Here is a 72,089-nt window from a genome sequence, read left to right on the forward strand (position 1 = left end):
CATAGCAGCTAGTATACTTTCACATATAACCGCAGTTCGTAGCTTGATAAGCATACGACTTTTGGGATAAAAAGTAACTTAATCCCTTTTAATACTTTTGATCACATTTAATTCAATAATCCACTCGAGCCTTTTCCCAGTGACATAGAAATAGGGACCAGCCAAAATATTACTTATGGAGGATGATGATATAGACGTTCTGGCTACCACCCATTTGCATTCTTACAGCGTCCCAGGTCTTGGAACATTAATTAACAACTCCTTGATTTTGAGCGCGAGCACTCGCGCCTCCTCTGGCTGTTGCTCGCAAGCAGAGCGGTTGAGGCTCTTGAATATACAAAAGAGCATTTAAATACATAGTAAAGTACTATTTAAAATTATATATTCCTTACATTAGTGCAATACATGTAATTGAAAATATAACAATAAAAATTACAGCAACGTCTATTCCTTAATGAGGTAATAGTCAGTCGGATGCAAGACTGTAGTTAAGTATGAAAATACAAAATGAAACTTGTTCATGAGTTAGTCACAGATGATTATGTTAAGTTTAACTCAATAAATGATTTCACATGTGTGACATGGTGATGTTCTTTAGTCTTGCATTTACATAAAACTTCAATTTCCACGGCACTGTCATGTGCTGTTCTACATATGTGGAGAGATTCATTATAAATGAGAAAAACTTATTAACAAATGTTTTTACCTGTTTGTGATAAGCGAGAGATTTCACTAAGACCTTCTGTGCCATGTATGACTTCTTTCAGGTTTTAATTTCTTTGTCTTTCAGCGGCTTTCCTAATATTACTCAATGCTAAGTCAACCATTTCCTTGTGATGTAATCGATGTGATGTTAGAGAAGTTCTACGTTTTCTTAAAATGAGATGGTCGCGCTTTCTTCTTAAACACAAGTACAGGAAGTCGGAAAATGTTGATGTTTATCCTGTGTCAGATGTTGGCGATGACATTACAGTCTAACGAGGTTGTTAAGTTGTTTCATAATATATTCTGCCCGAGTGGATGCTGGCCAATGAAGAAGAATGAATCAGATTTAATCCTATGATGACACAAGGTGCGGAACCATTGTCCTAAATCACTTTATCCCCATGCCCAATTTCTTACAGAAATATTTTTGACAAATGTTGCAGATATCCTCCGTGTGGTGGCCTTTCAGAAAGGGGCAAGTGAAATAAATGTAGAGGTCAATTCAGCTTCAATAAAGATACATCAAACTCCATTATTTGATCTACCAGTTGGTCCTAACAAATGCACAGCAGACAACTGGTTTAAGTTAGCAGGAATAATGGGAAACAAAAAAGCTTGTTGGTGTGAGAGAGTCGGTGGTCTAGATTTTGGACAAAGATTGCATCTGTTCAGAGAGTAACGCATTCTTTTCTCCATATTATTTAAATAGCAAGTCAAACGAAGTTTATGAAAACATCTTTGGACCAAAATAAGCAATGCTAAGGTGAGTATACTTGGTGAGTTTATTCACGTCAGACATGCATACGACCTAATGAGAACTTTTCACACAACAATGTTTGAAAATAATGTTACTACGAACGAGATAATACTATCTTGAAGCAGTGTATGCTATGTCACGTCATTTCTCTTCATGTCATTCCAAATCGGGTCTCTATCTTTTTTCCTGGAAATGAAACGAAGAGAGGAGGAAACAAAATTCACAAAAGGTGCTTTATGAATGTGCAACAAACTGAACTTAATCTCTTGACTGTCTTGCTTTCTATTTACAACTAGACCAATTGGAGCGTGAGACAAAATCTCGGCAGCAACACTCGGCGAACCAGGAATGTAGACAACAGTTAATGTAAATTAATGCAAGTACAGAGCCCATAGTCTGAAATGTTCCTGTGTTGATTTAGCCGATATCAAAATTTGAAGTGCGCAACGACCTGTAAAAGTCATGGTGTGAGTTCCATACACAAATATAATGTCCATACAATACCCAAAGCCTCTAATTCAGTGATAGAAGAATTTCGTTCCAATTTTGTTAAGACATGACTAGCCAAACCTATACAAACATTATTTTCTTTTTATACAATGACACCATCCTCTTCTACTTATTCGCGTAGGTGAGCAGAAACACGAAACTTTAAGGAATCCGCACACAAACAAGAATCACTATGTTGGTCTGGATGAGATAACATAGGTGCACCAATGAGATCATCTTTTATAAATTGAAGATCCATTTGTTCATCCCAGTGCCACACAGACGGTACAAATTTATTAAGTCTAAACCCCGTGAACACGATGTTTAATAGCGGAAATATGAATCATCCTAAAGGCTTCTGACTTCTCTGGATCAGATTCTATACCCTCTGATGAAATGATGTGTCCAAGGAATCTGACTCTCGATGTTCCAAATTCCAACTTCTCAAGGTTGACTGTGATACCAATTTCTAGAAAAACTGGCAGTGGGGAGTTCAAGATTTAACTGTGTTCCAACCAAGAATTTTCAGCAGTGAATGCTTAGGCAACATAAGATGTAATACGAATGAAAGCAGCGGAAGAAAATTTAAGGCTGAAAGGCAATACGTAATTGCTAACATTCTCCAAAGCACAGAAATGCAGTGTTTTTTTGACAACCCAGACGTAACTCGATCTGCCATAAACTCTCTCGTAGGTCAGCAGAGAACAGTAACTTTATACCAAAGAAGTTTTGAAGAAGTTCATTTAAGGTTTGTTGACTGTCAAACTAGGACAAAATGTAATATGAACTGTGGGTTCAATAATGCTTGACCCAACTTTATTTGCATTTCTGCCTTGACTTCGTTTGTAGTGTTCTGGAATAACAGATGCTATGATGTAAAATTTGTGTTCCTTGATTCGAAATTTGTATTGAAAACCATTAACACTGCCTGGTCCATGAGAAACAAGAGAATGCGATTTCAAAATGTGGTAAATATGTTTTCTTTCATCCTCAGATCGATCTTCCACTATCTCTGCTTTTTCCTGTACCATGCTTTGTATATGCGTAACATGTTCTGTGTCGTTACGAAAAAATTCACGTAGAAAGTGTGATGTCTGCTACATCAGAAACAAACAATTTACTTTCTCATACCGCCTGGAAATCTAATCATCAAACTTCAAACATACTGGATTAAATTCAACCTCTGATACTACCTTACCATCATTAAAATTCGAAACTGCATCATGATCACTCAAAAAATTTACTCCTAAAATTATCTCAGTGGATAGAAGGAAATACAATCAGAAAATCCACAAAAAGTTATAGCCTAGACACTCAAAGTACTGTATAAGCGGGTCTTTTGTTTCACATCTACACTCTTTCCAGAAGCCGCAACTTTCACTCTTGCATTCTTTAATGGCAATTTTGGCCAATCAGTTGTTTTTTCACATTTGCTAAATGCAGAATCGTTAACTACCGACACAAGACTACTTAAATCCAAAAGATCAAAAAGAATAGCATTTGCTACAGAAATGGTAGTAAAAGGGTTGAGAAGAAAATTTTGATCAATGTCATTGTCTTCTAGTAGAGTCTCTAATGTCTTCTAGACGAACGAAAGTTAACTTCTACTTGTATCTGAGGACTCGCTCTACCATTATAATGCCAATTTCGATCTGAATCTAGTCTCTACCTTGATTGCTGTTGCTAAACCTATTTACCTTACCGCAATTTCGATTGTGATAACGAATTATACCCTTTGTCTCTGCCGCGAAAGGTACCTCTGTTAGGAACCATTTTTGTGTTTGTTCGGTATAGACTGATTGTCTTTCTTTTTGTAATTCTGTTTGGAAATATCGCCATTGTTTCTTCCCAGGCGATCATTATTACATACTTCCAGTATTTTCAAAAATCTTGAAATGTTTCCAGATCGTCTTTACAAGTAGAACGTATTTTTAATGCGTTACTAGTTTCGTCAGACCAATCCATATGCGCTCTGATGTACTGTAATGGTGGGACAACTACTGGTTTTAAGCACGATGTCTTCAAAATAACGCGTGGGCCTTGAAAAGTCTGATTGATCGAAGCTTTTGAGCATTATAACTGCATGTTTTATGTTACCTTGCGTGGGTTGAAAATAATATGCAGATAAGAGCATGTGATTCTCCTTAAATGTGACAGTCTATCGCTACAGAGTGCATAATTACACCTGGTTCATTTTCTATGTATCAGCACACGAATTCTACATTGTGCCAAGTGGCTAATTAGGTAGTAATGAAAATTCAAACTGGTTCAGCTAAGCTTGTGGTAGAATTTTGTTGCCAAAATTTAGAAAACTTTAAATTTTGTAACCGTCGGAAAATGCTTGTGACCGAATTTGGTCGTTCTTCAGTGTACTCTGAAGTTCTTTATTGCACCTCGCTGGCTGCCCACTATCTTATCTGCGAAAATGATTTTGTACCCTAGAATGTTCACCTGAAGGCAATTAATTGCCGTGTTCATTCTGGAAACATCCCCTAGGGTATGGCTAAGCCGTGTCTTCGCAATATCCTTTCTAGTCCCGCAAGTTTCGCAAGAGAACTTCTGTAAGATTCTGAAGGTAGGAAATAGGTACTGGGGGGGGGGGGGGGGCAGGGAGGGGGAAGTAAAGCTGGAAGAACGGCTTGTGCATCGTACTTTTGATAGCTCAATTGGTAGAATACTTGCCCTCGAAAGGCAAAGGTCCGGTGTTCGAGCCTAGGTGTGGCACACAGCGTTAATCTGGCAGTATGTTTCATTTAAACTGATTGAACAAGAATTACCAAATTCACTAGCATCGCCAATCGTATTTCCTTTTCCTTTCTGTCCTTGACTGATTTTCATTTGACTGTCTATACATCTTTCCAAAGCTTAATACAGGATGACCACTACTGAATAATGTAAAATCGTCGTAAATTCCGAAAGATTACTGTTAGGACGTTCCAACTGCAAGGTTGGACGCGGGGCATGACAGGAATTACTGTGCACATGTGCACACTCCTTCCTGTTTTCGGCCATTTGCAGGTGAAAACGTCGTCAATAAGCAAAACTGGCTCATCTGGAGGACAGAGAAACCGCATTTCATGATCGAGAAGTCTCTTCATCCTCAACAGAGACCACTGGCATGGGCCTCGATTGACCACCATATTCTCTGGATCTGAACACAGGCGACGCCTTTTATGGGGCTGTATTAAAGACAAGATGACAGCAATAACTCCAAGACCATTGCTGGGCTGAAACAGCCATTCAGGAGGTCATCGACAGCATCTATATTCCAACATTTTAGCGGGTCAAGCAGAATTTCGCTATTCATCTTCGCCACATCATCGCCAATGATGGCAGGCATACCGAACATGTCATAACCTAGACCCGAATATCTGTAGTGACGTTTACGTGCCGAATAAAAAGCATGCACTTGTAACTGGCTTGGCTCTGAGCACTATGCGACTTAACCTCCGAGGTTATCAGTCGCCTAGAACTTAGAACTAATTAAACGTAACTAACCTATGGACATCACACACGTCCATGCCCGAGGCAGGATTCGAACCTGCGACCGCAGCGGTCGCTCGATTCCAGACTGCAGAGCCTAGAACCGCACGGCCACTTGTAACTGATTTACGTTTTCTTCCAAACAGTTCAATAACTGTCATCCTACATGCTTATGTTTCCGAAAAAAGAACCGCTGAAGTATTGTCAGAATCTCTATTCTGTTAGCTCACAAATCTGTCCCTTTTGCAGTAAGTTCATCGAACTTCTGAGAAATAGTACACAGTTTTTTCATTATTATGATCGTAATTTCGGTGCTTCGATCCGGCCGTTGTGGCAGAGCGGTTCTAGCCGCTTCAGTCTGGAACCGCACTGCTGCTATGGTCGCCGGTTCGAATCCTGCCTAGGGCATGGATGTGTTTGCTGCCCGTAGGTTAGTTAAGTTTAAGTAGTTCTATGTCTAGGGGACTGATGACCTCAGATGTTAAGTCCCATAGTGGTTAGAGCCATTTGAATTATAAGTGCTTCGATCTGCCCATCTATTTCGCGTACAGTAGCATCGACTCGTTGCTTGTTTAGTTCTTTTACTTGATTAATCTCAGCGCTCGGAATTATTCTGTTTATCTTTGCTAAATATTCCTCTTTGATTTGCTTCAGTATTTTATATCATCTAACTATTTCTTTCCGATTCTGTTCCATTCTCTTGATGCTGTTCTGTCTCAACATTATGGAGCCTAGTCTCAATATTACACATTGGTTGGAATTTCTCACTAACCCGTAGCCTAATTTGCATTCACAAATTCTGTATATGTGTGACCTAGTATTTTCTTTATATGACTATTTCTTCCCTGTGAAATGGCGGCGCGGGGTAGCCGCGTGGTAGCCGCGTGGTCGCATGCGCCTTGCCAAGGTTCGTCCCCCCCCCTCCCCGGCGAAGAGGTTCGAGTCCTCCCTCGGTCGTGGGTGTTTGGATTGTCCTTAGCGTAAGTTATTTTGAGTTTAATTAAGTGGTTTGTAAGCCTAGGGACCGATGACCTCAGCAGTTTGGTCCCATAGGAACTTACCACCACCCCCCTGTGAACTGCAAGTTTCCGTAATCTCGTTCCTCATCGTTAGCAACAACCCTAAAATAATAATATTACCACGTTTAATACTGGGCCAAAAAAGGTGAAGCGGATATAGTTCGTACAGAAGAAGTTTGCGCAGAACCGAAGTTTGTTGCGAAGTTTCACTATATTATGATGTCTTATCTCCCGCTGACTTCTGCAAAGCCTAATCTTCCACACGTAAAAAAATCTGACAAAACACGTCAGAGTTGATCGTTGCACCACGAGAGAGAACATCAAACAGAATAGCCCCTTCAGGGTACCAGAAGCCCACCGTCATGTGTTTATAGGCCGAGGGCGTGGCTATGAAACTTTGCTTAGGAGAAAAGGTGCTGTGGCGCCACTCCATGGATTGCCATGTTGTTTCCAGTTCGTAACGATGAACCCATGTTCCATCGCCTGCGACGATGCTAAGCAAAATATTGTTGCCATCAGCCTCGTGACGCGCAAGCCATTCCGCACAAATAATTCATTGCTCGGTGAGGGACCCAGCGGGTCAACACTATCACCAGAGACGGCCAGTTATGCAGCGAGGTGTTCGTGATGCAATGTCCAGCTGTAATGAAAATTTCCGCACGTTCTGACACCGCAGGAGTCACAGCTGTGTGCAGCCGGCCGTTACGCGGGAGATCGAACAGGTTTGTGCGAACTTGCTGCGATAAGACGACTGTGTGTGCATCCGTTCACTGCCAGAACTCCGTAGACTTCCTGCAAGCGCCTATGGATATCTGCAATGCTCTTGTTTTCCGTAGAAAGAAAGAAACTCAACTTGGAACGTATCTCCATTGCAGACACCATTTTCAAGGCTGCGTGTAGCGACGAGACCTTCCGGAGCTTCATGGAACTATAGGGACTGAAGGTGGAATGTTCCATGGCGTACCGCAGCAAATTTCCCACTTTTTCAACCGAAATTGGCCAAAAAAAATATTTGCATCACTTGCTGAACTATCCTAGTATCAAATACAAAAGCAAGAAAATGACCTCAATCTGCACAGAAATAAGCCAAAAAATTTCTTTTGTAGCACAAATTTTGGAAATAAAAATGATAATACATAAATATAAATATACAGAAGTGTTCCACTAGTACCAGCCAGTAAAACAACGTGTGTGCAGGTTGTTGTACAAAGTGGTTGTTTCAACTTTGCTAGTAATATATTACAGTCATCTTACTATGACTATCACAGAAAATTCCTAAGACTTAACATTCTAGTTAGACAGTTCATCAAGTGTTATAGTTAATTTTTAATATGTTGTTTGTTTTTGTTCATCTTTTGTGTGTAAATTTGATTCCCTTCTTTAATATTCGTGTGTCTCTGATGTGACGTAATCTGAACATTGGAAGGGGTGTGCTCGTGTTAACGCTATCTAGGAAAAGGAGTCACCAAATACTTACGGAACTGTGTAACTGTGCTGAAATTAATTTTTACGAAAAATATTTAGAAAATTTAAAACCATATACTAAATAAGCTATCCTGTGAGATTCTGTATTTTCCAGTCCATAGAACAATACGAAAGCTACTGACGTCGTAGTGCTTCTATTACAGTTCTGAACACAAACTAACTGAATAAAAATTCTGCATCATATTAGAAAGCGAACTTTGAAAGAATAAATGCCCAGAATGCTTTTATTAAAATGCCCCGTAACTTTACGTACGCATAAATAACCCAAACACTGTACGACGACGACGACGACGATAATGACAATGACACACACACACACATACAGTCAGACAAAGTAAATGACATCTGAACTGAATATACAGAAATGAACTTGAATTTTACACTGAAGCGCGAAAGAAATTGGTATAGGCATGCGTATTCAAATACAGAGATATGTAAACAGGAAGAATATGGCGCTGCGGTCGGAAACGCCTTTGTAAGACAACAAGTGTCTGGCGCAGTTACTAGATCGGTTACTGCTGCTACAATGGCAGATCATCAAGAGGTGAGTGACTCTGAACGTGGTGTTATAGTTGGTGCACGAGCGATGGGACACAGCACTTCCATGGTGGCGATGAAGCGGGGATCTTCCTGTACCAGGAATATCAGGAATCCGGTAAAATATCAAATCTCCGACATCGCTGCTGCCAGAAAAGGATCCTGAAACAACTGGACCAGCGACGACTGAAGACAACCATTCAAAGTGACAGAAGTGCAACCCTTCCACAAACTGGAGTTGATTTCAGTGCTGGGCCATCAGCAAGTGTCATCGTGCCAAACATTGAACGAAACGTCATCGATATGGGCTTTAGGAGCGGAAGGCGCACTCGTCTATCCTTCATGACTGCACGACGCAAAGCTTTACGTCTCGCCTGGGCCTTTCAACACTGACATTGGACTGTTGACGACCGGAAACATACTGCCTGGTCGGACGAGTCTCCTTCCAAATTGTATCGAGCGTATGGACGTGTACGAGTATGGAGACAACATCATGGACCCTGCATGTCAGCAGGGGACTGCTCGAAGCTGGTGGAGGCTCTGTAACGGTGTGGGGCGTGTGCAGTTGGAGTATTATGGTACCACTGGTACGTCTAGATATGATTCTGACAAGTGACACGTATTTAAGCATCCTGTCTGATCACCTGCATCCATTCATGTCCAGTGTGCATTCCGACCGCCTTAGGTAATTCCAGCAGGGCAATGCGACATCCCACACGTCCATAACTGCTGCAGAGTGGCTCCGGGAACACTCTTCCGCTGGCCACCAAACTCCCCAGAGAAGAACATTATTGAGCACAATTGGGATGCATTGCAACGTGCTGTTCAGAAGAGATCTCCACCCCATCGTACTCTACGGATTTATGAACAGCCCTGCAGGATCCATTGTGTCAGTTCCCTCCGGCACTACTTCAGACGTTAGTCGAATCCATGCGACGTCGTGTTGCGGCAGTTCTGCGTGCTCGTGGGGGCCCTGCACGGTCATAAGGACTGAAAGATCAGGTAACTCATTCAGCCATGGGATATCATCGAATCTTGATAGTAATCGATTTGGAAATTTACGTATCGGTGTAGTCATGGAATTACTGACCGTACGGCCTGCAGCCGGAAGTTGCTGAAGTCACTTTACGTTGAAAGTTGGACGTCAATATATCTTTGGAAAGTTATCCACTGATTCTGCTGTGGTGTGCATACACAATCTCTGAGTCTGAGATATTATCATTGCGAGTAGTACCGAGCGAACAGTTGGGGGAGGAGTCGGAAATCTTCGGACGCAGCCTGCGTTGGAGAGAAGCCGTGCAACATGAGAGATCTAGATCTACATCTACATCTACATCGACATCTACATCTACATCGATACTCTCCAGATCACATTTAAGTGCCTTGCAGACGGTCGCAGCTTGCCGAGATTGAGCTAGTAGCGACGGAGGAGATTTTGGTATTAATTGAGGATTTTTGGTAACTGGCCTTTTTGCTGCACGTAGTGTGGATGCATACATTGAGAGTAATATTCACATCTTAGTTGTGGCCAGAGACGTGATAATTGATTACAGACATTGTGGTATAATAAAAGTTGTCGCTAATCATATAGTCGAACGAAAGGAAAGGTATGTACGAAGTTTGTCAGAGTTTAAATTATCAGTTTGGTGAATATAGTAAATCGAAGTCTTAATTGGTTTCTTTTAGTTTTTTACACCGCATAAGGCTTGTTAACCAAACAACTCCTGATCATTCAATTTCCATAAATCAGAAATATGGCAGAAGTTGTATCAATAGTTGTGGCCTTGCATTGCACTCTGAATGGATCGCCGTATTTATTTTGAATTATTTTAGCATGTTGGTGGTCACGTAATTGCAGCGGCAAGACGAGGTAAGTTGTCTGATGCGTAGATGTTCATTGCAGTATAGTTATCGGGAGACGTTAGACAGAATCTTAAAACTCAACGTCAGATACTGGACAATTGACTTCTTATCCTCTCTAGAAGAACAATTAATTTATGTTTTATTTGTTATTAATCAGTATAGTATCCCTGTCAGAGATGGAATTTCACAAATTTCCGTACATTTTTCACAGGAACTAATAAAAGCTATCTGCACACAGAAGCTTTCTTTAAAAATATTATCAAGTTTCATCTGTCGATCTGTCTGTTAGGATTTCGTTTTGTAGGATGATTTCGCAGATATAAACGCTTCGTCTTGCTACTACGTTTGCAAAATATTATGCAGTAGTGGTTGGTCACTAGTAGCTCCATAGCATTTTTGTTGCTTGCGCGCTGCTTCACAGTGGTTCAATATTTTTATTTCAGGAATTTTCTGGCACAGAATTTGTTTGTATACTTTGTAGCAATGGAGTTAACTGTTCCCAGTTTGGAAGGTAGGAGACGAGATACTGGCAGAAGTAAAGCTGTGAGTACCGGGCGTGAGTCGTGCTTCGGTAGCTCAGTTGGTAGAGCACTTCCCCGCGAAAGGCAAAGGTCCCGAGTTCGAGTCTCGGTCGGGCACACAGTTTTAATGTGCCAGGAAGTTTCGAGTTAACTGTTGTTTGTTAAGGTATTTGCTTTGCATCTTGTAATTTTCTTTAAAGCTACAACGACAATGAAAACTAAAGCAAAGGCAGGAATGGACAAAACTGTAGAAGTAGCTAGACATAGTGCTGAAAATTCCCTTCAGAACGATGAAGTCTGGGTACTATCGAACAACACTGTAAATAGAGTGTACGCCATTATCTGCTAGTCATGGGTGATGAACTGCAGCGAACCACATGCATTTCAGGAGGGCAAAGTACAATGACACAATCCAATTTTGTTATGAGAGAATCAGATATGGCTTCTACTCCTATAGAGAAAAATTATTTTGTCTCCCCCTATTTCAGTAATAATATTACATAGTTAATACTAGCTCAACTTCAAGAGATTAGAAAATCCAGTAATGAAATTAGAAAATCCAATGACGAACTTCGTGGAGAAATCAAAGAATCTGTGAAGGTCAATCAATAAGTAATGCCCCACATGTTTTTTAAAAAGCCATTAATGTACATAGACCAACGTCCTTGTTGGTACTTCACATTTGATGTGTGTTCTGTGCGCCGGTGAAGTTCCGAACCGTTCAGGCAGATGGCACAGCCGTAGTACAGCGTCAAAATGGAGTTTATATAGACTCACGTTACAAGCAGCGTGCTGTTATTGAATTCTTGATGCAGAAAAAGAAACCGCTGTGAACATCTATAAACGTTTGTATGCAGTGTATTGCGATGCTACAGTTAATAGTACAGTTGGGCGATAGGTAACGAAAGTTTCAGGCTCACGAAATGCAGAAAAAGAGCTCCATGATCAGCGACGCTCGGTACGTCCTGTCACAACCATTGCCGCAGACATGCTCAATCATGCGGATGCCATTATTAATGCTAACCGGTGCATCACGTTTCGACATTGGGCTCTACAACTGTTGAACAGCATTGGAAGTGCGTCTGCAATGATCGAGACTCTCGGATATTCAAAGAGGTGCTTACGATGGGTTCCACGAATGCTCACAGATTCAAAGAAATGCCATTTCATCTGAGTTGTTGGAGCGTTTTGAGACGGACGGGGAACACACTTTTGAAGATGACGAGAGTGTCAGTCATGCAATGAAAACATGGCTACACCTGCATTACAGCAGGTTGATTGGTTAATTTTGGTGAGGGAACCAAACATCGAGGTCATCGTTCCCATCGGATTAAGGAAGGTTGGGGGGGGGGGGGGGGAAGTCGGCCGTGCCCTTTCACAGGAACCATCCCGTCATTTGCCTGAAGCGATTTTAGTGAAATCACGGAAAACCTGAATCAGGATGGCCGGACGCGGCTTTGAACCGTCGTCCTCTCGAATGCGAGTCCAGTGTGCTAACCACTGCGCCACCTCGCTCGGTTTACTTGTAGGGAATACATGATTTTCCACAGCGTTGGCGTACGTCCATAGAACATGATGGTGACTACGTAGAAAAATAGGATATTACAAGACATGTTGATTTATATTGTCACCAAATTCTAACTCTTAGCAATAAATATGTACTGAGAAAAAAATGTGAGGTAACACATACTGAACGATCCTCTTAATAACAAATAGGAACAAACTTTTAAGCTACCGAAAAGAATTTCCTGATTATTTCGGGATGAGATTAGTGACAATTTGAATCGTAAATTCGAGGAATTGTTACAACGGTTGAAAACTCAGGCACGAGAGGAACTCAGGTCTGATATTAATAATCTTTAGTCCAGACTTGACCATGTGCAGTCTGTTGATATTTTTGAATTAAATTAGCATAAAAGTTCGAGTTCTTACAGTACAGACTAATCTGAAGTTTCAAACACACAAAATCAGTTGATGACTGTTGCAAAACTTGTCGAAGAATTACACGAGAGAATAACGCAAACGACCGATGATTCAGATAAAGGTTAGACGATACTCATCCATTTCCGTTCGCTGATAACGAAGAATTTCAATCTCTACACCGTTTTAAAGAAGGACAGATGAAAATAAATCACCAAAATTAACGCGAATTGAGAAAGATACATGAACAGCTTGCCAGTATCGAAGAAAAGATGGGTCGCGACAACGATTCCAGTGTGCTCAATAATTATCACGTTAAAATCACAATGAACACTCTAGTTTTGGAAATGCTGATCACTTCTTTCGTGAACGTGATATGCTTGCAGGACACAATGACTGGAATGCGAGTTACGATATGAAAGGAAACCCAATCGTTCAGAAAAACGATGGCTTTGATTAAATTTTCTCATAGCAAGGATATTAGAAATTTTTCTTGACGTTAGCAATGAAATTCTCCCAAGGAAGTGGTTACATCAATTTGACTATTCTTTACCACCAACGTGGCTAATTGGCCACAAACTTGAATTCTTTAGCAGTTATCTCAGAGGAGAACCTGCGATAACAATGAGATCGATTTCACGTGAATGTCAATAGCACGGTGATTTATATCATGCGTTGTTGGCAGTTTACTGCTCTTGAACAATTCAAGGTCACGTGAAACACATTATTGTGATGTACAACCATCAACAATCGAATTTCCCAACTTCTGTGCAGTACTTTGAAAACATAACGCGCATGAACACATATTTAACTAATCCATACAGTCCGTCGGAGTTAATCCGCATTTTTTGGCTAAATTACCTATCAGATTACGCTACAAAGTTTTGGCAGGACGTTGTAAGGATGATTTAGAAGCTTTAGAAGCTCTTTTGCAAGAACATGAATTTCAAAATAATGATCACACACACAAAGATACAATAATAATCAGTACTGGGAAAATTCCAAACGTGGCGCTCAGGTTGTAGAAATCAGAGCATCGAGCCCACAGGACAATATAACGAATAAATGTTTCGCAAGACGAATTTATTATGATGACAGGTCAAATCAAAATTGGCGTGATCGTAAAAACTCAAACTCTGAGCGTGGTGCAATTGTAGAAATCAGACCGCCCAATACACGCAAGACGAACCGACACATCAGTGAGTAGCAGCCACGACTGCTAACGAACCGTTTGCAATTGCCGGCAGTCTACGTGGGAGCCATATTAACTTCGTAGGTTTTGATCACATTAGACACAAATTGTTACAAGAAAATGACTGTGAAAATACGCTTGTTTATCCTGTTGTAAATATTTCCGTAGGAAACGTATCACTTTCTGCTGTACTTGAGGTAGCTCAGTTCATGTGATTAGTAAGACAGTGTTTAGTAACTGTGCTCAATGATAACTGTGCTCAAACATCTGTTTGCCCAACTTTGCCACTATTAAGAACTATACTGAAAGGAGTAATTCAAGGAAAGGGCGTTGATGTACGTAATCAGACTTCGTTAGTTATTATCTATCAGGGACAGGGGACTGATGACCTCAGAAGTTAAGTCCCATAGTGCTTAGAGCCATTTGTCAGAGACACAAGTTTTCTGTGTATTTTCCTATCGTTCCTCTTCTGCCAAGAGAAGAAAATTTGAGTGTAGAATTCCTACGCGATTATAAAGCTATGTCAAATTTTTGCGATAGTGAAGTAATGTTACAAGTAAATCATTTACCAGTGGTGCTTAAAGGTTGGTTGACACAGGAGATGAAATTGTGAATCGTTGGAGTTTTCTATTTTCGCATGAGGCACAACATTAACTGAATTTGTCTGACGGTTGCATGAATGATATAACAACATTTTATTGTGACGTTCAACAATCAAGATGAAGTAGATTCTGACGGAGACACACATGGATTATTCGAAATTTTAAAGGCACAATCTGAAATTTTTGCTCGCAAGACAGGAACTATACGAAATTTTTTTTGTGAAGTCAAATTTAAGGAATCTAATAATTATTTTCTACTGCCGTATGGTATTCCGTTGAAAAGTTAAACAGGAAATATAATCGATGCTAGGTCAAGTAATAATTCAGCATGCTTTGAGTTCATACAACAGATCGTTACACGTCGTTAAGAAGAATGATGATTCTGTTAGACTTGGTCTTGATTCCAGATAATCAATACTGTAATACAACTAGAAGCATTTCAACCACAAACACTAGACAAAGTATCACAGAAATTTCATGGGGTCATTTCATCCCGTAATTTCTCTCGATTTACGATTTAGCCTTTGGCAAATCGAATTACGTCCTGAATGTAGGAAGTACACAGCCTTCTCTGATTTAGAAACCGCTACGAATTTCGAAAATTACCATTTGGTCTCAATGTTTCACTAACTGCATTTATCCTAGGTCTGAATACTATCTTACCAAAGCATCTGAAGTACAGAATCACCACCTATGTTGACGACATTTTGGTTGCAGAAAAATCGTGGCCAGAACACAACCATTTACTGAGCGAACGATGACAGACATTTCTTGAGCGTGGCATCACAGTCAGTTTATAAAAATCAGAATTTCATAAAATGCAAATTAAATTTCTTAGCCACATTGTCTCTACGAAAGATATCTCACTCGAGCCAAAAAAACTGAAATCAATTGAAGAATGGCCCTTACCTACAAACAAACGACAACTTAAAGGGTTCTTAAGTCTTTTGAATTTTTATCGCTATTTCAGCAGTTTAAAGAGCTTGTCTACACTTAGACAACGTCAGCTCACAGTTATGTGCAAAGCTTGGGGCTGGGATGATGTCACCCGGACAGAATATAATGATCTGAAAACTGCACCGCTTAAGGCACTCAGATTATCACATCCCGATTTATATCTCCATTTTTGTCTTTCGACGAATAGTTCAGAATTACGTCTTGGTGCACACTTGTTTCAAGAAGTTGTATGAAATGTAATTCTTACACATAAAGTATACCTTTTTCCATCCAAGTCTTAACCAAAGACGAACGTTGCTGTTCTGTATCTGAGCTCGAAGCATTAGCAATATTTTTGTGTTTTGATGAATTCCGTTTCTTTCTACAAGGCAAACAAACTAAGGTTCAAATGGCTCTGAGCACTATGGGACTTAACTTCTGAGGTCATCAGTCCCCTAGAACTTAGAACTACTTAAACCTAACTAACCTAAGGACATCACACACATCCATACCCGAGTCAGGATTCGAACCTGCGATCGTAGCGGTCGCGTGGTTCCAGACTGTAGCGCCTAGATCCGATGGCCACTCTGGCCGGCCAAAAAAACTTAGGTATACACCGATCAGCTAAACTAAATCGTGATCGTTGAAGAAGTTGGGGTTTGTTCCTTCAGGAATTCAGTTTCACTTTGATATTCACTCTGGGTTCAGAAAACAATATTGCTGATGCACGTTCATGTGCACCTGTTAGTTTATTCCACAGTAATGCGGAAGATTGAAAAGATAATTATTTTAGATTGTTATATACGCAAAAAGTAGCCTTTGAAAACTTAATTTCATCTTCATTATGTGATATTGCCCATGAACAGGAGAAAGATCCAATCTGGAATGTAGTAAGGGAGAAATGGGAAAAAAAATCATATACTGCGATAAGACCGTTTTACCTTATATGTAAGAACATTTTATTCAGACATAGATGTCCTGACAGTCCTATGTGGGTATCTCCATACCAGACGAATTCGTCAGTAAACTCTTTTGGTACACACATCCAGTTTACGTACACTTTGGTGCTTAGAAACATTTTCAGAAATTAGAGGATACATGTTTCTACAACAATACGGAAAAGCGAATTCGTACTGTCTTTGCAAAATGCAAACTGTGCCAAAAGACAACACTACCTACCCTTACGCTCAGAACGCCACTGCTTCTGATCATCCCTGTGAAACTAAGAATTTTTCTATATCGTCCGGAAAGAAGTCCGCCCCCGGTAGCTGAGTGGGCAGCGCGTCGGACTGTCAATCCTAAGGGCCCGGGTTCGATTCCCGGCTGAGTCGGAGATTTTCTCCGCTCTGGGACTGGGTGTTGTGTTGTCCTAATCATCACCATTTCATACCCATCGACGCGCAAGTCGCCGAAGTGGCGTCAAATCGAAAGACTTGCACCAGGCGAGCGGTCTACCCGACGGGAGGCCCTCGTCACACGGCATTTCATTTCGGAAAGAATTTTCCGAAAGAAATAGAGCACGTTAACAACGTAATTTCTGATAATGGCGCACAATTTCTTTTTAATACATGGCTAAAGACTTTGAGACGCAGAAAAATTAAACCAATATTTATATCAAATTTAACGCCATCTTGTAACTCTTCGGAAGGCACTATGAAAGAAGTAGGTAAACTTTCGAGAATGTATTGCTGTCGTCAGCACAGAAACTGGCTTTTACACTTACCGGATTTTCAAAATATCATTAAGGAGCTGCCGAATGATTCCACAATTTGGCTTCCACTCCTTTTTTAAGGATAAACCACTACCAGATCGTATGAAACAGTTAGTAGCCTTACCTACAGGACATTGTTTAAGGCACCGCGAAATAATTAATTAAGTGTCGGAAAACATCAAGAAGGGCGCAGAGAAAATGAAGAACCCACAGAACCCACGTATGGACATCAAGTGTTTACAGATAGATCAGAAAGTGCTGCTCAAATCGCATCGTTTATCTCAAAAAGTGAAGTCTTTAAGCAGCAAGTTTTTCTTGACCTATGAAAGTCCTTTTTGCATACGTCGAATGTCACATGCAGATTACTGTAGAACTTGAAACCTTACACTGCTGCCTATTTTGAATAATTGTGTGTATGAGTTGTTCCGAAATGAGGAATGCATGTCTGATGGACAGTAGTTCAACTAGAAAATTTCTGACTGATGCTTATTCTGCTTCTTAGGAACTATCTTTAAGAGTGATAGCATCAGAGTTGTTTGCATACATATGATGACTCTAGGGAATACTGCGCGATATAGATGAGGAATACGGTGATGAATTTTGCTTTAGAATTGCCATGTGAGGCTTATGATGAAAATGATTTATTGTGGCGTAATTATGATATATTATGTGAAGTGGATTATGATTCGTAGGATATTGCTGAAGGTTAAAGAATTATGTTGTTCTGAGGAAAATACACTAAGCATTATGTACGATTTAAGAAGGAAGCATATATAATTTAATTTATTTATTATTTTTTGGCAGCTATTGATAGAACAAGACAAGCAATGTACTCTTTAAACGAAGCAGCCCATAGCTGTAATAGATTCATGGAGGTTCTGTTTTTGCACATTTTGTACGAAGGTAGAGTCACAGCGATATTTTCAAAACAGATTTATTTTGTCATGAAAGGATTTCTTACAGTACTACTGAAGTTCTGTTGCTACTGACGAGATGTGTTATGACGTGTAAAAGCTATCGATTACGGAAACACCAAGAATTACAGTCTGAGATGTCAATCATACCTGCTGTGCTCATTGAAAATTCCTCGAAACACTCATCCTTTACCTGTACCAGCACTTTGAGATGACACATTTTGTTTTCATCTATTTGGAGGTAAGAGTGCATATGTAGATGTACCTGTCGAGTAATTAGCGTGACTGTTTTTACAAATATTTTTGTTTACTCCTGCTGAATTACGTGATGTACTTACGAGATGCATTTTCTAGCTTGGCAAAAATTTAGAATGAAACTGTCAGCGAACAAATTTTGTTTCTGTATTTATTACTGTTTATATTTACTGTATTTTATTTTTGTACGTCTGACACCATTATAATTCAGTTTTGCTCTATTGCACGAGTAATAAAGAAACTTTGCGGTTGTATGAGCTACATATTTTACGTGCCGGGCGATTTACATTCTAACAATGCGAGTTGCAGTGATCTGTTAGGGTGAACTGTGCATTCCAGAAGTATCCGGTCGTGTTAATGGCATTAATGCGCGACTTTTATGTAAATAAGTTATACACTTCGAAAACTTATTTTCAGTCTGCAGTATTTTTACACCTTCATGCATGTTGATCTGCTACATTTGTTGTGCATGTTAATGATTGTGTCAAACAAGTTACTTCAGTACTGTAGTGCCTATTTAAACAATTTTATTTCAGAATTTCTCTTATGGTTCTGCTACTGCTGCGATGCAGTGCCGATTCTCTAAAGTTACGTTAATGACTGTAAGACTATTTTTTTCCTCTTTTCATTAAGCAATAATGAAGCTGAAAATAAGTTACTTGCTTCATTTTCGGTTAATAAAGAATTTCTTTCCGCTACAACTGAACAGTTCGTGGATAAATCCTTCGGTTGCATCTTAGAGTAAGGTATGTCTCTTAACACTTTCGCTGCGGCTGACGCTTATAAGCGTCACAACAAGCCATGAGCCAGTGCGGCTGACGCTTATAAGCGTCCGCCCTCACTGTCGGATTACTCAGTCTAGTTGCAGTGTCTAAGCTAGCATCATAGCGTGTAAGCTTTTGTTTTGTGTGGTCAGTTATCGAACGTATATTGTTTGCAATGGCGGCTAATGAACATTTGAATGACGCCTGTGTGACCCCTATAGGTGTCAGACAGCAAACAGACTTTAAAACATGACCACAATACAGTCGAAGCTTATTTGAAGTAATGCATCTAAGGTGTCATCATTAAGCCGGTATAGAACATGATCCTACAGATCTTACAAGGTCTTGACGTCAGCTTGTAGCTCAGGCGTGCTTAAGAGCGTCGGTTACGAGCGGTACCTGCCGTTTCGGAGTGTTACCGGCCCGCACTCGCACGTTGCCGGGTCGCACTGGAGAGTTGCGCGCCTGCACCGATGCCGCAGCGAAAGTGTTAAATGCTGTATTTACTTTCCTGTTAGTAACCGAAGTATGGCCATACAATTCTGACTCCATACACAGTCAAGTATACATTTGACATCGACTATTGACAGTGTGATGCTACTTGCTATTTTCCATTTAACGATCTTGTAAACAATAACTTTTAAATGAAATAATTATATTTTGATAAGTACTTGTGATGATCACTAACCCAATATTCAATGACTGATTTTGTACGAGAGCTAATCTGACACTGCAGTTATATGAAATGACATTCTTTACTAACTTACGTTGGCTGGAGGTAAATTCATTTATACTGTGTAAGAAAGGATTCAGTGTCTATTTCTTTTGTCTGCCACAGAAATAGGATTATATGAACATGTTGTGATTGTTTACCTGCAGTTTTCTGTATGTGAATGCATCTTCGACCAACGCTGATTTTCTGTTATATGGTAATTTAAATCGCAAGTAATTTCTATTTTTATATCAATTCATTGCTCTACAGTTTATTGTAACATTTTTAAATATATCAACATCTTTTAACAAATCTGTATGTCATTTAATGATGTACCATGTCACATTTCGCAAGTTCTGGATCAAAACATGTACTTCGTTGTACCCTGTGTATTGTACCGTCAGGATTTGTATAGAACAAGTTTGCCACCATATGCTTGGCGTTGACTTAATATTTACAACAGAACTACAAGAAACGTTCTACAAATTCTTTGAGTAATTTACTGAGCACTGGGCTTATGTGCCCATTTACATAATATAACTTTTATATTGGAAATATAAAACTTAGAAGTATTTATTTATTCACTGTAATTTGTTTGTTACGTTGACTGTCATGAGGCATTCGATATGTGTGAACTACGAGAACCTGTTTTCTCAAAGGGATATAACAAAGCTTTTATGGTAATGAATTCTTTGGTAATCACACTTGTACCCGACGCGACCAGTACTAATTCTGTACAGTATCTTTATATAAATATGAAAAGGCGTTACACAATAAACCATTTTGGTACAGTCTTCAGTGGCCAGAGTTGTCCCCAAGTCTGTTGCATCTACACCGTTTATTTCTTCACCTGGGTTTCTATTGCCAGGTATTTGTTTTACTCTTTTGATAAACTAAACATGTGTCAAATGAACTACCGCCCATGTCATGCACAAATGAGTGATTACATTCACAATACTTGTATGTTTATTTTCTCACTCTCTGCAATTTCGTGTAGTATTTGTGTCTGCAGAACTGAAGGACATTTTTTACACTCTTCGAGAAGTAACATTTCGTATCCTATCGTATGTACTAACAGTGGATATGATTGCTTATATATACGAAATTTTATTTCTGTATTTTTTCTTTGCTATTGTGTACAGCTTATCAATTTCGTATTGTGCATGTAACATGTTATATTAATGCACTTTACCACTTTCATAAGTCGTCAGATGCTATTTTTTTTCTCAGTTTTATTTAAGAATTTTGCTTTTGCTCTTTGCCGAAGTTTCAGCCAAGAATCACACCACGAAGTTCTTAAAAGTGAGGGTGGGAGTTAGGAAAGTTAGCTACTGATTCTTTGGGACGTGCATAAACATACTCAGATCTCGAATAGTAGCAAGCTAACCGTTGTTTGAAGGAGTCTTAAGACTGAGCCTGTGGTGGAGAGGTCGAAGCCTGCCGTGATTGAGCTACTACAGTCGGAGTAGACTTTGGCATTATCTGTGGATTTTAGGTAATTTGCGGTTTTGGCACATACTTGTTGCTTGCGCGCTGGAGGGATTTTGTGTATGTATACACTGAGAGTTATATTCGCATCTGTTGTTGCCACAGACGTGATTGATTACAGACATTGTGGAATAATTGAAGTAGTCTCTTATAAGTCGAACGAAAGGAAGGGTATGTGAATTTTTCAGTATTTAAATCAATTTTATGAATATACCAAACCGCGGTATTTATTCGTTTCTTCCTTTTCATCGCTGAAGACTTGCTGACCAAATCACACCTGAACTATTTCAATATATAAAAAATTTTGCTGAAGTTTTATCAGTAGTTGTGACCGTGAACTGCATTTTATGTGGATCGCAGTATTTCTTTTGAAGTATTTTAGCATGTTGCTGGTCCCGCAGCTACAGCGAGAAGACGAGGTACGTTGTCTGGTTGCGTGCAGATACTGGACAATTTATTTCTTAGGCTCTGTAGGGAGAGAAATTTCTGGTTTGATCTGTTCTCAATCTGAATACTATTATTGTCAGAGACGCAACTTCACACATTTTCATACGTCTTTCACCAGTCCAAATAATAAGTACAAAAATTTAAATTAACGACTTTCAACAGTTACACTGGAAATCCATCCATTGTATAATGGTACAGTTAACCCCGTTCGCTGACCACTCTGAAATGATCCTGCTCGGGTTTTCAAGAAAGGAATGTGTCCCAATGATTCGTGTATAATGTCTAGTAGCACACCAGGCGTCGACCTTTGGCTACGCTGCGCCTTCCCATGAATGAACTGCGGTTTTGTGGACGAGTAGTAGTGGGAGTTTTGGTTACTGGAAAATCCATTTATATGAAACTTTACCTCATCGGACATCAAAAGTTTTGTCGCACATGCGTCATACTCGTCACTTCTGTCCAGTAATGTTCCGCCTAAATGGTGCTAACTATCTTCTGTCCCTAACTTGAGCCGTTGCCAGCTTGTAGGCATGAATGCTTAAATCCTGCTCCTCAATTCTTTGCAGAGACGTGCGACGGGTTTCTAATGCTCTGGAGTAGTGAGGGATATGTCCTTGTGTGCTTTGTTGCAGAGCTGCAATAACTCATTGGAAATTTTGAGGCATTGGAACTGTCATACCTTTCAACTGGTTAAGAACCGGTCCCACGCTATTGTATATATCTGCATTAAATCGTTGAAACTGTTTTTCATAGCACACGCGTTGCTCATAGCACAGTTGCAATGCTATGCCCGTGACGGAAGTAGTCCGCTACCTCAGTGGTGGCCAAAGTTCCACACTGAACTGAATGGCGTATTACGTTGGTCCGGTTAGATGCGGTAGCCGTCTTGCGTATTTGCGTCTTAGAAAATGGCCCACTGGAATGAACTATTCCCCTTTGGCCGCCTTGTAGAAGCGCACTGAGTTCTGAAGTGTTTCGTGGCTTTAGCATTCTGTTCCTATCTCTAGTTTTAACAGTGCGGCCTTGTGGCGTAGCATACGACTGAACCGCCTCAGTGTAACTATCGCTGACCTGTCAAACCATATGGCTAGTGTGCCTATGTAGCCCGCCAATTCTCCCCGGGGTTTCACAAGTAGGCCTACTTTTTTGGACACTAAATGTAACATGTAAGGCCGATCGTTCGAGACCCACCTCGCTTTATTTGTTTATGTGACCCAGAAAATATTAGATACAGGCTCCCAGGTACATGGCATTTTCCTTGACTTCCGGAAGGCGTTCGATACAGTTCCGCATTGTCGCCTGATAAAGCAAGAGCCTACGGAATATCAGACCAGCTGTGTGGCTGGATTGAACAGTTTTTAGCAAACAGAACGCAGCATATTGTTCTCAATGGAGAGACGTCTACAGACGTTAAAGTAACCTCTGGCGTGCCACAAGGAGTGTTATGGGGCCATTGCCTTTTCACAATATGTATAAATGACCTAATAGGTGATGCTGTAGTATACAGAGAAGTTGCAGCATTAGAAAATTGCAGCGAAATGCAGGAAGATCTGCAGCGGATAGGCACTTGGTGTAGGGAATGGCAACTAACCTTTAACATTGACAAATGTATTGCGAATACATAGAAAGAAGGATCCTTCATTGTAGAATTATATGATAGCAGAACACTGGTAGCAGTTACTTTTGTAAAATATCTGGGAGTAAGCGTACGGAACGATTTGAATTGGAATGATCATATAAATTTAATTGTTGGTAAGGCGGGTACCAGGTTGAGATTCAGTGGGAGAGTCCTTAGAAAATGTAGTCCATTAACAAAGGTGGCGGCTCACAAAACATTCGTTTGACCTCGTCATGGAGATGTTTAGCAAACTCAAGTGGCAGACTGCAAGAGAGGCGCTCTGCATCGCGGTGTAGCTTTCTGTCAAGGTTTAGAGAGGGTGCGTTTCTCGATGAGGTATCAAGTATATTGCTTCCCCCTACTTATACTTCCCGAGGAGATGAATGTAAAATTAGAGAGATTCGAGCGCGCACGGAGGCTTTCCGGCAGTCGTTCTCCCGGGGAACCATACGCGGCTGGAACAGGAAAGGGAGGTATTGACAGAGGCACGTAAAGTGCCCTCCACCACGCACAGTTGGGTCGCTCGTGGAGTATAAATGTAGATATAGATCAAGAAACGTTTCTCTTTCTGGCCTTTGGTCCAGCCATTCAAATGAATACTTAATACACAGTATTTCAAGGAGCACGAAAGAGGCCGTCTCACGACATCGATATACAAGAGAACCGAAATTATTTTAACATTCCAGAATGAGATTGTCACTCTGCAGCGGAGTGTACGTTGATAGGGAACTTCCTGGCATATTAAAACTGTGTGCCGGACCCAGATTCCATCTCTGAACGTTTGCCTTTCGCGGGCAAGTTTTATACCGAATCAGCTACCCAAGCACGTCCCACGGCCAGTCAACGTTGTCAACTATTACGTCTCTTGAATCCCCAGTACCATCACATCCATATTACTAGGAGACTATCCAGTTGCAGGTTGTGTTTTCTTTATTTCGCGTAATTATTGACGGAATTCCAAAATTTTAAATTTTGCCGTCTATTCATTAAGAGATATTTTACGTTTAAAGTTTAACACAGTAAGGTAGGTCTTTCAGTTTGAAACTGTGTGTTTCCAAGCCAGATACGCGGACTTTATTCATTCAATATCCAAGAGTTAAGTACTTTACCTACTTCCAAAACTTTCAGATCTTTACTAAACGTGCTCGCTAATACCTCCCGGAGCATAATGAAAGGAATAAAATTTATTGCTGACTATTTTCGCCTTCATGTAATAAAGCTTCAGCATTAGGCTTGACGTTTCATTTTTTACTAGTAGGTATTTCTAACATTTTGCAAACAGTATTTGTGAGCATCACTCAAACTACCTTCGGGATTTTATCGCCGTACGACACAGTTCAGGAAGTATGACGTCAAAAACTGAGAGGCGTGAAAAACTTGCTTTTGCTTAGTCTGGTGTGGAAATTACCCAGGTTTTATTCATCCCGTGCTCATAGTAAGAGTAACTTGCTTACCAACAAACTTATGCATATTTTAAACCTTTTCTAAAGTTTTTCTTGCTTACATGCTTGTCACATTGAAAGGTGGCTACACTGAGTCACAGCGCCAGAGATTGCGCCAAAGAGTATTATTCAGCCGCCTCCACTGGCAGTGCTTGTTGAGAAGTTGCAGTGGGCAGTTGTTCTGAGGTAGCCGTAGTTGCAGTACTAGTTGTGAGCATGTCGTGTGCAGTTGTCCTGATGGGCTACACAGCCGATGCTGTTCGATTGCGGATGTTGTAATGGTAAGTGTGTATTTTTCGTCAATATATATGAAGATAAAAAAATTTTAATTTTTTATGTCAAATGTCCTAAATAACAATGCCTCTTGGTCACAGGTTCAGTCAACAAGCATCTGGCTTGTGTTCATGTATTAGAGTGTAATTCTGGTTTCTATATGCAATTATAGTATTAGTGTTTTTCTTTCATTACTTCATTGTAAAATGCGTTTAAAGCATCTTGTCGTATTGAGGAAGAACCGTGCCAGATGTGTACGTTGAATCACACTTCCACACACAGAACAGTTACACTTGTGCTCTGTTGTTTCGTAGTGTTTGTTTCGTAGCTTTTATAGTTGCTGGGGACTTAGTTGTGTTAACGGGAGTTTTCTTTCATTCTTTGTTGTTATTCTATGCAGTCAGATTGCGGAGTAATACTAGTCAGGGCCAACCGGTTACGAGACTGCGTAACCGGACAGACAGCGACTAAAATTAAAACTATTTGCATTGTATTTAATCAAGCCCCCATGCAACATATTTAACAAATTAATTAATTTGGAAAGTAATCAGACGTTTGACGCTATAAATCGGAATTCTGTTTCTAAAGGAGCTGAGCTTTTCTGAAATATTGTAAGTGGCTTCAAATTTGACGTACAGTTTTATTGCTGACCAATTAAATTTTATCACTAATACTAAGCTACTATTTGGATAAGTGAGGCTGAAGGTTAGAGACAAGTGGCTACAGATGTTTCGTAATACGTGTTTAGCGATCTGTTCTGCCCTCAGTGATTCATTGTGCATTAGTTATAATGGCTTTCATGCGGTATAATTATGTGACTAGCAGCTCACTTCTACATCTTTGCTGTTTGCGTCTGGTTACTAACTGAACGCACTTAAGCACAGCAACGATTTCAGTGTTCAGTGTTTTTGTGTAGTGACAGGAATTATAAATTAATCCGTTTTCCAAAATGTTTCGTACTATGGAAGAATTCGTCTCGTTGACTCATGATTTTGCTGAACCAAGTTTTACGTCGTAGGGAAAATTTGGGTCTATTATATTATCTATGTTCGTAGATTTCCCACATGGCAGTTGGCGACAGGTGGTCATGCTCTTGAGAGTAGGGCTTCCCGAGCCTGTGGAAGCTAGCCACCTCTCAGTGCTGCCAATCTTATGCAATAAATGCTCGAAACTTTTACCTTGCTACTTTACAGCTCCTGAAACACTCGCTGAGTTCTCTGTAAATGTACATACTCTTACAAACCGGCCTCAATCGTATCTTGGGCAAAAACATTTTATGCACAAATTTAGCCCGGGAAGTGTATTTGACTGAAGGATAAAGTAATCTGACGTTACCAAGGAGAGGAAAAATCCTCACTCAAAGCGCAACAGGAAGGTCAAAGGTTACCATGTAGTAAAAATTTAATATTGCACACGTTCAATAAATTATATAGCCACGATACCACTAGAAGTCTTGGAGAAAATGGCTCAATTCTTACCTGCTTTGCCAACACCTATTAATATTTAGCCTGTGTTGTGAATGGAGTAATCTGTGATTATGTATTTCAGTACAAATATCGTCAATAGTCGTCGTCATCGTCATGTACGACTTACCTTGTTCGATGAAAATGTTGTATCACGTAGAAGCTTAACAGGGAACACGTGTAGTAATACTACCCTATATATGAATACAGTCTGAAACAAGCACATTACCCCACGAAACTGCATGTAACGTGGGTGAGAATACGTGATAAAAATGGCAGTATGAGGAAAACTTATCTACGAGATACAAATGCCACACATGGAATATGGACACTCGTGCGAATAGACGTGTTTGAAATTGGTAATACGAGAAATATATACCAACGGGAGCAAAATGACTTTCATTTTAGTATAGCAATAGACGAATAACGAGTAATGATAGTGAAAACATGTCGAAGGATCATCTCAGTATCACATCAGAAGTATTACAATTCCCCTGAGAACTCTCAACTGTGGGTAAATATATCTGCCGCGCGTGTGTGCACATTCCAAACCCGAGATACTGATTCAGATCACGACGTGTTCTGGATCATGAAGTGTTGACAAATATCTCATTTTGAGTGCGTGACTCGCACACAAGTGCTCACGAGAACGACTTAACATATTTCCCTATTAACTGAACAGGATTGCAAAACTTGCGGTGGGTTGCCAACGTACCGAAGATCCGATATTTTTTGGTCGAAGTTCCTCATATTCATACTAGTGTCCTCCAGACTATTTGCTGTACTATACAGCGTCGGGTGACTAAGGAGGATCAAGTAGTTCAGTTTCGCATGACGAAGGAAGGAGCTTTGTCTCGTGAAACGGAAACAATTTCTGCCGCGTTTCGTTTTCGCAATTGTCTAAACTGGTCAATGACGTTACGTATCACTAACATTCCTGCGCTTTATCGATTTGATAAAGGTATCTCTTACTAGCAGAAAGAGGCAACGCACGACTGTGTGAATAAAACAAATGATTGAGCTGTATTACAGACGCTCATTCTACACGACCATCGTTCAAGATAGCGACTGACATTCGACCGATTTGCTCAGTTCAGTAAAATGCCGTGTAGAATTTTTTCTTACCTCCATTATCGTTCAGTATCGAATTTGACAGAATTGCTACCTATGTTGACTATCGTTAGCAACGTTCGGCACTGTAATACATTTCTAGGGAGGAACCCGTTACTTACAAATGTTCGTGTCCTAGAAGTATCTTGCTCGTATACTTACGCTAGTCACACTTCGGTTGGAAAAACGTTTATTAATGTAATATCAGCCAATAATACCTTAACATTTCTTTTGAAACTAAGAATTACCATCTGATTAAAATGTTTGAAATAAAATATTTTATTAAAATTCTGTTACAAATTCATATTTTGACAAAGTTACACATTACTTCACAAGTTGTCGGGTGGTATTAACGAAGAGTGATTAAAACGTTATATTGATTCTTATTTACGTATTTTCCACACGCAGATGAGATTGCGTGACCAACTACTTAGAAACTCATTTGAAATTTGGGTCACCTAGCACAGAAACAATGGCATGTCTGAACTTGAAATTCCAGAGCGTTTTCAGCTCAGGTTCAGGAGTGAAATATTTCTCGGTTTGTCAATCGATAATTTTTGACATTCGAGAGTAGTATCACGACTACACTGATCCGTATTTAAAAAATTCACTTATGAGAAGTCTCAGCAATATGATTCTCAGAAATAGTTCTACTGTCCCATGATATTCCAGCAAGTCATTACTCCAAGTCACTCACCTCTGAAGTGTGTACCATTGTATCATCACCCACCCTCATCTTTAAAATCTTCATATCAAGTTTCAATATGTGTAACGAGTGGGGTAAATACTAAATACTTATCTTACTGCCCTATTAATCTAAACTGAAATGTTTTTCACAACCAACATTTCTTCTAAAGTACTGAATTTTATAATCTAGGAATTTATTCTTCAGAAATTGTTGACTTGTGATTTTTCCCAATCGGACTGTGATGAATAACCTGTAACTTACTTTTTGAAACGGTAGGGCTGTGTCAGTTTTGCAATCGAAAAATCTTCGAGACCCTTCAGTGTCATCTCCAAGGCATTGAGAGAGCTCTGAGAGGCCCACATGAGAGCTTGGAAAACGTCACACGGACCGTCCCCACTGTTTTCGAAAGCCATACTCAGGACAGCATCGTGGATTACGCCGGTGGCCGGAAGTACGAACGAGCTTCCTGTATCTGGATAATATTTGTCCTTTAGTTTGTCCAGGTAGGTTTTGCATACCTGATTCATCTGCAACTCTACAATTTCCACATCGGCGACCAAGTGCCGGATCAAGTCAATGCCATCGCAAGTTTCAGTCTTTATGTTGAACAGTGACCTTTCGGCCAATTTCAGACAGTCCACTACCAGCTTATGAAGCTGTACCGCCTCCTCGATTTCTCTCACAGCCGTCTCCGCACACTGCGAGGCTGCTGTCGCTGCTTCTGTCACTGCAGCGATGTAGCCCGCACTGCTACCTGCAGATCGGAAAGCCGCCGCCTCTGAAATCGCCCTCTGCGCCATTCTGTTCGCCTGCAGTGACTGGTTCACGATGAGAATCACGGTCTCCAAGCAGCTCAGCATCATCCAATTCATGGTCCTCATTCCACACATGCGCGCTTCAACCATAGAGAAGATTTTGAATACTGCTGCTGCCTGGCGCGACTTGCGAACTTTTCTCTGTCTTTCCGTTTCGGGGTAAATCTGTTCATAATGGCTCAGCAAAGCATACTCCCTGTGATCTTCCTCGCTGCTGCTACTGGAACGTGAAATGGAACTGGAACTTGAACTTGCGCGCGATTTTGATGCTTGTTTCGTTCCCTTGAACACACTGCTAATTTTCATTGCCACCCTTAACTGAGCTAAAGTCTCTTGCTCCATACTCCCTGAAGCAGTTTGGCCAAGAGAATCAGTCTTCTTAGCTTGTAACCCCTCCAATGGAACTTCCTGCACACCACCTGGTGTAAGCTGGCTGTCAGAGCTTACTTCATCTGGTAACACCCCACTCTCCGGAACTTCCGTTTCGTGACAAGCGGGAGCAACTTGAATAGCAGAGCTACTTCTTTCTTCTGGTAACAAGCCACTTTCCGCCATTCGCATCTCAGCCTTGTATTCCTTTATGATCATTTCTGCAATTGCCTCCTCTGTAGTGTCGTCACTGGCGGATCTCGCATAATCTCTAACAGCCTGAAGTCTACGTTCCAAACTTGCACACAGTTCTGACCACTCGACCCCGTTATCCGACCTGTAATCAGAACCAGAGGGTTGTGCAACATCAAAATTATCGAACACTTTTGTGGCGATAATACGCAGGTCTGCCATCGAAGTGGATACTAAATCCACATAGCCTTTGATCACGAATATAATGTACTCCTCTGTCTGCTGCTGTTCCACATCATCGAAATAATCGCTAAAGGCGTCTACCAGGTTCATCAAAGATGTGACAGATGCGACGTCATCCATCTCTTCGTCGTCACTATCTAAAATGCTTGAACTTTGTAAACTTAAAATATTGTGCTTCGTAGGGTCGCTGCCACTGTTGCTGCTTGTACTGAAATTCAGACTCATACTCGAGCTGCTCGTCGTTACACCGATGTCTGTATGGCCAATGTGTGCAGTCCCGCTATTACTGCCATGTGGATGTTGGTTCAGAGTTGCTTCATGTTCTGAGGTCCCATGGGTTGGGAGAGGAGGTTCAGATTCCATTTGAATGCTTTTGTTCTGCCTCACAGTACTGCTTGAAGGAATACTTTCACTTGCTCCGTTTCCATGATCACTTCCGCTTGTATGTGGATGGCCATTGTATGTTTCTGCGATGATGCTATCAAGGGAGGAAGCTGACCATGTAACATCGGTAGCGTTACTGATCCAGTCTGAACTAGAGCCTGCTGAGGAGCCTGGAATGCTTTCTGGGGGCAGTGGGGACAGGTGCACTGGCTGCATCTCCATGGTGGGAGGTGCGGATCTGCTGCGTCCACTGCCAACTGCCTCCAACACTGAGGGTTCTGGCTCCTGGACTGCCATTGGTGTATCCTGTCCAGCACTGATGGGGTCTGGTTGTTGGGCTAATGCTGGTGCACCTTCTGCACCCATAGGTTCTGGCAGCTCCATTGGCGTTTGTGTACCCTCTTCTGCACGCATTGGTTCTGTTTGTTGGATTTTTGCTGGTGCACCCTCCTCTGCACCCACAGTTTGATGCTGGGCTGTAACTGGTGCAACCTCCTCCGCAACCACGAATTCATGTGCACCTACAGATTCACGCTGGGCTGACACTGGTGCACCCTCCTCTGCACCCACGAATTCACGCTGGACTGACACCAGTGCACTCTCTTCTGTACCTACATACTCCGACTGTTGGCTTGCTGCTGCCACACTAGTGTCTTCTGATTCCATTTTCAGTACCGTTCCAATACGTCAGCCCTCGATGTGTAGATACCTGTGGACATACATACTATTCTGAGGCAAATTAATATATATACACATGGGGGTTATTGAGGGAGGGAGGGAGGGATCGCTTTTTGCTACACCCCAATGCCAGACGTTTTCCAGTGCAGGAAAACTGTAGGCTATCCCCAGGAACACAACCCAGTATTACCACGCCAGCGTATAACAGTGACCTCTGGGGCCTACGTATCTCATATTCCCGTCAGTTAATCGTCAGGCCCCAACGAAACCGTTTATATCGTACATCTTGTATCGTGTTTTATACCTAAGATCTACGGCATTTGCTGTCAAGACAAGGAAAATGATTTGTTATTGATCGCCACAACTGGACGGGAAGTTAAATAATGATGATGATGATTATATCGGCAATGAAGTAAATCCGTGTGGAAGATTTAATTTCACATATCATTAGTAAATACTCTACGATGAAGTATCCACTACTGACCAGTATTCGCCCGTTGCTGTAATTCATTTAGTCAGTAAAAATACAGTCTGGCCATTAAAATTGCAACACCACGAAGATGACGTGCTACAGACGAGAAATTTAACCGACAAGAAGAAGATCCTGTGATATGCAAATTATTAGCTTTTCAGAGCATTCATATAAGGTTGGCGCCGCTGGCGATACCCACAACGTGCTGACATGAGGAAAGTTTCCAATCGATTTCTCATACACAAACAGCAGTTGACCGGCGTTGCCTGGTGAAACGATGTGATGCCTCGTGTAAGGAGGAGAAATGCGTAACATCGCGTTTCCGAATTTGATAGAGGTCGGATTGTAGCCTATCGCGATTGCGGTTCATCATATCGCGACACTGCTGCTCGCGTTGGTCGAGATCCAATGACTGTTAGCAGAATATGGAATCGGTGGGTTCAGTAGGGTAATACGGAACGCCGTGCTGGATCCCAACGGCCTCGTATCACTAGCAGTCGAGATGACAGGCATTTTATCCGCATGGCTGTAACGGATCGTGCAGCCATTTCTCGGTCTCCGAGTCAACAAATGGGGACGTTTGCAAGACAACTGTCTGCACGAACATTTCGACGACGTTTGCAGCAGCATGGCCTGTCAGCTCGGAGACCACGGCTGCGGTTACCCTTGACGCTCCATTACAGACAGGAGCGCCTGCGATTTTTTTTTTTTTTTTGGTTGGGTTTAAGGGCGCTCAACTGCTGAGGTCATTAGCGCCCAGTCACTGTTGTTTGAGCACATGGAATCTGGTAAAACTCAAGGGGATGGAGGGGACACCAGAAGGACCCGACAAAGATGCAGACAAAATAAGTAAAAAGATTAAATGTCCTTGGACAAGCCAGTTAAAGTTATAAAACGCAGAATACGAGCAGCTGCTCGAGCGTCATCAGCTAAAACATCCGGTAAAGTAGATGGCAGGGACAGGACAACACGAAATTGACTAAAACGGGGACACGACAATAAAACATGGCGCACTGTTAATGCCTGTCCACAAGGGCACTGCGGGGCTGGGTCACCGGAGAGCAGGTAGCGGTGGCTAAACCGGCAATGCCCAATCCGCAACCTGGTCAGAAGGACCTCCTCGCGCCGAGATGGTCGGGAGGATGTTGTCCAAGCAGTTGGTAGCGGTTTTACTGCCCGGAGCTTGTTTCCTTGGAGGGATGACCAAGCATCCCACCACAACGACACAAGCCTCTTACAGACATCCCCACGAACGTCGGATGACGGGACACAATGGGAGGCTGGCCGAGGCAGGAGGACTGCAGCCCTGGCTGCAGCATCCGCAGCCTCATTCCCAGGCACTCCCACATGTCCGGGAACCCACAGAAAGCTGACAGAACCACCATTATCAGCCAAAGAATGGAGGGACTGCTGTATCCGTTTTATCAAGGGATGGACCGGATAGGGAGCTCCAAGGCTCTGAAGAGCACTGAGTGAGTCAGAGCACAGTACATATGATGAATGGTGGTGGCGGCGGGCATACTGAACGGCCTGATGGAGAGCAAAAAGCTCGGCCGTAAAGCTGGAACACTGGTCGAGGAGCCTGTATTTAAATGTGGCGGCCCCGACGACAAAGGCACAGCCGACACCATCGTCAGTTTTGGAGCCATCGGTGTAAATAAAGGTGTGACCGGCAAGTCGAGCACGAAGTTCGGCAAACCGTGAGCAATAAATTGCAGCCGGAGTACCATCCTTCGGGAGTGAGCTGAGGTCGAGATAAATATGAACCGGAGCCTGGAGCCAAGGTGGTGTCGGGCTCTCACCCTCTCTGAAGGTGGTAGGGAGGGCAAAATCCAATTGTCGAAGCAGGCGACGGAAGCGGACTCCGGGGGGCAGCAGGGCAGACACATACAACCCGTACTGACGGTCGAGAGAATCGGCGAAGAAGGACTTGTAAGTGGGGTGGTCGGGCATAGACGACAGCCGGCAGGCATACCGACACAGCAGTACGTCGCGCCGGTAGGTCAACGGTAACTCGGCAGCTTCAGCATAAAGACTCTCGACAGGACTAGTGTAGAAGGCTCCGGTCGCAAGACGTAACCCCCGATGGTGGATGGAGTTGAGCCGGCGTAAGAGGGACGGCCGAGCGGACGAGTAGACGAAGCTCCCATAATCCAGCTTCGATCGGACTATGGACCGATACAAGCGAAGCAGGACAGTGCGATCCGCTCCCCAAGATGAACCGCTAAGAACTCTGAGGACATTAAGGGAACGTGTACAACGGGCCGCCAAATAAGAGACGTGTGGAGACCAACACAGTTTCCTGTCCAACGTGAGCCCTAGAAACTTAGTTGTGTCCACGAATCGGAGAACAACGGGACCGAGATGTAAGGATGGCGGAAGGAACGCTTTATATCGCCAAAAGTTGATACAAACCGTCTTTTCTTCAGAGAACCGGAAGCCATTTGCCACGCTCCATGAGTAGAGGCTGTCTAGACAACGCTGAAGGCAGCGCTCCAGGAGGCATGTTCTCTGGGCACTGCAGTAGATCGCGAAGTCATCGACAAAGAGAGAGCCTGAGACATTAGGTGGAATGCAATCCATAATGGGATTGATCGCGATGGCAAAAAGGGCTACGCTCAAGACAGAGCCCTGAGGCACTCCGTTCTCCTGGAGGAAGACGTCGGACAATACGGAGCCCACACGTACCCTAAACTTTCGTTCCGTTAAAAAGGAATCAATAAAAAGGGGCAGGCGACCGCGTAGGCCCCACCTGTGCATAGTGCGGAGGATACCTCCTCTCCAACAGGTGTCATAAGCCTTCTCCAAGTCGAAGAACACGGCTACCGTTTGGCGCCTTCGCAAAAAGTTGTTCATGATGAATGTCGACAAGGTCACGAGGTGGTCAACAGCGGAGCGGCGGCGACGAAAGCCACATTGGACATTAGTAAGGAGCCGTCGAGATTCAAGAATCCAGACTAACCGAGCATTAACCATGCGCTCCATCACCTTACAGACACAGCTTGTAAGAGAAATGGGGCGGTAACTAGAAGGAAGGTGTCTATCCTTCCCGGGTTTGGGTATAGGAACAACAACGGCGTCACGCCAACGCATGGGGACTTGACCTTCGGACCAGACGCGATTGTAGGTACGGAGAAGGAAGCTTTTGCCCGCCGGAGAAAGGTGTGCCAGCATCTGAACGTGAATGGCATCCGGCCCCGGAGCAGAGGACCGGGACAGTGCAAGCGCACGTTCGAGTTCCCGCATAGTAAAGGGGGCATTATAGGTTTCCAGATTCAGCGAGTGGAAGGAAGGTCGCCGAGCCTCTTCTGCCTCTTTCCTGGGAAGGAAGGCAGGATGGTAATGGGCGGAGCTTGAAACCTCCTCGAAAAAGCGGCCAAAGGCGTTGGCGACAGCCACCGGATCAACAAGGACCGCATTACCTGAGGTCAGGCCAGGTACCAAGGAGTGGGCCTTAATGCCCGACAGCCGGCGCAGGCTACCCCAAACGACGGAAGAAGGAGTAAAACTGTTAAAGGAGCCGGTGAAAGAGGCCCAACAAGCTTTTTTGCTGTCTTTGATGACTCTACGGCATTGCGCTCGGAGTCGTTTGTATTCAATACAATTCGCCAACGTAGGATGGCGGCGAAAGGTGCGTAAAGCACGTCGTCGAGCACGGATAGCGTCCCTACAAGCCTCGTTCCACCAGGGGACAGAAACGCGACGTGAAGAAGTAGTACGAGGAATGGAACGTTCGGCAGCATGGATGATAACAGCCGAGAGGTATTCGACCTGACTGTCACAACTGGGAAAATCGTGGTCCGGAAAGGTTGCCAGGGATGAGTAAAGTCCCCAGTCAGCTTTCAGTATGTTCCAGCTCGAAGGACGTGGGGATGGGGTGTGGTGCAGGAGACGAACGACACAGGGGAAGTGGTCGCTCGAATAGGTGTCAGAAAGGACATACCACTCGAACCGATGGGCAAGAGTGGTAGAACATATTGAGAGGTCCAAGTGGGAGAAGGTATGAGTGGAGTCCAAGAGGAAAGTCGGGGCGCCGGTATTGAGGCAGACAAGATTGAGATGGTTGAAGACATCTGCCAAGAGTGAGCCTCTTGGACAGGATGCAGGAGAGCCCCAAAGGGGATGATGGGCATTGAAGTCGCCAAACAATAAAAACGGCGGGGGAAGCTGAACGATCAGGTGCATCATGTCAGCCCGACTAACGGCAGACGACGGTGGAGTGTAGATGGTACAAACTGAAAAAGTAAAAGCAGAAAGAGTAATGCGGACAGCTATTGCTTGGAGTGGGGTGGTCAATGGGATGGGATGGTAATAGACATCGTCCCGAACGAGCAACATGACCCCACCATGAGCTGGGATACCGTCCACAGGGGTGAGGTCATACCGCTCCGAGGTATAGTGGGTAAAGGCAATACGGTCAGTCGGGCGCAACTTGGTTTCCTGGAGTCCAAGGACGAGCGGACAGTGCAGGCGGAGGAGCAGTTGTAATTCCTCCCGATGAGATCGAATACCTCTTATGTTCCAATGAAACAACGCCATCGCTAGTCAAAAAGTTGTGGGAACGAGACGGGGGAAGAGCTGGTCACCTCGACGGCCGCGGAGGGCCAGGTTGCGAGGGAACAACGCTACAACCGACCGGAGGCGGATCCGGTTCCATCGACTGGTCGCCAGCTGCGGCCGCTGTCCCTGGTTGTGTAGGAGGGGCAGCATCATTTGCCGACGAAAGGCCAGCTGAGCGCCTGGCAGCAGAGCGTCCCGGCGAAACTGAGGACGGCCGGGAGCGGCGACTCACGGATGGAGCATCAGTCGAAACGCGCCGGGGTGGAGAGGGGGATAAAGATTTCTTCTTGGAGGCCTTCTTGGAAGGCCGAGGAGGCACAGGGACGGTGGGCTGGACCCGAAGAAGGTCCTCACGCGCGGGGTCCGTTTTGGAACGCCGGACCTCGGAAGCCGGGGTCCGGAACGTTTCCCCGATGGACGCCTGAGAAGAGGATCGCTTCTCAGGTGGCGTGTGGGGGGAAGGAGGAGGAAGGGTGGCCCCTGGGGCAGAGGGGGTGGGGGCCACGGGGGAGGAGGATTTGGAAGGGAGGGATTTGGGAGGCGGAGGCAGAGCCCCCTGATGGGCGGAGGAGGCGGAGGGGGGATAGGAGAGGGGTGAGGATACCGCGGAAGGAGTGGACACAACTGAGGCAAATGAAGTGGTCAATGGCACGGGATGGAGGCGGTCGTACTTCTTCCTGGCCTCAGAATAAGACAGCCGATCCAAAGTTTTGATTTCTTGTATCTTCTTCTCCTTCTGATATGCGGGGCAGTCTGAGGATCTAGGCGAGTGGACGCCAGGACAATTAACGCACCGAGGTGGTGGGGTGCATGTATGTTCCTCACGAAGAGGACGGCCACAATCGCCACAGAGGGGCTCAGCCTCACACCGTGACGACATGTGCCCAAAGCGCAAACACCTAAAACAGCGCATAGGAGGCGGAACGTAGGGTCGCACGTCACACCGGTAGCACATTACCTTTACCTTCTCTGGGAGAACGTCCCCCTCGAAGGCGAGGATAAAGGCCCCAGTGTCGATGCGACGGTCTTTGGGGCCGCGCTGGACTCGCCGGACGAAATGCACGCCTCGGCGCTCCAGGTTGGCCCTGAGCTCCTCATCAGATTGTAGCAGGAGGTCACGATGAAAAATAACCCCCTGCGTCCTATTGAGTGCCAGATGTGGGACAATGGAGACTGGGATGTCCCCTAGGCGGTCGCACGCCTGGAGCGCCGCCGACTGTGTGGCGGACGTGGTCTTGATAAGTACGGACCCTGAACGCATCTTGCTGAGAGCCTCGATTTCCCCGAAGATGTCCTCAATGTGCTGAACAAAGAACATGGGCTTGGAGGTGGCGAATGTCCCCCCATCGGTCCGAGAACAGACTAAATAGCGGGGGAAGTACTTCGCTCCAAGCCGGCGGGCCTGTCCCTCCTCCCATGGAGTGGCCAAGGGGGAAGGGGCAGGAGAACCAGAACCAGAAACGGTACTTTTTCTTTTAAAAGACTCGGCCGCAGAGCGACCCGATACGTGGTGACGTTTCATCTGCGAAACGTCCGCCCCGATACCACCCACTCCGACCAGGGGCTCTCCCCACGGGCGCCACCCAGCCGCAGCAAGGGCCACCTGGCAGGATGACCATTGCCGGGAGTCCTGATGCCCCAAGGAGACGGGCATCTACTCCTTGGCCGACGTGGGGAGGGTGCAGCTCAGGTATCGGCAGTACGATCCCTGTGTTGTCAGGGGGCTACAACCTAGAGGGTACATGACGACCCCACCACAACGGGCTGGCTACCGTGCTGGATTTCTGGTGCCATGGAAAGTCCATCATGATCGCTGGTGCAGATGGAGACGCACTATGGGCGTAACTGGGACAACCCAAAAGGCGTTTAGGCCCAATTTGAGCAATAGTGGGTATGGTTACAACGCCGGTGCAATGCTGAGTGCCAAGGTCTGAGTGCACTTAGGACCAGTGGTACACCACGTAAGGTGTCCTTCCCCAAAAGGCTCGTACTTCTGTAGAAATTTAGAAAAATGGAGGTCAAACCCCAAGGGGGACCATCACATGGAAGGCCGAAACGGTTGAACTCCTTTTAGTCGCCTCGTACGACAGGCAGGAATACCTCGGGCCTATTCTTACCCCGGACCCGCAGGGGGGGCGCCTGCGATGGTGTACTCAACGAAGAATCTGGATACACGAATGGCAAAACATTTTTTCGGGTGAATCCAGGTTGTGTTTACAGCATCATGATGGTCGCATCCGTGTTTGGCGACATCGCGGTGAACCTATATTGGAAGCGTATATTCGTCATCACCATACTCGCGTATCACCCGGCGCGACGGTATGGGGTGCCATTGTTTACACGTCTCGGGCACATCTTGTTCGCATTCAGGCACTTTGAACAGTGCACGTTACATTTCGGATTTGTTACGGCCAGTGGCTCTACCCTTCATTCGATCCCTACGAAACCCTACATTTCAGCAGGATAATGCACGACCGCATGGTGCAGGTTCTGTACGGGTCTTTCTAAATACAGAAAATGTTCGACTGCTGCCCTGGCTAGCACATTCTCCAGATCTCACCAATTGAAAACTTCTGGTCAATGGTGGCAGAGCAACTGGCTCATCACAATACGCCAGTCACTACTCTTGATGAACTGTGGTACCGTGTTGAAGCTGCATGGGCAGCTGTACCTGTACACACCATCAAAGCTCTGAGTCAATGCCCAGACGTATCGAGGCCGTTATTACGGCCAGAGGTGGGTGTTCTGGGTACTGATTTCTCAGGATCTATGCACCCAAACTGCGTAAAAATGTAATGATATATCAGTTCTAGTATAATATATTTGTCCAAAGAATACCCGTTTATCATCTGTATTTCTTCTTGGTGTAGCAATTTTAATGGCCAGTAGTGTGCTTTGGAATGTTTCTAGAACGGAAGTTGTACCACTCTTTGCATGAAGACAGTAGCGTATTAAAAAGTTTTTTTAGATACTTAAAATCTAAACATGTCGATTCTTACGAAGTAATAGCCCATTGAAAGTAACTAGATACTTGAAACTAAGTTTGACGGTTCATGAAGGAAGGCTGATGGGCAGTATGTGGCTGAGGTGGTTTATGTAACCATACGTAACTAGTCTCTTAACTTGTATGGGTATTATCATGTTTCATAACAGGTACTTTGTTACCTTGAATTCCACTCCAATTTAAACCCAATGTCTCTGCTGACCAGTCAGCACCTTACGTAACATCAACGGGCAAAGTATGTATCACTTTATTCTAAGTCCTCACTGGCACTGTGGGTGGTCTAAGAACTGGGATTAGGCACTCATCTGACTATCCGAAGCAGACAAATCACGGTCATCTAGTGGTTCATGTAGGCCAATTGTCAACGTTTCCCGTATGGAACGGGGCAAATACAGAAACCGAAAAGTGTCTGGCTGGAGCCATGTAGTGTGGTCCAGCAGATTGCGATTTTCCCACTTTCCAGATCATGTTAGGCATAGACTGCACAAACGGATCAGTGAGGTGTTCAGACTGCATTATGTGGAAGGCAGTATTTCAGGCTCAGAGTTTTTTTATGTTTGGAGGTGTATCACCAAAAGTTCAGTCCCCTCCGGAGAGCTAACATATACACGAACCAGGTGCTTTATTTCAACATTCCTGCAGACGAAGTATTGTCCTTACAACGGGCTGGGACACTATCATGTTCCAGACTACGTTTACCAGGATGGAATACCTAAGTTCCTGGTTTGACTGTCATTCAGGCACCATTTCGCCATTTTTATCCCATTAGAAACATAAATGCTGAGGTTGTATAGAACAGTGAAAAAACAGCCACTGCCATCACCGCCAGTTTTAAGTTTTGCAGAATCTAATTATCGAGGACTTCAGCTGGATAAGGCATAACTTACTAGAACTTCACTCTTCCTAGCCGAATTGAGGCAATGCTCAAGGGAAGAGTCGTATTCCACGGAAATTCGTGGTGTCTCCTGGCGGGGACTGTTCGGCGGGCTCAACGTCTCATCCCAACACTACAAACTGGCTCTCAGGAAAATTATGTTTAATCAGTACTTCTGATAGTTTGAAAGTAGACCTGACACCAATAACGTATCAAATTCTCGATTCTGGCTAGTAACTGGCACTACAGCCGCCGCCCCCCGAATGTGGTAAGCTTAGTGCCGTAAAAATTTCGACTTGTTCATGACGAGAGGGCCCCAGCTGTTGTGTGCGCCAATGCACACAGGACAACTGGAAAACTTAACATCTGCTATTAAATACCAGCCTACCTCGTCATCGTACTTCCCTATGAGATGGCCTGTCACTTTGGATCTAGGCTGTAGGAAAACTGGCTAGCCTGAATTCGTCGAACGTATCGCGACCCTGAATTCCTTTAATGTATCTTTGTGGGCATCCCATCCTCCTCCTGATCAGAAGCATCAATCTTCAGTCTTATGTTTGCAGCAAATGATATCTACTAATGTGTGCAACACACAGCAGTTTATAATTTGCCAGTTTAAATGGCGTTCAACCCGAAAAAAATTTGTCTATCACACTCTTACCCCAAAGTAAACAGTTCACTTGGTTTCAGTATTATTAAATAGATATATTACAATGAATGGTAGTGGTATTTGACAAATGAGTCACTGAGAAGAAACGTCTGTCCGGAACGACCGGATACTTATAATGTATTGGCAGTCACTGAGGATGGGACTACCGGTTATTAGGTGAACATTACGCAGAGAATCCACTCACACAGAAGAGAAATGTGTCAAGGAAAATTCCAGCGTAACCTCTATCTGCAATCGAGATATTCGTTCCTTACCGTCTACTCAAAGCGGGATGCAGATGGCTTATATTGCTGGCTGCCTGGTGGAGAACTGGAGACAAAGTAGGTTGTGTGCTTTACACACAACCGGGTGTGTGTTGCAAAATGGTTCAAATGGCTCTGAGCACTAGGACTTAACATCAGAGGTCATCAGTCCCCTAGAACTACTTAAACCTAGCTAACGTAAGGACATCACACACATCCATGCGCGAGGCAGGATTCGAACCTGCGACCGTAGCGGTCGCGCAGTTCCAGACTGTAGCGCCTAGAAGCGCTCGGCCACTACGGCCGGCTGTGTGTCGGCACTCATGTGTGACTATTTTAGGGGTGAAACTTATCAGTAAAATATATATTTATGTATAGTACCCCAGAAACTAATTTATAGTCTGAAGCAAGGAATAACTGTTGACCTCATAATTGTGGTAAATTATTCCTGAAGGCCATCTGTATTTTAACCCTTTGTTTCCTGACATAAGAAAAAATTACATTTTAACATTTTCTTTGCAGAATTTATGCTGTTGTGGCCTCAAATGACGCTAGGATTTTTTGTAAAATTTTATTTTATTTTTCACAACTTTTTTCTCTCCTTGTTCTCAGAAGTACCGTCAGACTCCATGGACAGAATCACAACATGCGCAGAAAAATGCTCCAATTTTTATAACTTTTACCTTATTCCACATAAATATTATTTTTACATTAGAAACTTAACAGAAATATGATATTTCTGATTTTTTTTTAATTTCGCATAAATTTATTCTAGAGCAGCTTCACAATACATAGTAACTTAGCTATACATTTTTGACAGTATACATATATCACATATTTAGTGATACCTCATGAAATTGTAGGAAACAGTTCTTTTTCATATTGCAGTACAAATACACTTTACATGTACTACATTGTGAATGTGGTCTCGACTGAATTTTATTTTTCGCACACATTTCGCATCGTCCTCTTTTACAACTGAACACTACAGAATGGTGTCCTCGGTTGCCAAGACGTACATCCTTCGGAACAGAAAAGTTATCCTTCCTTCTCTTTGGAAGAGTTATTTCATCTTTACCAGAGTTTCTCTTTTTGAGATTTGGCACTTGCTGTTCATTCATCACGCCTGAATTCCAGCAGTGGCAGTGCCCGATGTAGATCACTGAAAATGACGTAAGCATTAACATAAGAAATTTCAATTGCTCCCCAGAAGAGACGGTGCCACCATTTCTTTGATCGCTTGTCAAGACCATAAGTTGAACGTAATCTGTCTGCATGATCCACACCACCCATGTTTTTATTGTAATCACATACAATAACTGGACATGGTATAGTCATACTAGTTCCATCTTTCTGTTTTCTTGTCACTACGCTCTGTTCAGTGCCATGGAAGTTTGACGCAAAATACACTACTTTATTTTCCTTCCATTGAAATACTGTTAGGTCTAAAGATGACTCTCTGTGATTTGATTTAGACATTTTCCTTTAGGTAAATTCCCTGGCAAACCTTTCCTGTTTGTTCTAATTGTTCCACAGGCAAATGTACTTACGGATTTCTGTGTGAGACAGAACTAGTGAGAGGTAACGCATTGTTGCTACAATAAAGTGTTCGCACAACCTGCCGGTACTAGTAAGTCCGCCTTATATTTGGTCGTGCGGTAGCGTTCTCGCTTCCCACGCCCGGGTTCCCGGGTTCGATTCCCGGCGGGGTCAGAGATTTTCTCTGCCTCGTGATGGCTGGGTGTTGTGTGCTGTCCTTAGGTTAGTTAGGTTTAAGTAGTTCTAAGTTCTAGGGGACTTATGACCACAGCAGTTGAGTCCCATAGTGCTCAGAGCCATTTGAGCCGCCTTATATTTTCCACTTTATCTCATTCACTTGTAACGTAATGCTTCAAACTATTATAAAAAAACGAAGAAGGTAAGTACGTACAATGGAAAACTCAACGGAAGTTTCAATAAATTGCGCACAAATTCAGGCAACACCATGGAAACAAGCACATCCAATCTTCTGTTACCACAGCAGCGCGCGAAAAACAATTTCAAGCTCTGACCGCCAGAGAGGTCTATGTATTGCACAATAACATCTATGAAACAGTAGAGTAGAGTTACTGTTACGTACAGAGAGGCTCTCAGATCACGAAACTGCACCACGAGAGAATAATGAGAGTCAAAACTTACTGGTACTTTGAAGTACCGTCCGGCAACAAAGGGTTAAGGAAAAAAGCCTCTTAGGAAGTTTAGTCATTCCAAATTGGATAAGTATGGTATAAAAGTAATGAAAAGCAGTATGTCGGTAATTTGTTAAGAAATAACACTCTGCTTCTACTTCTGATGGTAATACCTTAAAAATTCTAGAAACAATTTGTTCCGAAATGATACTGAAAGGGGGCCGAATTGTCTCCAAATGGTGGTTGTAACCTGTGGTTAGTGCAGTTAAGAGACGTTCAGCTTAGATAGTAGAACGAGGAGTTCACTCCAGTTACTTGAGCAAGCTGTGGCTAACAAACGTCTACGTGGAAGCAGGACTGGCCAAGAACAAAACTGGCCGACGGGAAACATTCGCTATGATTAAATGATTTGAACCTGATACTACTAAGAAAAAAGTTTGCCGATTCAAAGGAAAATTGTTTGATAACTGGAGACTGGTATCTTCAGCCCTTTTCTTCGATATTAAAAAGTTCTGAAAAGTATTAAAATCACAAAGCTGTACACTGGGCTGAAATCCCTGCCGTCACTGGCGAGAAACAAAGCAACAATAAGGTTGAAATAATTCAGTTTCACTGAAACTAGTCACTACACTTCCTCCTGTCCACCATCTTGAAGTAAGAAACTCCGCATATAAACAAGTTATAGATAAGACCACCACACGTAATTTGTATAACTACTGTGATCAGTTATTAGAAAATTGCCCAGTCCTTAGCGTCAACTTACTGCATAAAGTGGGAGTCAGCACGAGTAATCAATTGTGCGACGGCAGCAAGCGGAAACACTTCCGCCCCCTTGCCGTCTAGGTACAGATTTCTTCCTTACGGAATTATTGCCTATTTTCAGGACTTCTCTGCTAAATTGAACTGCGAACTTTATACTACCAAGGAACGACGGGTTATTGTAAATCTCGTTGCTATTTCTTGTTGCCAAACACTGCAAATTATTTCTTGTTCTGTCATAATGGGTGAGCCATTAGAGAATAATGTCGAAACAGTGACTTTTCTCTCACTTCCACGTACTGTCTACCGAACTACGGAAAGGGATCGCTTCAATGCTCTGACACTGATTCCTACAGCACCAAAAACGCAGTCGCAGCGTATCGGACTGATCTTTTCTGAATTCCTGCAAGGACGAATTTTCGAGAGTGATAAACCAAGATACACCTTTTTTGAAACTGATAAATTGCATTCCGAAGCAGGTCTCTTCATTCACAACTTGGTTAGAGATAATGGGACCCAACGTTGTGGACAGATCCACTCCTTCCCGGCTGGGTCAGGGATTTTCTCTGCCTCGTGATGACTGGGTGTTGTGTGATGTCCTTAGGTTAGTTAGATTTAAGTAGTTCTAAGTTCTATGGGACCCCCATAGTGCTCAGAGCCATTTGAGCCAGTTTTGAGATCCACTCTTACTGGAATTCCAAGCTTGCTATCAAATCATACAAGTGACTGACAGTTTCTCGAGCAACTGTTACGTCGTTGACCAAGGAACATGTCAGATGCTGATACAGCACAGAAAATACTGCGATGAAGTAAAATATAGTTGATGTACTCCAAATACATTTTAAGTCCTTGTCATCGTATACTCACTGAGTCAGCTCTGGTGTCCGCTGTAACAATCCCATTACTATTAGTTTTCTTCTGGGGTGTTTAGTTGACAGGAAGAAATCACAGACGCTCAATGAAAGAACTGATATGCTATGGTAAGACTTAACATTCCCTGTCAGATTTTGCTGAAATTTCAGGGCGCCTAAGTTTCAAGTTAAGGCAAGAAAGAGATTTGGGTTAATAAGGGGAGAAGTAAAGATTCTGGATTACCTAAACGTTCCATGTGATTTACAATCAGAGCAAACTAAGTACTGTGGACTGCAACTTTTTACATTTGTTAAGCTAGAGTCAACCGTTACCTAGGTTATATTTGAACATTTCACTCAGCGGTTAGCTCCCTCGATTATGAAATAGAACAACAAATTTTTTCACAAATAATTATGGAGTTGGAAGCTAATCCACACAGTGGTTTTGTAGCGGGATTCTAAAAGAAAACCCTGCTCATAAGACGATTGTGAAGGAATGTGTGCTGGTTTATGGATCGGAACCACAGTCTGGAGGATTATGTGCTTCATGTAGTAGACGCGGGAGCAAGTAAATTCAGGCTTCCCGAACATCGGAGGCAGGCTTGATACAACACCACCAACGACTGGAACGTGGTATAAGAAAGCATCTTTATCTATACAGCAAACCACCTTACGGTATGCAGCAGGTGATAGATCTGGCTTCAGTAACATTAAAGTTTCGCCACCCCAGTTCCTCTAGCAACGAATGTGGGAGGAGAACATCGTTTTGTTTCTGAAAGAGCTCAAGTTCTTTATTTTTCCCGTCGTCAGTCCACAAGGCGTGGTCGGTTGGCTGGTCGATTCGTTGAAAGTGATGGGACAGTCATCGGTTCGTAATTCACGAAACGAATACATGGACAACTGATTTGCTAACCGTAAGGAAAGCCGTCAGACAATGTTGCCACGTCCGAAAAGCGGTACGAATGAGGACTCCGGAATAATGGCATGCTAAAATGAAAACCAAATTTAAGACACGTACAGGGGTGGAACTTCGTGCCGCCGTCTTATTCAGGAGCAGATAAAGCAACATCAAGGTTTACGTGCAGCGAGAAGAATAAACCACAAACACACTTTCAGCCAAAACGAGGAATGATGAACTGAAGGAGGGGTCAAAGCAAGTATTAGAATACAGCTGAGAGCGCAACAAGTACACTCCTGGAAATTGAAATAAGAACACCGTGAATTCATTGTCCCAGGAAGGGGAAACTTTATTGACACATTCCTGGGGTCAGATACATCACATGATCACACTGACAGAACCACAGGCACATAGACACAGGCAACAGAGCATGCACAATGTAGGCACTAGTACAGTGTATATCCACCTTTCGCAGCATTGCAGGCTGCTATTCTCCCATGGAGACGATCGTAGAGATGCTGGATGTAGTCCTGTGGAACGGCTTGCCATGCCATTTCCACCTGGCGCCTCAGTTGGACCAGCGTTCGTGCTGGAAGTGCAGACAGCGTGAGACGACGCTTCATCCAGTCCCAAACACGCTCAATGGGGGACAGATCCGGAGATCTTGCTGGCCAGGGTAGTTGACTTACACCTTCTAGAGCACGTTGGGTGGCACGGGATACATGCGGACGTGCATTGTCCTGTTGGAACAGCAAGTTCCCTTGCCGGTCTAGGAATGGTAGAACGATGGGTTCGATGACGGTTTGGATGTACCGTGCACTATTCAGTGTCCCCTCGACGATCACCAGTGGTGTACGGCCAGTGTAGGAGATCGCTCCCCACACCATGATGCCGGGTGTTGGCCCTGTGTGCCTCGGTCGTATGCAGTCCTGATTGTGGCGCTCACCTGCACGGCGCCAAATACGCATACGACCATCATTGGCACCAAGGCAGAAGCGACTCTCATCGCTGAAGACGACACGTCTCCATTCGTCCCTCCATTCACGCCTGTCGCGACACCACTGGAGGCGGGCTGCACGATGTTGGGGCGTGAGCGGAAGACGGCCTAACGGTGTGCGGGACCGTAGCCCAGCTTCATGGAGACGGTTGCGAATGGTCCTCACCGATACCCCAGGAGCAACCGTGTCCCTAATTTGCTGGGAAGTGGCGGTGCGGTCCCCTACGGCACTGCGTAGGATCCTACGGTCTTGGCGTGCATCCGTGCGTCGCTGCGGTCCGGTCCCAGGTCGACGGGCTCCTGCACCTTCCGCCGACCACTGGCGACAACATCGATGTACTGTGGAGACCTCACGCCCCACGTGTTGAGCAATTCGGCGGTACGTCCACCCGGCCTCCCGCATGCCCACTATACGCCCTCGCTCAAAGTCCGTCAACTGCACATACGGTTCACGTCCACGCTGTCGCGGCATGCTACCAGTGTTAAAGACTGCGATGGAGCTCCGTATGCCACGGCAAACTGGCTGACACTGACGGCGGCGGTGCACAAATGCTGCGCAGCTAGCGCCATTCGACGGCCAACGCCGCGGTTCCTGGTGTGTCCGCTGTGCCGTGCATGTGATCATTGCTTGTACAGCCCTCTTGCAGTGTCCGGAGCAAGTATGGTGGGTCTGACACACCGGTGTCAATGTGTTCTTTTTTCCATTTCCAGGAGTGTATATGGGAAAAGGTGTGATATTATAACGCAAAAAAGGAATAACCGGTCTGGCAGATGCAAAAGTTACGTTTGTTCCCAGACACTAATGCCTGCCCTTAGGCACATTTGCTTCTGGAAGGAGAAGTTACTGATTTTGTAAATCTAGTAACTCATATTTCAGAATTCAGAAATAGTAATTGCCTCTGGACCGGCTCTAGTGAGCCATTTACCTACAGCTTCGCTTGCGTACACGTTCGACACTGCCGAAGTGGTCGTCTCCGGAGTAACCTTTCCTTCCGCCCGTCTGACCACCTAATCCTTAACTCCTTTATCTGTCCATCTCCTCCCCAGTCTCTCCTCCTGCCCCTCCCCTTGTCCTTTCCAATTGCCCCCTCTCTGACGAAATCTCCATCCTTCCCTCGTATCTCAGCTGACTGAGTTCAAGAGCGCTCTGCACTGATCTACCAAATCTGCGATGACGTCATAGATATCAGTGACATACACTGGGAGCAAAATATGCCCCCTCACCCACTCTCTGACAGGCTAGTTGCCCTGTGCATAAATTGACAGGAAATTTAAAAAAATTCAAGATTGCGTATTTCGCTGGAATTCAAGGTGATTGTCCTGGGGTATTGCCACAGTCTCTCTGATGTTTAAATCCAAGTCGCCAGGACAAAGGGATAGCCTGTCTGATGACCTAAGTATTTTCCCCAGCTGTTACTTCACTCTGATGCCTACGGCTACTTGTAGCGGTCACTTAACTGAATTCCAGGGTGTTCCTTCTGGTCAACGTATCTCATACAGCATCTTGTTATTTACATTTAAAAATTCACCCCTGACGCGTAGGAGCAGTCTGCACGCACCAAACGCCTCGGGAGTCCTGGGCCTGTCAGCAAGGCGCAGCCACACTGTGCCGCGTGCAGAGAGCGTCTGCAGGGTATGTAATACACATGGACAGTAACTCGCAGTTGTGGCTGTGTGTCCTACCAGTCCAGCACTATTTCCATGACTGGCCCCTCTACACTCCCACGGTCTACCCACACAAAGAGGCGTTGGAGAAGTCCAGCTTCTAACTCTTAACCTCGCGAAGAATTTGGTGTACAGGGAGGTATCTATCATCCGCGTGTTGGAGCTTACATGTTGTGCCTGTTGATGTACATCAGGAATGCAAGCAGTTGTCTGTGCTGTTCGAGGGGCAGTCTGTCGCACTTTAGCCGATGTTGCTACATGTAAGAGACAGCTTTCGGACAATACTGAGAATACAGAACTTTACACTTAAATACGCTCTTACTTTGGAAAAGAGTGGCGAGCTACTCTGCTGAAGGAAAAGAACGTTTCTCACGCTCCATAGCTGGGGTGACTCATGGTTCTCTGCACATGGCCCAGTCGGAGCTCGCCGCACTCACCGTGACGTCTCTTGCACGTAACCGACTAACCGCACCGTGCTAATAAACTCCCCATCGCACCCCTTCAGATTTAGTGGTAAGTCGGCCCCGTGAACAACCCGTCAACAACTTAACACAGATCAAGCACGAAAACAGGAAGGTGTACTAAACTGTGAAAAAAGCAAAATAGAAATAGTGAACTGTCCAAGAAAAGGAAGAGCAAGAAAGAGCAGCCTGAAACAGCAACGCCGTTATAGGTAAGTGATCATGGTCTTGGCCTGCCAAGCGGGCGAGCAGTGTTCAAAACTCCCTCGTGCCATTTATTTCACCGTATTAACTGTCCGTCTCGTCATTGAAATATTTGTTCTCTATCTGTAGTCTTGGCATCTGGCGTACTATACTACGTTGCAACAAAGGAATTCAAGAAGAAAGACTTTCGAAACGGAGCGCAACTTGTGAAACGTTAAAAACACTCGTATGTTTGGCTCAGCACGGAAATACTGTGTGATTGTGAAACAGTTGCATTCATTTGTTACGGCTTGTGTGAGAAACTATAATATTTTCATTATTTTCATGGGAGTGACCACATTCATACGTATATCTGTTCGGGCAAGTTGGCATACCTCACTAGGCGAACAAATTAGGTGCATCGATAAGAGATTCCTGTCATATGACACACGCACTGTAACACTGTTTATGACACACCAGACGTGCAATCCCATGAAGGATTCGGTTGAACTTTCACATTGTCATCAAACGTTTCCGGTTTCCACTCAAAAGCCACTTTCCACTGCTAAAAGAGTAGTTGTGCAGAATCAACTGTCGTTACAGGTCCCTACCTCACACACAGACGTTACACCGTAACACAGACAAATTTGAATAAAGTGAACAGTGGAAAAAATGAGGGGTTTGAACACGACTCTCTCTCGCTTGGCAGTCCAACACCGTAACCGCTTAACGAAGACGCCATTTCTATTCACAGTTGCTCTATATTGCACTTGTTATTCTTGGACTGTTCGCTGTTTCTACTTTTCTTCTTTTTCCACAGTTCAGTACACCTATCCGATTTCATGCTTCACCTGTGTTCCGTTCCTGACGAGCTGTCCTTTGGGCCATCCTACCACTGAATGCGAGGGAGGTGCGATGGCGACTTTCCGTTTTAAGACTCCGCTGGTCGGCTGGTGTTGCTCTGCGCGCTACGAGCGCTTGACGGAGAGCGCTCCATCTGCGCGCAACAGCCATCTTCCTCCTGCGCGAGACACGTCTGAAACAGCCGCCTTCATGTCATACAGTCTGAATGCAAACTGACATGCCTCGCCGCACGTCCAATTAAAGCATGTGCACGCGCCCCAATGTGCGCTCTATAAAGGTACGTTGTCCAAGACGCGACGCACACTAGCGACTGCGACGGGTCGCTACGTGACGTCAGAAGTTGCCTGCTGGCGCATGCGCAGTTCGAGTTTGGGATGCGACGCGCGACTGTTGCGGCAGCTGCCGCAGCACTGCACCAGTGAGCAGTGTTGCGACGGAAGTCTGACGACACAAAGACGTACGGCTGCCAGAATGATGTCGAGCCAGTCAAGGAAAACTGAAATGAGCGACTCACCAGATGTGATCCTCTGTGAGCTGGTCTCGCAACATCCTTGCCTTTACGATTTGAAGAACCCTAAATATAGAGACACTATGTTCACAGACAGAATTTGGGAAGAAATTGGTGCACAGTTGAAACTGGCAGGTGAGTGAAATATATTTTCCCATTAATGCGAATTTTTTCAGGCCTGTTATGAAAATCAGTATAATCTATGCAGATGTAGAATTAGAATGATGAAAATGAAGGTCAATTTTCGCATTAGTCTTTTTTGTGACGATAAAAATTGAAAACGGCAAGTACATTATAATATGAACAATCTAAAGTACAACGAGAAAGTTACATTTTACAATACCTTCATTTTGAAAATAAACGGTAGATTGGTGTCTTGATCATACCTTCTAGTTGTGAAAAACCACCACCAGATTGTTGTACAGCTTTCTGTAATCAATAGACTATCGTTTTTGAGGAAGGCGTTTCTCAACAGATTGCGCAAACAGTACGCTGCAATAAGTAATTTGTCACAGTCACTTCGATTCATTGGTAGAAGATGGTACTCAAAAAACTTGTGCCAAAAGTGCACTACTGTTTTACAAGGCCCTTCTGGTCTGACACAGTTCACAATTGAAATTCGTCTTTTGTAAATCCTGGAGTCATCTTTTGACTGCAGCTTGGCAAGATTAAATGTTCGTGTCATCCAGAACGATGTATGCTGTCAGAATATAAGAATATGGAAGTTCATTTGGATGGGAATAAAGAGTCAGTCGGCTATGAAAGTTGCCTTAGCTTGTTCCGAAAGTTTCTGCATGGGAGAAACTGACAAGTATAATTTGAGGAAATTTTGTGAACAAGCACGGACAGTATTTCTTCCACATTTCTGCCAGTGTATACTGTAGACGTTCAGAATGAAAGTTCTAGAGATGTTTTGGGGGAAACCCTATCTTGTTGTCAAGAACTTGAAACAATGCAATGACGCTAGCGTGCGTTTATTGTTAATAAACTTATCTTTCATTGGAATTTTAGGTGAAATGTGCAAAAACAGATAGAGGAATATTCGGGACTCGTATCAGAGAAATAAACGAGAAAGAAAGCTTGGAACACGTTCAGATGCCTCAGCAAAACCAAGAAAATGGGTTCTGCTTGATCACTTGGCTTTAAGAAACCCACATTTCGTGGCATTTTAAATGAAATTGTCAAGAGCATATGGAGAAATATTAGTAACTCATACCGGAGAAATATATGACATAAAATGGTTTCATTAGGTCCAAATGTGTCAGCGAAACAAAGCAAATGCATTCTCTATCGTGTGATGACCGCACGATTCTCGTTGCGCGTCGACAGAACTGGCGGCTAGTCGCGACGCTCCCAGAGATATATGAGCCCAAATCTCGGAAACGGAGATCGATATCATTCTGATCTCAACTTTAAAAATAATTTCGATATGTTAGCTTCTTTTCATCGGCAACGATGTATGACCTAACGTGAACCATACGTAAAGTCGCCAGCGACCACATTTTTCACTGTACACAATTCAAATTTTATGCAGTAGGTTACTTGTAAATTAAGTATCGGGATAACTGTGACGAATATCGGAAAAATAGACACCTCATTATCAAGCTGTGATGTGAAACTGTAAGATACGCAAACATCAATTTTTTGTGCCTTTTACTTTCCTTGCAATTGATAGAGAAGTAATACAGCGAAAAAAACACGCAAAACCGGAAGAGATACTTTTCAATTTTTTAAAGTAAAAGGAGAATCTGTATCGAAAAACTAACTCTGGGAGCCGATGTAACTTTGTTGCATTAACATACAGTATTTTTTACAGCAAGAAAATCGGAATTCTTATTTTTCTTATGTCTTTGAATCCGCCGCCGCCGACCGGAGCTTGGGAAACGGCGACGACTCCTGTCGTCTTGCGGCCGTGTCGCCGTCTGCCAGGGTGGGAAAAGAGGAGGGGGCAGCGTCGCAGTCGCAGCCAACTGTCGCGTCTTGCACAACGTAACTTAAGGCGACTTATTTCAGACAAATTCCTCGGGACATATGATTTTGCATTTAAAAATTGCTTCTATTTGAGAATTCTTAGTCGTCTGGGATATAGTAAATGGTTGCCGACGCCTGACATATATTCAAGTAGCAGGTTACCCTTTTACAGAGATCCACACGCTATGGTAGTCAACTTTAAGAGTGTTGAAGTACCACCTGAACATAAAATGCCATCGATTACCCACATGTACAACGTCACCTGTTACGAATTTTGGTTCGAAAGAACAGGAATTAATCACCAAAATACTCAACAACAAAATTTGAAATGTGTTGAAAGCTTACATTCCATGTTATATTTTGTAAAAAAATTCACAGGGAATTAGTTTCAAGGCCTCGAGCGGGCGCACCCAGGTATAAAGCGCACCAACCACAACTAGAATCCTTGTACCATTACATTGTTTTTTAGTTTCGAGTCCTTAATTATTCCTTCGTCTATGCTGCAGCTAAAACAATGCTCAGTTTCGTTGCTATACGTCCAAGCGGGCGGCAGTAATGTAAAATAAACAGAGCTGGGTGAGAAAAAAATTGCGATATCTGCAAGAAAATGACCCAGATTCTGAGCTAGCAGCACAATTCCACTATGAGGCAGCCATATACGAGGTAACTATCAAAGAAGCGGTTGGTTGGGATCTGATGCAACTCCGCTGTTTAATGCTTCGAGTTACTGTAGGGTGATACTTCTACATGGCAGCAGAGTGATAAGTTTATTTTATTATCGTCTGGTTGAGCAACGATTTAGCTCATTTTACAGTTGATTACACTGAGATTAAACTCAATTTGCTCTTAGTTTACCTTGGTAACAAAAAGCTATTCTTTACATGCATACAAAGTACGGAACGCACCCGTTAGAGGGTTAAGCAACAAAGATATTTTGCGTAATAACGGTAGAAATAAAGATTGTCGAAATTACATCCACGATCCATGTGAATTACGATGAGATTATTCGAAGCTAGGGAAATGTAATTAATAACGGAAAGACTGGTTTTGAGGCGGAATTCTAAGAATATGCTGCTCTCTGGTGTGACGTTCCTGAAGGAAAATGTGCTAGCTGTGCCGGCTGTGTAGACCGCACCGTCCTGAGAACGTAGTAAAATGGTTCAAATGGCTCTGAGCACTATGGGACTTCTGAGGTCATCGGGTCCCCTAGAACTTAGAACTACTTAGACCTAACTAAGTACATCTCACACATCCATGCCGTACACAGGATTCGATCCTGCGACCGTAGCGGTCGCGCGGTTCCAGACTGTAGCACCTAGAACCGCTCGGCCACTCCGGCCGGCGAGTATATAGTAACCAACACAACACTGACCTAACTTTATAGTTTATTACTTTGTCACTGTTTTCGTGTGTGAATGTGTGGAAGAAAGGACAGCGTTAGTAGACGGACGAACGCACGACCTGCAATGTGGTGAAGGAAGTATATGCAGTGCTCTGATCAAGATGAGTGGCACCGTACTCCGACTATACAGGCTGGAGCCTGGCCGTCAGGAATGATTTTTACATACAAGTTACATAATGTCACAGGATAATGAGATCGCTCTCATTGTCAAAGATTAGAAGCTGCTTGGTAGGTGACTTAAGGTACGGAGCTGCCCAAGCGTTACCCATGAAGTCGTGCTTGGTTAGCTCAGTTGGTAGAGCACTTGCCCGCGAAATGCGTAGGTACCGAGTTTGAGTCTCGGTCCGGCACACAGTCCTAATCTGGAAGGGAGTTTCATATCAGCGCACATTCCGCTGCAGAGTGAAAATCTCTTTCTGCACTTAAGGTATCATTTGAAGATTAGAGGTTCACGTCCCGTCGACAGTGCGCTCATTACAGAGGTCGTATACAGATTTCTGAAGCAGAATTACATGACTTAACGGTTACAGGAGCGAAGATAGCGGCTGCTGCTCAAATTGTAATTATCCGACATTGTAAAAATTGGTGCAGTTTAAATGAAAATACTAAATGAAGTAACACTACAATTTTTTACGAAAAGTATTACGGTAAGTGCGAATGTAGCTCCAAACAACAGAACGCCTACTTGCCTTACTACACAGCTACAAAGCCAAATTTTGCTCATTCTTTTTAATATAGGTACAGCGAATAGAGTACGGAGGTGTATATTTACCACCTCTGAAGTTCCTATGAACTTTTGTAAGTAGGCTGTTTAGGTTTTTATGTTGGTAACATCACGTAGCGCTCTGTACGAAAATCACTGGCTCTGCTGTGTTGGAATTGTTGGAATATTAGATATTGTAGTGTTGGGCTGTTGGATGTGAACAGTGCGTAGTGCTGCGCAGTTGGAGGTGAGCCGCCAGCAGTGGTAGATGTGGGAAGAGAGGTGGCAGAATTTTGAGAGCGGACGATCTGGACGTGTGTCCATCAGAAAGAGTAAATTTGTAATACTGTACATCACGAACTGATATATATGACTTTTGAATATTAAGGTAAATACATTGTTCTGTACCAAAGTCTTTCATTTGCTAACTATGCCTATCAGTACTTAGTGCCTTCGGTAGTTAGAACCCTTTATTTAGCTGGCAGTATTGGCGCACCCTGTATTGCAGTAGTTCGAGTAACGAAGTTTTTGTGAGGTAAGTGCTTAATGAAAGGTATAGGTTATTGTTAGTCGAGGCCATTCGTCGGTAGGGATTATTGAAACTCAGATTGCGTTGCGCTAAAAATATTATGTGTCAGTTTAGTGTTGATCAGAATAAGTAAAGAGAGTAATGTCTGAGTACATTCAGTTCTGCTCAGATGTTTGACAATCAAATAACGTAAGACGTTTACCAGCACAGTCATTTTATAGATTTTTGTAAGTGGAGGTTTCATATGTCGACCCTTAGCCGAGGGTACCTCACTGGGATCTTCCGATTTTTCTTGTAGTTTGTGTAATTAGTGTAGCTATTGTTTATAGCTAGAGCGTAATTGTAGAGAGAATTTACTTTGGAGTTTTTCATTGTTGCACTGTAAAACAGTTGTGGCATGCTTGTAGATTTGCGTGAAGTATTTCGGAGCTGCGCTTGCAATTAGGTATTTTCAGTGCTGTGTTAATGTGTTTTCTTATTTTATTCTTCACATTGTGCTTTTCTGTGTTATCGTGTGAAATATTGTGACAATTATGGCGTGTGAAAAACGTAATACTAGGCTCCAAAGTGAACTGAGAACTGACAGTAAAGACGAAAGCAGTGTGTTACGCCACCGTGTAATGAATTAACCAATGTTCAACATATTAATTTGGTAATTGTGCATAGCGAAATGGACCAGGCGGCAAATAACAGTGTAGCCAGTGAAACAATTAGTGAACAGGGAAGCATTATCGATCGATCAGCAACAGATCGCCTCAGGAATCCGAAATGACAGGACACAATCTTGCAAGTACTGTAGATTCAGGTTTTGCGTCATCACCGTTTCTCAAGTAAGTGAAGACAATTTCTGCTTTTCAAAATGCGAATATTTGCGGTTCAAATGCACTGCCGAATAGCACTGAGGACCGTGTTTCAGACACCAGTGCATTATTGTTACAAATAATGTAACAAATGGGACAAAATCTTCAAAAGTTAGAGACAATGAAACACTAGAGACAGACACAGCAACAGCTTCGAAAGTTAGACACCATGCTTGAACAAACACGTGAAGGTTTAACTGCTGAGTTACTTAAAATCGAATCGAAATGTCGGAAGTCTGTAATGACGTAGCAACACGAATTTGTGAGCATTTCCAACCCATTTTTTCGCGTCATGAAAATGCATTACAGAATCACAAAGCAGCCATAAAGGAACTGTAAACTATTGTTCACGAAAATCACGACACCTTGCAAGGTAAAATTGACACAGTTGCATCTACCGATTCGGTTACGCAACTTGCAAATACTCAGGGAAACTTGAAGGACGTAGTAGATACTCAAACTTGGCTCAGGGAAACTCACTAAGGAAATCAGTTCATTATCGGAGAAAGTAGCCGAACTTTCGGATCAGTTCACTAACTTATCTACAAAGGTAGATGATCTGAATGACAAGACCCTTCACTGACACAGAAGAGTGAACAAATCAAAAAATTTAAACAAAACAAAAATCAAATTCAAATTAATATGCAACACAAGAGAGAAATCCGGGAACTACAGGATCAGTTGGCACAAGAAATACAAGAATTACGTATTTCAGAGGACACTCGCGCTCCAGCACGGTAAGAGGGACTTAGAAATAAGGAAAAGCCACAAAATAATAACACAGGGCATATCGGAAATTATGAAATAAGTTGACAAGGTGCACAGAATGTTGAGATGGAACCGCCGAAACGACGGAACAATGACCGATATGCGACTCGCGGACATGATTTTGACTATAAGCTGTTAATTACTACACGTTAATTCAAAACATTTAAGAATTCTGGCAACGACATTCATCCGCAACAGTGGCTTCATCAATTCTCTCATTGTTTTCCTCCCAACTGGTCATTAGATCACAGTTTATAATTTGTGTGTGGATATTTAGAAAATGAACCAGCTGTAAGAATGCGATCGGTCATTCACGATAGTCACAGTAAAGGAGAATTTTATTGTGCCTTCCTCTCAGCATATTGGTCTAAAGCTACAAAAGACCGAGTGAAACATAGAATCGTAATGATGAAACATTTCGAAGTATCTGAATTTTCCAGTCTCGTCGAATATTTTGAAGACATGTTGCACAAGAATCAGTACCTGTCAAATCCATACAGCCCCTCAGAACTTTCTCGCATTTGCTTAACCAAACTGCCTGAACATTTACGACATATTATTTTGACAGGACGTTGCAAATACATTAAAGCTTTTCAGGGACTGTTACAAGAAATGGAAATTGACACTGACAATCGGAGGACGTGAAAACAGGAACAACAGTTACAGGCCACATCCGTCACAATTCCGCGATGAAAGAAATAGTAACTGGACACAAGGCTATTCTTACAACGCAAATCGTGACCAAAACAGACACCACCTTAATGACAACCGTTGGCAGTGAAAATAATTTCTGAGAAAGTTCGCATTTCCATAGTGATGAATGTGACAGACTACCATGCAAACAGACAATATGGGAACCATAACAATCTTATCAAGGGAGACAGAATAACTTCAGACACAATGGTCCAAGGCACAGTTACGACTCAGGGAGTTCACCATGTGACCGACAAGAAAGAAACTGTCGACATGACGACAGACGATATAAACGTAACGACAGACTTTAATTTCATCAGAACTGGCGAGATTCAAACAGCGCAGGGCCCTCTCGACCAGGTGAATTTGTAGTAGTTATGTCTCCTAATCCTTATAAGGACACACGCCAAGAAAGAGATAGACAATGACTCACACTGCAGGCAGCCACGTGCACCAGCATGCTAAGAGAAAAATAACATAGATGCTAACCTTGAGAAAAATTTTAGCATTCCTTACCGACGTATAGAACATTATAATTGCTTTGAAGTTCAAACTCTGCGCACTAGAAAGGGTAAAAGATTGCACCACATTTCACATATAAAACCGTTTGAGAGAATCTGCTATTAACTTAGTCTCTGCCATAGAATTTTTCACTTCACCTGACTAGTACGCTTTGTCACACCCAGGAACTGTTAACATGCAACAATGTTTGAAGCTAACTATCCAGCCAAGAACCTAGAGAACTTGGTAATTATAAATGCAATGTTATAGTGAACAGACGACAGTGTTGTACGTACATTCTTGCTTGGTACGCACGATTACGTAACGACTATAAGGCTTATGTATTTAGAACATATAACGGTGCTGCTAATGAGATTTTAATGCAACATTTTGGTTATATGAGGTAAATGACTTTATTGAAGGATTTCAAATTATTGCAAGAAGCTGCGACGATTTTGAGATGTGATTTATCTGTTATGACATTATTATGATGTCGTTGTCTATTATGCTGTTGAGGATGTTTATGATTAATAAGATGTTACTATATGAGGAATTTGATTATTCGATGTATTTATTATGATGAAATGTCGACGAATATGTATATGTGTAATAAAGTAAGGAATAATGAGTAGTGGTTAGGGACTCCGAGTTGTGAAAAAGGATGTTGGAAACCAAGAATCGTACTTTAAGAGTTATGAAATGTGTGTGCATGTGTGAATGTATCAATGCTGGCGAAAAATTTTTGGACACATATTTATAGCATTTTATTTCTACACATTTGTAACCCAAGTTGTGTGTGGGACTGTCACTGTACCGCAAACTGCTGTTGTAAATATTTCGGTAAGAAAGCTAAGTGACCTTGACGTAATGTGTTGTGGGCGCCCAGCAGCGCCAGTCGCCTGGAGAAAAAGCGATTAGGTGGAGAGAAAAAAGGGCCATTAACCTCGCTATTGAAATTACTTTGAAGAAAGCATTGCAAACACGACATGGTCATTACTCAGAAACATATGATTACACTTTGGAGTTCGTACTTTGTGCTACTAACTGAAATGCTTATGAATTGATGGGAAATATTCTTACATCTGCACACCTGATTATGACAAGTGTCTTTCTACGAGAGTTCAGAGAATTTCTACTAACTAATGAAATTCCACATGGATATTGAATGATGTTTTTATGCTTTGCACATAGCTGCGTATTTTATTTGATATCTGGTTTGCAGCTGTGTTGCAGCATTGGTTTTATAAAATAAAGTGCATTTGCTAATGTGAACACTGTCAACAGATCTGTTCAATAATAATTTTATGCTCCACATTCTTAAAAAAAAGAGCACTTGGAAAGGAAACAACAATAAGAAGGGACACAAAACTAACTGCAAACAATTTTCTTTAGAAGTACTTGGTAATTTTTTTGTAGAAAAAGTTGTGGTGCACCTCTTTAATGACACAGACATTAAGATGTGAATAGACAACTGCATTGTTGTCTTCCGTGTACTATTTTTTCTACTTGTGGGTTTGTCATGTTTGGATATAAGTCATTGCATTTGCTGCTTCTGTTGGCCAGGCATAGTGCTACTGAATTTCACTTTGTATTAATCTTTTAAGCCAGTTTTACCACTGATTTATTTGTCTGTTTTGCTGCACATTGCCTTATATTAGTTGTAATATTGCATTTGTTTTGCTAATTTAGATATACTGCTGCTTGCTTCGCCAATTTGCAGTTTTTTGTCATTGCTGTTGTGTGTGTGTGTGTGTGTGTGTGTGTGTGTGTGTGTGTGTGTGTGTGTACATATATATGTGAGCTCAGTAGATTTAAGAGAATGAGTTATGAAGTATAGGAAAAGAATGCATTGAGAAGTTATATGAAAAAGATTTGGGCCAAAATGAGCATTTTACAATGAGAAACAACTATTTTTAAAGAGGATATGAACAGAACAGTTGGCTTTAGGGACAACAGGTTTGGATAGGATTTCTTTTGCAGGAAAAAATGTTGAAATCAGAGGCAAGATCTATGTAATGAGGATTTGGGTTGGACTGAAGCACCAAATGTTACACTGAAAACGAACCCTGTCCTTTCCTTTTGTTTTATTCCGCTGTGTGTTTGTATACCCTTGTGTATTTGTGTTTTTCCTGTCTTTATGTGTTTAGCTAATAAGTTTTATCTTGTAGAATTTTTCTAATACTAAGCAACATCCACTATGATGAGTAATACTGTTATCCTCAAATATAATTTGCATTAATAATATGTTATGTATTTAGTAAAGATGCTCAGGCATTATTTTCGAAAGCTATTCTGATGTTTTATGTATTTACTTCATAATTCCTGTAACACTGATGTATATGTTTATTTCTATTCTTTTGTAAAGCCTGTATTACTACAAATGTTATCTGTATTATTAGGTTTTTAATTATGTATTCTGTACCTTTGTAATTGTATTCTCATGTTATAAAATTGTAATTGACACCAGTTCATCACATTAAGTAACTTGTAAACATTCATTTCAGTGCACACATTTGTGTTGGTCATAGTATATGCGCAATATGTGAGAAGTTTATTCTGTTAGTGTTTGTGCGCATGTTGATAATTCAGTAAGGGACTGGTTAACAGCATTACTGGTTCTAAGAACATTTCAAAAATTTTTTTCAGTGCACAAGTGGTGGTTCATGGACTTGCTATCGCTAGGCTCTTCGATGGTGATTGTGCACCAGCACAGTCGCAAAGGATGGCTGCTAGCAATATCTACAAGCACTACAGTGGGTCTGCTCCTTTGATGATCCATCAGTACCATACACTCTCCCAGGACTGCAGTGGGTCTGCTCTGTGATGACCTACCTACCAATATTCTTCAAACCTTCGACTGACTGCTGTCGGTTTGCTCTGTTGTGGCCCAATTAACTGTCTGTATATCAAGAGACAGCACTGTCTTTCCATTGGAAGGACAACACTACTACTTGAAGACTGCATGGAAATCCACTACTTCTGTGTGCATTTTCTTTTACTGCTCAGACTTCGAGAAAAAAAGAAAATTGTAATTACTATTGTGAAGAATGATCAGGACTGTCTTTCTGAGAACGATGTTTGCTTCTGAACAACATTGAATCAAGAAGTGTGTGCATTTAATATCTCTGTTATTGTAATTATGAAAAATTTTATCAAATCGTTAGTGGCCACTGCCCAAAACAATTCGTAAAATTTGTGGGGGGGATGGGGGCTATGTAAGTAGGCTGTTTAGGTTTTTATGTTGGTAACTTCACGTAAAGCGCTGTACGAATATCGCTGGCTGTGCTATGTGCAGTCTGTGGCTGGTTGGCATTGTTGCGCAGTTGGAGGTGAGCTGCCAGCAGTGGTAGATGTGGGTAGATAGGTGGCAGTATTTTGAGAGCGGACGATCTGGACGTGTGTCCATCAGAAAGAGTAAATTTGTAATACTGTATATCATGAACTGATATATATGATGACTTTTGAATATTATTAAGGTAAATACATTGTTCTCTACCAAAATCTTTCATTTGCTAACTATGCCTATCAGTAGTTAGTGCCTTCAGTAGTTAGAATCTTATTTAGCTGGCAGTATTGGCGCTCGCTGTATTGCGGTAGTTCGAGTAACGAAGATTTCTGTGAGGTAAGTGATTCATGGAAGGTATAGGTTATTATTAGTCAGGGACATTCTTCTGTAGGGATTATTGAAACTCAGATTGCGTTGCGGTAAATATTGTGTCAGTTTAGTGTTGATCAGAATAAGTAAAGAGAGAAACGTCTAAGTACGTTCAGTTCTGCTCAGATGTTTAAAAATCAAATAACGTAAGACGTTTACCAGCACAGTCATTTCACAAATTTTTCTAAGGGGAGGTTTGACGGTACGTTACGAGTATTTCATCCACCGCGGCTATCTATAACCTCTACGATTTTTGGCAATTTTCGATGTCGATCGCAGTCCCAGAAATCCTAAACTTGCGAGGATGGTTTAATTCTAAATTTTTGATGGCTATTTTAATTTCATTTGGTTTATTTTGCGTTTCTAACATGCGATGCTAACTGGCAATTTTCAATGTGTCGACTGATCTCCACGCTTTTGCGATTAGCAGTAAGATTTGACGGAAGTCTCCAGAAACTCTACAGCCGGCCATAGGGCTATTGTTCTGTAAACGTTTAATTCCTATGTAGCACTCTTACATGGAAACATTCAAAATGCACTTCTGCATCGTTACCAGATTTACACTGTTTTCAAACACTTCCGATGCTCTAAGCGTCCAATGCGTAGACAGTCGGTGCTGTGGTCAGACTGCGTTACGCCTATCACCGCCAGATAAAGACATCTTTATCACAGCAGCAGGGAGGCTTCATTTTATTGCAGCTCAGCGAATTAGCAGGAAATATCTGTAAATTATATACAAAAAACTTCCTTGTGAATCACTACCTGTTACTGGAAACTACATTGAAATCCCTACAGTAGTTCGAGATTTTGGACAACGAATGCAATGTAAGTTTTTAATGGAAAAGTATTTGTCATAATTACACTTTACTAATTTTCAAAGTTTTTCTTCACTTCTACTGTTTAACCTTGCTTCGTGCCAAATTTCATTATTTTAAGGCAATGGAATTTTCCTACGGGTTTTGATGAGAGTTTGCTTGTATCAAAATACGTGACAAGTGGCCGTTTCTTGTGGCTGCCTTGACGTAGAAGCATGAAGAACCCTCCAAGGCACCAAAGACCTTAGTACGCAATATTGGTAACCTGGTATGTCTACCCGTTCTGACAAGAAGGGATGTCAACAGTCGAACTCTTGGACGGACCATGTGATCCCAGCAGGGTTCTGTTTTGACAGGTTCGGAACTCTAAAAAATGAAAATATATTCCCTCTGTTCGGGAATAGAATGTTATTCATGTTGTCTTGATAATTCGTAATCAACAACGTTTTAATTCAAATATTTACGAGACAGCGGTCACGGTAAGTTCTCACCGCTCGTTGCAAAAGTACGTCAGAGAAACGAACGGTAAGCCAGTGTCTGTAGCGTATGGCTACTTTACTGGAGTAACATTAAAATCGGATAACCAGATTTTTTTCAGGAAACTTAAGTGGACAATATCTTACTGGAGAGGTGGTACATGCATGTCTATGCTCTATTCGCTGTACCAAGCTTAAAGGAAAAAGCAAATTTTGGTTTCGTAGTTGTGCATTAGATCACAGACTAGGGGTGTTATATACAAGTTTGTTACATGGTCTGACTCGGTTCGTGTTTAGGTAAAAAAGCTCACGTCTGTAACACTATTTGCGCCAAGATTGTGGACACAGTAAACAAATCCAGGCTTCCCAGAAATCTGATATAGGTTTGGTCCCAATATACATAATCAACGAAAACTTAATGTCAGAGCGTCTGTCTACTCAATAAACCACGTTATGGTTTGTGGCGGCGGGTTTATATGGCTCCAGGAACATTTCTCCTTGCTACTTCCATTCGCCAGCAGTGTGTGAGAAAAGACGAATTTCGCTAACACTGCATGTGGACTCTAGTTACTCAAGATTTCCTCCACTGCGTCCTATCGCGGAAGGTGAGTGGTTGATCCAGATCGAAGTTGTCAATTCATAGCTCGCGAATCAAACCTATGGAGAAAGTGTCAGCAAAACAAAAGTAGAAGCCATGTAAGCGTGTTGCCACGCCATCCAAAAAGCAGTACGAACGACATATCCAGAACAGACACGCTAGCACTTAAAAACAGTTTTAGGACTCGTAGGGAGCCACAAAATCAAGTGTTGTCAGAGACAAATGAGGGCCCCTCGACGTCGTTCTGCGTCGAAAGTTACCCTTCCCGACCGCATCCTCAAGCCAATGGAAGAAAAATGATTATGAACACTAACAGGAGGGGGTCAAAACAATTGGCGGAGATTCAGAGCTAAGAGCATATTACGTATTGGGAAATGTGAAATACAAAGACGAGGTTGAAGAGTAACCCGTATCGCAAGCTGATTCACGTGAAGTGCCATCAGCAAATGGCACTTCTGGAAATTTACTGCAGAAAATGACGCCTGTTTACACCTGTACTAAACCATTGATTCCCACTGTGTGCTCAGTAGATATATATGAGAGCGTGTAGCTCTATCTCTCCATTTCTGTCATGTGAAGTTTAGTACACGTTAATCTACAAAGCCATGTGTCCACTTTTCTCTTAATTGTCAATGTTCCTAGCGCTGACAACGGTTACGTTCTCTGGTAAAATTAGTGTGGGAAGGTAAGTAAAAGTTCCTACTTTTCGTAATATGTAGGTGAACAAATAATGGTACGCAGGAATAACGCATATATTTGTACATTAGATGAACGAGACAGCGGTGGACGATGGACGCTTATTAGTAATACCATTTGTGGTGGCTCTTTACTTTCATCGTACTTGTAATGTCTAGAAAAATATGGACTTGTGAAGGTTGTGGTACTCAAATCATACTCTGTAGTTAAGATTGATTAGGGTAGTAAGTGAATATACCACTCACACTTCGTAACTACGTAGGTTATCTGCATGAAAACGAATTTACTGCCTAATTTTGCTACGGTAGAGAAACTAATATGGTTAATATACATGTTGCAAAAAAAAATCCAGGAAACCGGTGAAGTACAGCTTTCAACGTGTGTTCCCCGCTACATTAAGGTGCACTATGGCGGCTGATGTGCTTTCTGAATACCAGAGACTGAGATACGTAATGTAACATACGTTTAAGATGAGGAAAGCACATTGAACCTATCTTCATTCTAACGAAGTGTACGTGTGATTAAACAATTGCTCCAGTGATGGCGACAAACCAAAAAAATGACAGCACAGAATTACACATAGCGTAGTAAACGGTAAAGTTAGTGCACGATAGCTTGGGATCTAGCTTACCAAAGCTACTTTGCAGCTGAAGTAGTGAAAACCTATTTACCGATAAGATATCTAAGTCCTGCCAATCTAGTAAAGGGGTATGTTCCAGAACGACGCCGAAAACAAATTCTACAACGAACTGAACTTAAACCTAAGATATGTTATCCCTTCTGTAAGTAAGACTTTGTTGTTGAAAGTCAAGTCATTTCTGCGTGGAATAGCTTTAATATTTTGATACTGTCCTATTTGGATTAAATGAAGCCATTACCTCGTATGACTACCATTTTGCATTTCAAAGGCAAATCAGCGCAGTTCGTTGGATGATCAAACATTTTGTATGAAAATATAAAGACATGGACTTATCAGCTTCAATATCAATCCCACACCAGTATAGAACTGATGTCTTGAATCTCCCCTTTTCAAAGTTTTCTGTTGACACACGCTGAGAAACTTTTCTTGTTCGGCGGCTCCAAGTACTGACAGAACAGAGCAGTCCAATGCAAAAATTTGAGCATCTGATTTACAGTGACCATAGGCAGATTCCGAATTCTTTGTGGTGCGATGTAAAGTTCGATAGTCAATACTGAGTATATTGCAGAAGCGAAAAGTCCTGCACGGTAATTACACAAATTCCTAATTGCAGAGCCCATTTCACTTTCGTTCCACTACAGCCAACCATCTCCTCTGGAATCTCCGAGTAACATCCGAATTGTTATGGTTATAAATTTCTGTTACTAAGCAAAAAGAAATGGTTATCAGCAGACAGACGGAAGGAACATTTGAGGAAACCTAATAAAGGACAGATGGATAGTCCGTATGTTACACCGTTAAGAATATCCACGATATTAGAGGGAGCGGTAAAGTGTGAAATTTGTAGCGGCAGTCAAATGTCCAACAATGTATCAATGTATGACATACGGTGCAACCGTTTCTCTCCTTAAGGGGGAGACAGGCGAGGAAGTAGTGAGGGCAGCAAACAAGTCAGAAGAGTAATGGAGAGGGAAAAGCTGAGCATACCCGATGAAACCACTTGATGTGCTTCACGTAACAGGCTTGTGACCATTTTATAAACTAGAATTTCTTATTTATGCACTGCTGTTAGGGTACTGGACAAAAATTTAGTCAATTGATGTTCAACTCCGTTTCATTTACGAGTTTTAAGCGCACTCATCTTCAGAATATTCGTATAGAGTGTTACAGAGGTACAGATGTCATATCTGGCTATTACGTGGACTTCACGCATACTTTTTCTCCACATGCACTTCTGGACACCGACTGACGCCTTCGAGGCACAGCTGCGGCAGAGCGATTCCTCGGTCCCATAACCATCTACCATGCTGGCAACTAGCGTGGTCATTAAATCTGTACCTATTCTGCCCCATAAATACAGGTATGGGTGACTGCATCCCAGAAACGAATCTCAACACTGCAAACCGCCTACACAAATTTTATGTAACTAGCCTGGAGGACCAGAAACAAATACAGCGTATAAATGAAGTTTGTAAGAGCGTTAAATTGAGACAAAAATAGTTGAAGAGTAAGCGGCTCAATGTATGTGAAAGAGCGAAGCGTTGTGTTAGTTCATTTATCAATGATTCGATTGTAGTAGCTTGTAAGCTATTAGACGTTAACACCAACTTTTCCTTTTTTGCAGTCCTAGTTACTACGAATGTGTGAAGGCAAGTTGGCGAGGAGCAGTCTTGAGAATGAGGTGAAACAGAAGTAGCAATTTACTATGCTTTGTGTACTGAATTTTTCAGCCATATATTACACTCTGTAGTGGTCTGATGCCATGCTGATTTAGCGTATTCCTATTAGATGTGACTTGCTGTTCTACTTTTGTCCGAGTTACTTCCGAACCGTCGGTGGTAAAAAGGGATCCCGTACAGAAGTATACAGAAAAACTAAATTATTTGCTACAGCTGCGTTTTAAGCTTTTCCATTACTTTGTCACAGGGGTTAAGTAGGAAGGCATTTTCAGCGAATCAAATGACATTCAAGGCTTAATATCTGCTCTACGATGTACTCAGTTAACATTGACAGATGTGGAAACAAACTTTGCACAATATGAGGCTGTGCTGCATTGCTGTTCACGGTAGCGAAGTAGTTTATGCTACCCACTCCTTCCATCTTTATTTTTATTACCGACATTCTACACCGTAAAATGTAAAATGGAACGTGGAACGTGGATCTGTGTGGAGGGCCAAGGTTACAGTTCTTAACGTGAACGTAACCTTTCCACTGGCACCTACTGTACTGAGAACGTTACAAAGCCAGCTCTTGCTGGCGATACCGTCCACTTCGTGAGTAGAGTCAATACATTTTGGAGTGGAAATTCTAAGGCTTTCGGTGATAATGTACTTCTGGTACTGAAAGATCCCGCATACCACACCTTAGGCAGCTCGCAAATGTTAACAGGTGGAAGTAGTAATGCCGATCATCGCTTGGAACTAAGTAACAGAATTGCGGAGCAGAAGACTTAATAGAAATTCATCCCTGAAAGGTGATTGTTTTTTACTAATTACACGCTTTTATTGCTATCTAAATTACCTTTTTAAATTGAAACAGTAAAATAAATGAATAATTAAAATTACGTTACCTTCCATTCACTGCGGTCTATTTTCACTATTCCATCCTGCAGAATGGTTTCACTATGAAGTTTGGAATTCCTGACTTCGTAACCAATAGGTTGTCAGTCTAAGACTGAAATAGTGAAAATCGACTGCACTAAACTTCTGCAATGTGCATGTAATATAAGCTTCATGAAGCGAAAACGTGGGCAGTATAGGACGTGCACAGTTGCAAAATCTCCACATAGGAAGGCTTTACCTGCAATGTAGGAGATTAACATTCCTTCCAAGATAACACTAGTTCACATGAGAAACTACTGCCAAACGAAATGGTGGTCGACATTTATTACGTTTAATCAGAAATGCGTACCTCGTCTTTGCCAAAAAAATCAGCAACCAGGAAGGATGAATGCAGGTAATCGCTTTCATCTCAGCACATGAAAAATTTAACGAAACAGTAGCGACAAAAGCAAACGCCAGTCGATCAGATTATTTCTCGTACATGCAGATAACACTGGCACGAATAGTTTTCCTTCCAGCTCCTAATATCGCTTATAAAATTTCCATTCTGGTCATACATAAAGCACACCAGTGTCAAGACGCAATCATACCTTTACTGCGCGATAACGGTGAAGTCACTAATGACAGTGCCGCTTTCAGTTATTTTTTTAACACGGTTTCTCCGAAACTCGTTCAGCAAAGAAAAAGTAAATATTCCTGAATTCCAATCCCCAACTGACAAGATGAGAAACCTAGAAGTAGATATCCTGGGTGTAACAAAGCAGCTTAAATAACTTAATGAAGCCAAGGTGTCTGGTCCAGATTGTATACCGGTCGTGTTCCTCTTCGAGTATGCTGATACAATATCTTCATATTTAGCAATTTTATACAACGGCTCACTCACAGAAACATCCGTACCTAATGACTGGAAAATTGCTCAAGTCACACCAATACCCAATGAGGGACTTAGGAATAATACGCTGAATTACAAGCCCTTATCACTGACGTCGATTTGCAGAGGGTTTGGGAACGTATACTGAATTCGAACATTATGAAGTACCTCGAAGAAAATTATTTGACAATCAGCAAGGATTCAGAAAAAGCCGTTCTTGCGAAATTAGTACTTTATACTAGTGAGTGCTATCGACAGGGGATGTCAAATTGATTCCATAGTTTTATATATCCAGAAGGCTTTCGACACCGTTCCTTCTAACACTGCAGTGGTCGGTATGAATTGTTTGTTGAGTTTAATTTACAAGACGTTCTACAGTCTATGTTCTTGCTATGCTCGGAACTCTTTGTCAATACGTCAGCGTAGTGTTCGCAGTATTCAAACGGAACGGATTTTCCTCACTAAACAAGAAGTGTTTAACGTGCCCTCGTCATCGATGGCAGACTAATTAGAACCTGACAAAGGCAGGGGAAAAAAATTGGCCGTGCCCTTATCATAGGGACTGTCCCGGCGTTTGCTTGAACCGATTTAGAGGAATCATGGAAAACTTAACCTAGATGATAGATCAGAACCGTCGTCATCCCGAATGCGAGTCCAGTGAGCTAACCACTGCGCCACCACGCTCGGTGTTTCCGTTCTTAACACGTTATGGACTAAGTTCTACACCGTCTGAACAGTTATTTGTGCTGAACTGTAGTCTTGGGCACTTTCGTATTATTTTGTGGTAACAACCTCATAAATCTCTGGAATACACTACGACTACGTTGAGACGCTAATAAGTTTTCTTCTTAGATTAGTATTTTCGTTCCAAGCGCTCTGTAAATCATCTTACTACTATCCATAACTGAGGGGAGATCTAACAGTCCAGAATCAGAAAAAAACATGCTGCACATTTTATACGTAGTCAGGTGATGCCAGATTAAAGTACAGCTAATCTCGTTTTGTGGATCATCTCAACATTAAAACTTCCTGACTTGACTAGTTTTGGAAGCCACTGTCAATTTTCAATCGCGAACATTAAAAGTCGTTACCACTGAAACGATAGAATCTTCCGTTACAATCGGCTCGCTTAAAACTGCGGTCAACTTTTAGCCCAGAAAGAAAGATTAACTTTACATGTCGTGTGTAGTCAGAAGATTATAGGAAATTTACCGTAATACAACTATTAAACTTCAACTAGTCACCTGTTTTTCGGAGTCCCATGCGACCGTGGCCGCTGCAGAGGAGGTGCTTCGTGGACGAATGTTCCCTGACGAATAGCGCGCGATGTTTACTCCTGCCAGAGAAGCATAAGTGGCACCCTCTTTCGGTTGCCTTGCGAACTTCAATATAACGTCTCTCGAAAGTTTAAATCAAAGCTGTTCCTACTATATTTTTCAAACAGCTTCTTTTATTATTTTGGCAGAAATCCAATCCAAAATCTATACACTGCGCCTACCTTCAGTATTACACCCACCAAACAAAATTGGAATTTACTTCATTTTATCCTTTTTTCTTCATTGTATAACAAGCATGAATCTCATATGACCTTTTTACAAATAATTTTTGATATGAAATGAATAGAAATTGTAACATGTGATGTAGATTTTAACTGAACGCATGTCAAAACAACAGTCTGTTGTAAATGACTGCGTTAAAACATTGGTAGTAACAACGACGACGATAATGATGATGATGATGATGATGATGATGATGAGTGGAGAGGAGATCACAGACTAGGATCTCATCCAGTGATGACAACGGGGCAATCTATTCAGTAGTCGTAAAACAACGATTATTTATTAATAGCATGGTGCTATGAGATTAGGGTGAAATGCGACACACGGGAAAAAATGGGGTATGTTATATTGGAAGATATTCTGGATTGATTCCGTGTCATCGTTTCATACACGAAAAATATACAAAAGAAACTTCACCTCTTTCCATTTTTGAGTTTCTAGAAATCAAACAGAGATATGTCCCCCGTGTCCTGAGTTATATCAGTTCCCGTAGGTTAAGTTCTCAGCACCATATACCAACCACCAGCTCTTCTACAGATCAGTAACACTACACACAACCAGCCTTTGTCCCTGTCTTAAAATGCCTACCATCTTCCTATTAGGTCTACATAATTTATGTGACTGTACTGCATTTCTGTTCGTCCGTGTTCGGCTATATCTCATGACAGAATTTCTTCATCAAAGCATTCATTGCCTCCTTGGAGCATCAGTCGTTCCATCAAAACCATCACAAACAATTTCAGCAGAAGCGGTGGGGGTCAGAATACCAGCTGTCTGTCTGACGACAAATTTTACCTTCATAATATTTCTACAGATTTTAGTTTCGTTGTCTACTACTGGCTGTTAACGTATTGCTCTTTCTGGGTACTACAATTATAATGACAAATAGACCGTAATATATGATAGTAATTTCAGAGGTTAGCATTGGTGCAAAATGTAGATCTACAGATGACGTTATATGAATACACTCAACAGCTAATAAGTTACAAAAGATTACCTAGCAGCCCTCTTACTCTCCGATGAAGGCGATGAGGCGTTATGTTGTGAGCGCCGTGAGACACCGATAGCGCTGGGGAGCCATCGGGATCAACGACCGCCCAAGCGCCTCCAGCAATTCATTGAGTGTTTGATGCTTGGTCCAAAACACCAGTTGTGCTCTGAAAAGCTTGAATCATCTGACATGGGGCCACAAATCCTTGGAATGTTCCTCAAGCACAGACATCTAACTTAGGGAGCAATGAGATGGTGATTGTGTGGCAGGACGCCCAGGTCGCCCGCGTTGTGCAACAGGGATGTACTTTATTGGACAGTAGATTCCTGTATCGTTAGTCATTGGGAGTCAATGACAGATGAATGAAGAGGCCAAATTTTATCCTATTTAAACATCGCGGTCACAGAACGATTCTACATCTACATATCTACGCTCCTGGAAATTGAAACAAGAACACCGTCAATTCATTGTCCCAGGAAGGGGAAACTTTATTGACACATTCCTGGGGTCAGATACATCACATGATCACACTGACAGAACCACAGGCACATAGACACAGGCAACAGAGCATGCACAATGTCGGCACTAGTACAGTGTATATCCACCTTTCGCAGCAATGCAGGCTGCTATTCTCCCATGGAGACGATCGTAGAGATGCTGGATGTAGTCCTGTGGAACGGCTTGCCATGCCATTTCCACCTGGCGCCTCAGTTGGACCAGCGTTCGTGCTGGACGTGCAGACCGCGTGAGACGATGTTTCATCCAGTCCCAAACATGCTCAATGGGGGACAGATCCGGAGATCTTGCTGGCCAGGGTAGTTGACTTACACCTTCTAGAGCACGTTGGGTGGCACGGGATACATGCGGACGTGCATTGTCCTGTTGGAACAGCACGTTCCCTTGCCGGTCTAGGAATGGTAGAACGATGGGTTCGATGACGGTTTGGATGTACCGTGCACTATTCAGTGTCCCATCGACGATCACCAGTGGTGTACGGCCAGTGTAGGAGATCGCTCCCCACACCATGATGCCGGGTGTTGGCCCTGTGTGCCTCGGTCGTATGCAGTCCTGATTGTGGCGCTCACTTGCACGGCGCCAAACACGCATACGACCATCATTGGCACCAAGGCAGAAGCGACTCTCATCGCTGAAGACGACACGTCTCCATTCGTCCCTCCATTCACGCCTGTCGCGACACCACTGGAGGCGGGCTGCACGATGTTGGGGCGTGAGCGGAAGACGGCCTAACGGTGTGCGGGACCGTAGCCCAGCTTCATGGAGACGGTTGCGAATGGTCCTCGCCGATACCCCAGGAGCAACAGTGTCCCTAATTTGCTGGGAAGTGGCGGTGCGGTCCCCTACGGCACTGCGTAGGATCCTACGGTCTTGGCGTGCATCCGTGCGTCGCTGCGGTCCGGTCCCAGGTCGACGGGCAGGTGCACCTTCCGCCGACCACTGGCGACAACATCGATGTACTGTGGAGACCTCACGCCCCACGTGTTGAGCAATTCGGCGGTACGTCCACCCGGCCTCCCGCATGCCCACTATA

Source organism: Schistocerca cancellata, chromosome 2 (genome assembly GCF_023864275.1).
Source record: "Schistocerca cancellata isolate TAMUIC-IGC-003103 chromosome 2, iqSchCanc2.1, whole genome shotgun sequence".
Taxonomy (NCBI): domain Eukaryota; kingdom Metazoa; phylum Arthropoda; class Insecta; order Orthoptera; family Acrididae; genus Schistocerca; species Schistocerca cancellata.